This window comes from Pelodiscus sinensis, chromosome 28 (genome assembly GCF_049634645.1).
Source record: "Pelodiscus sinensis isolate JC-2024 chromosome 28, ASM4963464v1, whole genome shotgun sequence".
NCBI lineage: Eukaryota > Metazoa > Chordata > Testudines > Trionychidae > Pelodiscus > Pelodiscus sinensis.
The window spans coordinates 15710729-15779860 of record NC_134738.1 but is presented as its reverse complement, the minus strand read 5'-3'; the positions used below and the strand labels follow the sequence as shown (position 1 = coordinate 15779860).

The 69132-nt window shown below is 60.2% G+C and overlaps 1 protein-coding gene across 6 annotated transcripts; it reads right to left on the bottom strand.

Moving 5' to 3' along the window:
* Positions 1 to 14703: 14703 nt before the first annotated feature.
* Positions 14704 to 66227, bottom strand: TACC1 (transforming acidic coiled-coil containing protein 1). 6 transcript variants are annotated; one of them, XM_075910987.1, is made up of 14 exons: positions 65858 to 66013; positions 49347 to 49462; positions 38871 to 39987; positions 36930 to 36965; positions 32420 to 32480; positions 31429 to 31636; positions 27554 to 27606; positions 25533 to 25661; positions 23729 to 23805; positions 22929 to 22972; positions 21657 to 21817; positions 20457 to 20563; positions 19796 to 19916; positions 14704 to 18978 (listed from the first exon to the last, which is right to left on the bottom strand). In XM_075910987.1, the coding sequence occupies exons 1-14, from the start codon at positions 65935 to 65937 to the stop codon at positions 18910 to 18912; spliced, it is 2379 nt and encodes a 792-aa protein (XP_075767102.1). In that variant the 5' UTR covers positions 65938 to 66013; the 3' UTR covers positions 14704 to 18909. The 6 variants fall into 6 exon arrangements, with proteins under 6 accessions (XP_075767102.1, XP_075767100.1, XP_075767104.1 ...); XM_075910985.1 differs by lacking the exon at positions 65858 to 66013 and adding an exon at positions 50262 to 50888; XM_075910989.1 differs by lacking the exon at positions 49347 to 49462 and having other exon boundaries at positions 65858 to 66227.
* Between the last annotated feature and the right edge of the window lie 2905 nt (positions 66228 to 69132).

Below are 69132 nucleotides of genomic sequence, written 5' to 3'. Positions count from 1 at the left end.
GTCGGGGGGTCCGGGGGATGGGAGGCTGTGGGAGCGGGTTGGGGGTCCGGGGGATGGGAGGCTGCGGGAGTGGGTTGGGGGTCTGGGGCATGGGAGGCTGCGGGAGCAGGTCAGGGGGTCCGGGGGATAGGAGGATGGGAGGGGGCGGGAGTGGGTGGGTGATCTGGAGGATGGGAGGCTGAGGAAGCAGGTTGGGGGGTCCGGGGGATGGGAGGCTGCGGGAGCGGGGTGGGGATCCGGGGGATGGGAGGCTGTGGGAGCGGGTTGGGGGTCCGGGGGATGGGAGGCTGCGGGAGCGGGTCGGGGGGTCCGGGGGATGGGAGGCTGCAGGAGCAAGGCGCTGATCAGTGCTCTCCCAGAGGCAGGTTGTCACTCTGGCCCTGGCTGTCTGTTGGTGGATGGCTATTCTGCCCCAAACTCCATGCCCTGCCTCCTTATCCCTGCCTGCCAGGCTTCCCCTCACCGCGCTAGGCACGGCACAAAAGGAAGAAGACGACAGTGCCTGCCCCAGGGAACTTAAGTCCAAATCTAAGACAAGCCGACAGCTGGATGCAGACACACAGGGGAGCACAGCAGCTGGCGGGTTTTCTCCTTGCTCCTGCTCACTTACCCCTCCATCTTTTCCCAGTCCCATATGAAAACATGTGGCCTTGTCAGTAACGCCAACTCCAAAGTGCTTGGAAATCAGCATCCCCCTTCCCCTTCAGAATTGTGAATCAGCCCCGTCCCCATGAGACTGGCTTAAAGATCGCGAGATTCTAAACCACAATAAATGGGGGGGGGGGGAGCTGTTTGCCTGCTGGTGCTTTTAGGGGTCACGTGTTCGAGCCTTTCCCCCACAATCATGAGGTCTAGAAACATTCCTCTTTTTAACCAGCAGCCGAGATTCTCAAATAACATGATTCCAGGAGCCGGGGGTTTAATACCCACCCAGCCACAAGGGTCTGTCCCAGTCGCCCTGTTTGCACCGTGCGCGGCTGCATTCTGCCATGGGGCAGCTGCTGGGCTCTTTGACTGAAAGTTTTTCAGGGCAGGGCTGCCCCGGCCTATGAGTTTGTGTATTGCCCTGCACAGTGGGGTGGCTGCTCCCACTAGGGCAGTAAGGGCTGCCACAGCGTAGCACATACACTGGCCACGTGCCACACGCAGGACACGCCCTCCACGCCGGGCTCCCAGCGCAGCGGGGCGGGACGAGGAAAGCGAGCGTTCCCCAGCCGGCTGCACCAAGCCGATGGATTAGTCACCGCAGCAGAGTCAGCGCTCCAGTCCCCGCGGCCACAGAACTCCTGTGACCACGGAACATGCGCTCAGAAGTGAGGCTCCTTCGGAAGAAGCGCGTCATCTCCACGGAGCCATCTGGCTGGGGCCGGCGGGGGGCACAGCAGGGACACAGCCTCCCAGGCAGTGTACCCAGAGTTCATGCAGGGCCATGAGTCGCTCAGCCTCAGCAGTGGGGATATTCCTAGTCTGGGCCAGGCCCACATCTATATAGTCAGGGAAAGAGAAACCGCTCCCCCAACCTCTCAGGAGGCCTGACAGCAGGAACATCCAGCCCAGGGCATCACCCCCCAAGTCATGCCCAAGCCCTTTGCTGGGCAAGGCTGATATTTGGCCTTTTTATGGATTCCTTGTAAAGGAAGGGTGACCAGCGCTTAGCCTACGACCATGTCTTCACTAGGGGGAAAACATCGGTGCTGCCACCATCGAGCTTCTGGAGTTTGATGTAGTGGGTCTAGTAAAGACCCACTAAATCGAACTTGGAGGGCGCCTTATGATGAGGGGCTGGAGCACATGACCTACGAGGAGAGGCTGAGGGATTGGGGTTTGTTTAGTCAGCAGAAGAGAAGAGTGAGGGGGGATTTGAGAGCAGCCTGCAACCCCCTGAAGGGAGGTTCCCAGGAGGCTGGAGAGAGGCTGTTCTCAGTGGGGGCAGAATGAGAAGCAACGGTCTCAAGTTGCAGGGGGAGGTCTAAATTGGATATGAGGAAAAACGATTTCCCTAGGCGGGTGGGGAAGTGCTGGGAGGGGTTCCCTAGGGAGGGGGTGGAATCTCCATCCCTAGAGGTTGTTACGTCCCGGCTTGACGCAGCCCTGGCTGGGTTGGTTGAGTTGGGCTGGTCCTGCTTTGGGCAGGGGGCTGGACTCGGTGCCTCCCCAGGTCTCTGCCACCCTGGGACTCTGCGAGTCCTGCTCCTACAAGGAGAGAGAGGCCGGCGTGAGCGTTTGCATGCGTCGGCCTCCCGCCAGGGGGATGGTGGGAACCTCAGATGAAGGCACGTCGACTCCCGCCACGTAATGAAGGTGGCTGGAGTTACGGTTCTTAATTCGACCTTCCCCCACCAGGCAGACCTGGCCTGAGACTTGGGAGACCTGGCCCTGGGTGTCTGCGTCCCCGCAGGAGCGCTGTGCGGCGCGGCGCACCATGCAGCACTCCGACACGCCTGGCCCAGCTGAGAGCCTCATTACTCAGCAGCTCAAGAGCAGGCCCAGGCCCTGGTCTGGGGCTGGCTTCCCACTTCGCTGTGGAAGGGACGGCAGGGTCTGCGAAGGCGCTTTTCCACTGCTGAGTTTATTTGGCGGCTGTCTGGCGATTTAAGCAGAAAACAGAGACCCCCTGGCGCTAGAGCCAGAAGAAATTAGGGCGAACGGGGCTGCTAAAGGGTTTAACACCAGCCAGCACTGCAGCTCGCAGGTACGCGGGTCTGACAGCTCCCCCGGCGTGTCGCATTTCCTTTACTGGTGCAAGAGCCGAGCTTTCGTAACGCCACCGCGTCACAGCGAACTCAGCAGCAGCCTCCCAACCACTGCCACCGGGAGGAAGATGGGATAGTGAAACGGGGTCGCGTCCCCCGTGTTCCGCGTCCCAGCGCTGGTGCTTCGCTGGGGCCCGTTGCAGTCGTCGCTGAAGCAGCATTTCACGGTGGCCCCGCTCGCCCGCCGGGTCCACGCCTGGTCGCAGAAGGACTTGTAGGAGCAAGATTTAATGATGCTCTCTGAAAAGAAACACAGGCGGCGAGGCTGTTACAGACTGGCATGGCAGCTGGTTACGGGACTGGTGGGCGAGCGAGCTCCTTTCTGCTAGAGAACTGGAGTCAAAATATCGTCGCTGCCCCGGACTGATGCTCTGCCAGGAGACAGATACCCGAGACAGCAAGGCAGAGCTGCACCGCTAGCCAGGGGGATAATCCGCCCACTTCCTGAGTTCAAAGTCCTCCCGAAGCAGCTCTCACGGTCCCCTGAGCAGTGGGCGGCTACGTGTGGTTCATGGCCACCTTGCTTGAAAGGCCAAAGCTACCCCGTGAAACAGTGTCAGAGCCCAGGTTAGAATTCCAGCCCGTCTGCCTCCCGACCCGGCTCTCTGCTTCCGATCACACCCCTCTCCTGCTCCCGGGCTGTGGGCAGCTGGGTCTTGCTGCCGTCAGACTTGCCTCTGGAGGACCAACGGCGCACCATGAAGGACTGTCTCTGAGGCCAGACATTCTTGCTGCGTATCCCAGGCCAAGCGGAGAATGCCACCAGGGCCCACAACAGCAGCTGCTTCTTAACCAGAAGCCAGCCTCAGCGCTGCCAACAGCTGTGGGAACTGCTGGGAAGAGGCCCAGTCGCCCAAACAGCAACACGTTTTGGAGTTTTGCCGAGTTCGGTTTCTGCAGCCCGAGAGGCGCACTCCACCCATCTCCGCCTGGGATGCAGTCAGGAAGATGTCGGAGCTCGGGAATTCCTCGGGGAGCCGCGTTCCCCCGGGGCAAATCCAGTAGAAAATGGGGCCATTTTACTTTTCACCAAATTCCCATTACAAAAATCTGAGTCTGTGCAATTCCCGTGGCATTCAGGCTCCCTTCACGCCTGAGGAGTGGCCCCTCCACCAGCTGAATTCGACTGTCCGTGTTGCTGCATACACCAGCCGAAAAGAACGAACAACAAACGCCTTCACGTCTTCTGCTCGGGGCGTGTGGCTCCCACAGCTGGAAAGGAGCCTCAGCTTCACCCCAGCCGGAGCATTCCCTGCCGAACTCTGAGCACCTCAGACACGAGTCTCCATGCTCTCTCGGGACACGCCTCCCCCATTAGTAGCTGGGGGACTGACCCACAGTGAGGACAAGGCACCATCCTCCAGGGGCTTCAATACTGCTGAGTCCCTGGGACAGGGCCTAGGGCCCACGAGACTTTTAGGGGCCCACGAAAATGTTTTAATTTCTTTTAAAATCAGAAGAAAAAAATGAACTTTTAGGGTCAAAGAAAATGTTTTAATTTTTTTCTCGCATCAGAAAAAAATGAAACTTTTAGGGCCCATGAAAATCTATTACATTTTGCCAAAAACAGGAAAAAAATAAAATGTGGAAGTATTTAAAGTAAGATCAAAAATAATTTTTAATTTTTTTTTTTAATGGAGGAAGGGGCCCACGAAGGCAAAAGTGCCTCGGGCCCACGAAAGTCACAATGCGGCCCTGCCTCCGGGCCGTGCCGAGCGTCCAGCCGGGAATCTGGGACAGAGCTTGGAACCATCCCAGCTGACCCGTCTGAGGAGCTCACAGGCTTGCTGGAGCTGAACGGCTCCTCGCCCAGGCCCGTCCCCGGGGATGGAACCCGAGTGACACAAGCCGCCGGGTGTCCTGCCCAGTTCAGTCCCGGGAGGCGCTGTACCCAGCAGGCCCCGTGAACGACCCGCCCAGGGACGTGGTGGGTTGTGTGGGGTGGAGTCTCTAGGTCTGGGGGGGCTCTTCTCTAAAGGAGCAACTCTAGCTCGCCCACAGGCTCCGGCTGGGCGCCGAGTCGCTGGGTAGGAGCGTCTGGCCTGTGCGAGGCAGGAAGTCGGCCAAGTCTGCCCAGAGCCGGTCCCCTCGGGCAGCACAGATCCGAGTCTCCGAGCGCTGTCTCAGCGCAAACAAGCCGGCTGGGCCAGGCCTCATCCTGGGTACAGAGAGTGGTGAACTAACCACCGCACCTACGAGCAGGACCCTGCGCCGCGCAAGGAGCCCCTGCTGAGCACGGCACGTGCCCTGCCCCTGTGAAGCCAGGCCAGCTGCCCGGCAGCCCTGCCATGTAGTGCTTCTCCGGGCAAACAAAAGCCGGCCAGTCCCAGAGCCAAAGCCGGCCAGCCCCAGAGCCAAAGCCGGCCAGTCCCAGAGCCAAAGCCGGCCAGTCCCAGAGCCAAAGCCGGCCAGCCCCAGAGCCAAAGCCGGCCAGCCCTAGAGCCAAAGCCGGCCAGCCCCAGAGCCAAAGCCGGCCAGCCCTAGAGCCAAAGCCGGCCAGTCCCAGAGCCAAAGCCGGCCAGTCCCAGAGCCAAAGCCGGCCAGTCCCAGAGCCAAAGCCGGCCAGTCCCAGAGCCAAAGCCGGCCAGCCCTAGAGCCAAAGCCGGCCAGTCCCAGAGCCAAAGCCGGCCAGTCCCAGAGCCAAAGCCGGCCAGCCCTAGAGCCAAAGCTGGCCAGTCCCAGAGCCAAAGCCGGCCAGTCCCAGAGCCAAAGCCGGCCAGCCCCAGAGCCAAAGCCGGCCAGTCCCAGAGCCAAAGCCGGCCAGTCCCAGAGCCAAAGCCGGCCAGTCCCAGAGCCAAAGCTGGCCAGCCCTAGAGCCAAAGCCGGCCAGTCCCAGAGCCAAAGCTGGCCAGCCCTAGAGCCAAAGCCGGCCAGTCCCAGAGCCAAAGCTGGCCAGCCCTAGAGCCAAAGCCGGCCAGTCCCAGAGCCAAAGCCAGCCAGCCCTAGAGCCAAAACCGGCCAGTCCCAGAGCCAAAGCCAGCCAGCCCTAGAGCCAAAGCCGGCCAGTCCCAGAGCCAAAGCCGGCCAGCCCTAGAGCCAAAGCCGGCCAGCCCTAGATCCAAAGCCAGCCAGTCCCAGAGCCAAAGCCGGCCAGTCCCAGAGCCAAAGCCGGCCAGTCCCAGAGCCAAAGCCGGCCAGTCCCAGAGCCAAAGCCGGCCAGCCCTAGAGCCAAAGCCGGCCAGTCCCAGAGCCAAAGCCGGCCAGCCCTAGAGCCAAAGCCGGCCAGTCCCAGAGCCAAAGCCGGCCAGTCCCAGAGCCAAAGCCGGCCAGCCCTAGAGCCAAAGCTGGCCAGTCCCAGAGCCAAAGCCGGCCAGTCCCAGAGCCAAAGCCGGCCAGCCCCAGAGCCAAAGCCGGCCAGTCCCAGAGCCAAAGCCGGCCAGTCCCAGAGCCAAAGCCGGCCAGCCCTAGAGCCAAAGCTGGCCAGCCCTAGAGCCAAAGCCGGCCAGTCCCAGAGCCAAAGCTGGCCAGCCCTAGAGCCAAAGCCGGCCAGTCCCAGAGCCAAAGCCAGCCAGCCCTAGAGCCAAAACCGGCCAGTCCCAGAGCCAAAGCCAGCCAGCCCTAGAGCCAAAGCCGGCCAGTCCCAGAGCCAAAGCCGGCCAGCCCTAGAGCCAAAGCCGGCCAGCCCTAGATCCAAAGCCAGCCAGTCCCAGAGCCAAAGCCGGCCAGTCCCAGAGCCAAAGCTGGCCAGTCCCAGAGCCAAAGCCGGCCAGCCCTAGAGCCAAAGCTGGCCAGCCCTAGAGCCAAAGCCGGCCAGCCCTAGAGCCAAAGCTGGCCAGTCCCAGAGCCAAAGCCGGCCAGTCCCAGAGCCAAAGCCGGCCAGCCCTAGAGCCAAAGCCGGCCAGTCCCAGAGCCAAAGCCGGCCAGCTCTAGAGCCAAAGCCAGCCAGTCCCAGAGCCAAAGCCGGCCAGTCCCAGAGCCAAAGCCGGCCAGCCCTAGAGCCAAAGCCGGCCAGCCCTAGAGCCAAAGCCGGCCAGTCCCAGAGCCAAAGCCGGCCAGCCCTAGAGCCAAAGCCGGCCAGTCCCAGAGCCAAAGCCGGCCAGTCCCAGAGCCAAAGCCGGCCAGTCCCAGAGCCAAAGCCGGCCAGTCCCAGAGCCAAAGCCGGCCAGCCCTAGAGCCAAAGCTGGCCAGTCCCAGAGCCAAAGCCGGCCAGTCCCAGAGCCAAAGCCGGCCAGCCCTAGAGCCAAAGCCGGCCAGTCCCAGAGCCAAAGCCGGCCAGCCCTAGAGCCAAAGCCGGCCAGTCCCAGAGCCAAAGCCGGCCAGTCCCAGAGCCAAAGCCGGCCAGCCCTAGAGCCAAAGCCGGCCAGTCCCAGAGCCAAAGCTGGCCAGTCCCAGAGCCAAAGCCGGCCAGTCCCAGAGCCAAAGCCGGCCAGTCCCAGAGCCAAAGCCGGCCAGCCCTAGAGCCAAAGCCGGCCAGTCCCAGAGCCAAAGCTAGCCAGTCCCAGAGCCAAAGCCAGCCAGCCCTAGAGCCAAAGCCGGCCAGTCCCAGAGCCAAAGCCGGCCAGCCCTAGAGCCAAAGCCGGCCAGCCCTAGAGCCAAAGCCGGCCAGCCCCAGAGCCAAAGCCGGTCAGTCCCAGAGCCAAAGCCGGCCAGTCCCAGAGCCAAAGCCGGCCAGCCCTAGAGCCAAAGCCGGCCAGCCCTAGAGCCCTTCCCACAGCTCCTCAGCGGCCCCCGTAGCCCGGGCGCCGGCGGTTTGGTTGCGGGAGCCTTTCAGCAGATTGCTCCAGCTTGCCCCTTGACCGCGTGCGAGATTTAGGTCTCAGGCAGGGTTTGTGGACTTTCGGGATGGCCCAAGGCTTCTGTTTGCCATTTGGCCTTCACTGCGACGTGGAAGCCTTTGCCGCGTCCTTCCGGCAGGGCTGCTGCGGGAGCAGGGGGCTGCAGCCCGGCTCTGCCAAGCCTCCGCTCCCGCCCTCCGGCCCAGCCGGCCTCTGAGCAGCCCCCCCCCACCCGCCTGCACAGCTGCAGAGGGTCCCCCTGGGGAACCTGCTGCTCCTTTCCCTGGAACCAATTGAAACCGAAAATGGACATTTTAAAAATAACCCCCCGTCGCCTGTTCCGTCTCTGAGCTTCCCCCTCCCCCCGCCCAGCATGTGCCCACTAGCCGAGCTCCTGCGCCCCGTGGGGGCCTGTCTGTGCCCTTCCCGGAGTCATCCCCGTTCTCGGGCACCTTGGCTCCCCCCCCACCGCCTCCCCCGCAATTCTCTCCTCTCCATCCCCCCCCCCGCTTCTCAGCTGCTTCTCCCCGCCCAGCTGGCTCTGTCTCACTCCACAGCTTTGCCACCCGCTTCTGTCAGCCTGGGCCCCCCACCTGCCTTGCCAGCGCCCCAGCCGGGAGGACTGCCCGGTCCTGAGCGCTCCCTCGGGCCTCCAACACCCCCTCCCTTCCCGTCCCCTTTTCAATCTCTCTTCTCCTTTGCTGGCAGCCGGCTGTTCCCAGGCAGTACCTGGGGGTGCTGGGTTCCTGGCAAACCCGCGCAGGAGCCAGGTGGCCCCTGCCGCTCGTAGCACCCTGAGCCGTGACACACACGAAGCCCCACCCAGAGGGGGGCAGAGCAGGATGCCCTAAAGGAGAGCGGCAGAATTCAGGCCCAGCACACACAGCCCTGCGCCCGCCCACAATGATAATCCCGGGGCGACCTGCCTTGCGCTGGGCCCCTCACCCCCGAGCCAGGGTACCTCTCCGCAGGGACCTACCTGTGGCAGTGATGGTGACGCAGGCCTGGGCGTCCTGTGGGCAGCTTTGGGAGCCTTGCTGGTTGCAGTCGGCCTCGCTCGCGGCGATGCAGCTGTGACACCTGAGCGCTGTCCCTGGGCAAAGCGGGCAGAGTGAGCGAGGCCCGGCCTGCCCTGCGGGGCTTTGCTGGCTAAGCAGCAGGAGTATTGGGAGGTGGCCACACTGTGCTGCGTGTCAGCAAGCAAGCTTGCTTCGGGTGCCTGCCAGGAGCTCCTGTACCGGCTTAGAAGTCCTAGCTCCAGCAAGCCTCATTGCCTGCCTCCACCAATGCCGACTGCACAGTCAACCTGTGGAACTCCTCGCCAGAGGATGTGGTGAACACCAGGACTGTAACTGGGTTCAGAAATGAGCTAGAACACGGTGTCTCTCAACCCGTTTTTATAAAGTACCGCTTTAAAAAATTATAAGTATCCCCAGTACCTACAGTTTTCAGACACACACCAAATTTTTCTACCATTGCAACACATTTCTTTAAACAACTTAATTGTAGCTGGGTGGGCGATGACATTTTTGAGTGTAACAAGTACAAAAATAATCCAGTGCTGTGAAACTGAAAACCAAAATTCAGTTTTCTCCAAATTGCAGTGGTGCAGGCGTCCCCCCAGACTTTTCGAGAAGCCCTGAGGGTACCGTCCCACGGGGAGAGACACTGCCCTGACACGCTGCTGTGAGTGCCTGGGGACCCTTCCCGCCCTTCGCGGTCAGGCTTTGCCGGGGCCGTCCGCAGGGGAAAGCCTTGCGCTAGAGGAGGACGTGCCAAGGGCTGGGGCGCTCTGCTTCGGGGACTAGGAGCAAAGCCCCCCCGGCCTTGCCAGCCGCCAGTGCTGCTCCGGCCTTGCGCCCCGCCGGTGCTGGGAACGCCGCCTCCAGAGCGTTCTCCGCGCCCGCCAGCGGGGCCCCGAGCACCTGGCTTGGCTCTTACGTCCATAACGCCAATGGCGGCCCCGCTTGCACGAGGCCTGCCCTGCGCGTTGACCTATCGCAGCTCTGTCGTGTGCAGCGCCTTGCGCCTGCGCGCTGGGGGATCAGGCAGAGGGTAAAACACCCACCCAAGTGCCTGGGGTGGGCGCGGGGCTCCCGTCATGGGGGCCAGCGATGGCACTCGGCGCTGTTCGGCCCAGGGTGTGACGGGGGAGCATCGCCCCGCCCCGCCGCGGGGACGGCTTTTCTGTCACTTGGGGCCAACCGTGGACTTTAAACAGCACCGCTGGTTCATCACACCCGCCGCCCAGAATCCTCAGCAAACCGGGAGGCTGCCCTTTGCGTCTAGGCCTGGCGTGCACAGGCGTTCGCCAGGTACCCGACCCGGCAGCCAGGCGTGTGCACCACTGCACCCGGCCGGCCCCGCTTGCTCAGCTGAACAGAGCCGTCTAGTGGCCAGAAGCGGAGCTGTGGGGACCACGGGGGGCCGGGGGGGGGGCGGCTGGGTTTGAACAGCCCCTGGCTGCTTGCTTGGGTTTGCTGCTCTGTTCCCGGGGAGCAAAGGGCCAAATTTCCCGGGGGAGCGGGGCTGCCCCGGCCAGAGTCCAGCCAGGACCAGCCCCCCCCGGGAAAGCAGCAGCACGTTCCAGTTAATAAATCCCTGGCTCGTTCGCCGTGGGACAGGGCAGCACAGGCGAGGCCTAGCCCCCGGATACGCGCTGCATCCCCCGCCCCCGCATGCGCCCCCGGCTGCAGAGGCAGGATGCAGGCAGGGAGCAGGGGCGCAGCCTCCCAGACGCCACCCCCCATGCTGGGGCTTTTCTGCCATCCCCTGGGTGCCGGGTCCCAGCTGTTGCCCCAGGTGTCAGCTGCCTGGGCTCTGCACGCCGCGGGGGGCAGTGTCTGCTGGCACCCTCGTCTGCCAGGGTCCCGGCTGCAGGCTGGCCCCACGCACCAGGGGCCTCGGCTGCCAGCCCTGCCCCGGCCTCCCAGCTGCCGGAGCTTTGCTCCCAGCCTCGGGGGGGCGGAGTAATGTGGCTGGATTTCAACACCCCCCCTTTACAATGTCCTCGCGTCACTGGCCAGTTTAGGAGCAGGGGGATCCCGCTCTATGCTGGCCCCACCCACGGCAGAGATCGCGCCCGCCCCTGGCTGGGTGAGAGGAGCCGGCCCTTGTAAATCAGGATATTTCTACCAGTCAATTCCCAGCCGGAGCGACCCTCCGGGCAGGAAGGAGTCTCCAGCGGCGGGTTCTGCCTCCCTTCTGAGCGCTGCCGGGGGGCTGGTGGTGCTCTCAGCCGTTCTGGCCCCATTTGCAGCTGTTCCCTGCCTACAAACCAGCCATCTCTTGGGTTCTGAGCCGTATCCCCCCCGGCGTCACCGCTTCTCTTGGCCCCCCGGGCTGACTGCAGCCCCATCCAGGCAGCCGAAGGAGTGCTCCCCTTCCCCCCGGTCGCTACCCGCATGGGAAAGGAGCAGGCACAAGGAGCTTTCGCCAGCTGGGAGGAGAAACCATCCTTGGAGAAAGTGCAGAACAGCCTCTAGTGAGTGAATAAAAGGGGCCGACGTCAGCTGCTGGGCCCCTCCTTTCCGTCGCCCAGCAGCCAGTCGTCCTGCACCACAGGGGCCCCACGTAACACCCCCCGCATAAGAGCACAGCCCCTGGCGCAGCAAAACCGCTTCTCGGGCTGCCTGCGCACACGCTGCTTTCCAACGGGATGACACCGAAGAGCCAAGTTTGAAACTCGAACCCAGCATCTTGGCAACGAGCACCCCCCCCCCTCAGGGAACAAACCCGCCCCCCAAACACCAGGAACCGGCCACCTCTCTTCAGAGACGCTGGCTCCGGCGTTTCCAGTGGAGTTCACGCCGCCTTCCAACGGTGCCAGAGAAGAAAGCGCGAAGGGCTGTCTCCCCTCCAGCCCGGAAAGAGGACACACTTTAGAACAGAAGAACGGCCGGACTGGGTCAGACCAAAGGTCCATCCAGCCCAGTGTCCTGTCTGCTGACAGTGGCCAGCACCAGGTGCCCCAGAGAGGGTGGACCGAAGACAATGATCAAGCGATTTGTCTCCTGCCATCCCTCTCCAGCCTCTGACAAACAGAGGCCAAGGACACCATTTTATCCCCTGGCTAATAGCCTTTTATGGACCTAACCTCCATGAAATTATCCATCTCTTTAAACTCTATTATAGTCCTAGCCTTCACAGCCTCCTCTGGCAAGGAGTTCCACAGGTTGACTACACGCTGTCTGAAGAAGAACTTTCTTTTATTAGTTTTAAACCTGCTCCCCATTAATTTCATTTGGTGTCCTCTAGTTCTTCTACTTAGGGAACTAATAAATAACTTTTCTTTATCCACCCTCTCCACACCACTCATGATTTTATAGACCTCTATCATATCCCCCCTCAGTCGCCTCTTTTCTAAACTGAAAAGTCCCAGTCGCTTTAACCTCTCCTCACATGGGACCCGTTCCAAACCCCTCATCATTTTAGTTGCCCTACACAAATGGGAATTCTCCGGGCGCGCTGTCCGACAGGCGAGGTGACACGCTACACGGCTACACAGCGGGACACAAGACGGGACTGACACGCCACCTGGCAGCTGACACCCTGCAGTTTGTGCCGAGAGCGGTTACGTCTCCCATACCATTTCAACTTACTTTCTGCCGCCAGGGAGGTGAATATGACCAGGGCCAGGAGCGTCTTCATCGCCGCCATTGCCGGGTCTCTGGACCGTTCAGGACGGTTTCTGGTTTGTATTAAGGTCTTCCAAGTAATCTACCAGCGTGATTGGATCAGCTGTCTGGGGATAACACGCTTAGTGCACAATCGGTGGTTAATACCTTCTGAGCCCTTGGGACAGGCTGCAGAACCCAAGGGCACTGCCAGGCCTACAGCCGGAGCCGGGTGACGGTGGCCGTGCTCCGGGCCTCCCGAGGCAGGACTTGGTTTTCAAGGCTGTTCTTACCCTGCGAATGAGCGAATCAGGAAGGGCCGCTGCTCAGGACGGTCCGACCCAGACACTCGGCTCCGGCTGTGGCAATTACGCGGCGGAGTCGAGGCACCTTCTTTCGAGTTTCCGCGCCGTCTCCACAGCGGGAGGCTGACAGGACAAATGCTAGGCCAGGGCTACTCAGCGCACGGCCCGCGGGGCGGTTTGGGTTCACGCGGGGCTCAACACACGGCCCGTGGGTGGGATCCTTTGAACGTGGCCTCCACTGGGAACGCGCTCCCCAATGGCGAGGCGGTTCCCAGGCGGGGTGAGCACTGAAAGACGCCAGCGGACGGGCCGGCTGGACCAGACAGGTGCAGGGTGTCGGCGTTTCTAGCCCCCAGGGAGGTGCCGGGAGCCCCAGGGCATTGTGGGAAGTGCTTTGTATTCATGCCCGCCAGGGTGAAAGAAGCTATCTGCATATGCATGTGCATATCTATGCAACCACACCTAAGCTGTGGCCCTCGGTGTGTGCTGTGGCCCCCCGGGGCTTCCACGGTTGAGTAGCCCTGTGCTAGACCCACTAAACCGAACTTCAGAAGCTCGATGGCAGCAGTGTCCATCTGCGTACTGAAGACGTGGCCTCCGTGATGTACGTAATGCCCCACGGGTGGCTTTGGAGGGGCCTGGCTGCTAGCAAAGCACCTGACCACACTATCCTGGGGCAGATGCTCTGTCTTCGTGCCTGCCAGTAGAATGTCCCACGCACCGACAGGGGGTGGCTCGCTGGCCCACGCAGTGGCCCTGAGACCACTGACAGAGCGAGAGGCGTCTGCCCTGCAGCCTTAGCAGGGAGCCAGGTGGCTTTGAGCTCCAGCTGCAGAGGCTCACGCCCTGAGTTCCAGGGGCTGCAGGTTTGGTTCTCCCTGGCGGGTGTTACATCGATACAGGCAACGTGATGCCCCCCAATAGTAACGCTGTGCCTGGCTTGAACAAGTCCCGTCCCGTCTGTAGTGAGCGCCGTGCGGATGCTTCTCCTTTGAGCGAGGGAGCAGGAGGTGGGTGAAAACAGGCTCGTTCAGACACACCATGTCCAGCTTATCAAACCACACTCCCCCAGGCGGCGCTGAATGCAAAAGGCTCCCTGCCGGTATCTGCATTGCCCCCGGGCCAAGGTTGCACTGACGTGCTCAGGAGACGCTGGTTCATGCGGGGAATTCGGAGACAGGATACTCAAGCTAACCTGCACCGTGGTGACCTTGGACCGACTCTGCGGCTCAGTTTTCCTACCGGCTCCAGGAGGGGCCAGTCCCCCTGCTCTCCCCTTGCCAAAGCACTCGGAGATCCTCCCACAGGGCTTGGGGGGGGAGTATCCAGGACCATTTATTTACATCCCTTTCACATGCACCTCCCCTTGCTCAGCCTGCACATACTGGATTTCATCCCCTCCTGCTTGTTTCCAGTCTGGGAGGGTGCAGGGATTTCTCAGACGGGAGAGGCAGGGGAATGCAAGGCAAACCAGCAGGGCACTTAGCGGTTCAGCAATTGCCTGCAATTCCCACGTCCTTGCTCTGTCCCAGCAAGGGGAACCGAGCTGCTGAAAACGCAGCGCGGTCAGGCACAGCAGAGTCTCGGTTTTTGTGTATAGAATGCTTCTTAGCTTCTGCAGCGCTGATGTTGCAGGGGGTTTAAAATACCGATAAAGCTGATTGACAGTGCTAAAAAAAGGAACTCGCCTCCTCCCGTTTGATGGAGCTCCGCCTGGATCCAGTTCTCCCGGTCCCAAATCCTCCATCCAAATCTCCCAGCCTGAGGATTAACAGTAATTATTGTTAACACTGGGCATCTACATTGTGTGAGGCTTCCTAGACCCTCACAGGTCAGGCTGGAAAACATCCGCCTTCTTACAGATGGAGAAGCTAAAGAGAAGAGGTTAAGTGATTTACCTGAGGCCATCAAAGGAATCAGTATCAGAGCTGGGGTTAGCACTGAATCCTATCTCCTGATCTGATTACAACCCTCTATCCTCCCTTCTGCAGCCAGCCTGCTCCAAGTGTATGCCACCATGTAAAACCCCAAAATAAGCTGAACTGAGAACATCCCCTTAAACGAGCATGAAACGACAAAGTACATGACCCGAAGGCACTGGATATTAATACCTTTAAAATGAATTTTTGGTGAGTTTTGGTGTCTATAAAAGTCAGCCTCAGGATCTGATTCTGATCACATTTGCACTGGTGAAAATCCGGAGGAACTGCACTGAAATCGAGGGAGTGACCCTTCCCCTGCTATACGTGAGGTTAGACTCGGGCCCTCGCTCCACATACAAGAATCATGATTCTAATACAAGAAAAGCATCAACAATGGTAAATACAGTTTTTATTCAGGCAATGAAACATGGAAAAAATATATTAGTAATCCTTATTATAATCTCCTTTGTGTGAGTAGAACTCTTACAAATATTTACCTGACATATAAAAGGGAAGTTCTCATCCATACAAAATGTATGCAGATGGCAGATACATACACAGTACAAAGCAATCCTGATAGTAGTCAATGCAGAGTTCCTTTTCCTGCCTCGGGGAGGGACGAGGCTGGATGAGGAATGCAGTGGGACCAGATTTGCAGTTGGGATGGTCACTAATTGGCACTTCATTGCAGACAAGGGATCTACTGGCAAATGTACACGTGTAGAAGCAACGTTAATCGTTAATCGTTTGACAGGCAGGCGCCTCTGACAGTTCAAGGGGATGGCGAGGGAAAGAGAGATCATGCTTTGGACTTGGTGCATGGCCATTTGCAAGTGTCCGGGCCTTAGCAAGGCAGCTTGGCTTGCTGATTTGGGAAGGAGCTTTGTGTTCACAAGACGCCTGTCAGAATTACTCAGCAAAGCTCGAGTGTTGCCGTTACCCCCGTACACAATAAAACTCTCACTGATCCTTACATCTTCCATTATATACAACTATAACCATAATACCTATGTGACTCGAACCATATTATAGTTAACAAATCATTCCTTAGGAATCTCGTTTGCCCACAGAGGCCCAGAAACGGAACAACATTCTGAGACAGACCGTGGGTGCACTGACGGGGCCCTGGGGGCCAGGTACAACTGGGAAAACACTCTCCAATCAGATCACTACCCACGGGCTGTCCTGCATTGCAGCTCTCTCACCTTTGCAGGCCGGGGGGGGGGGGGAGGGGCTGTTAAACTTTTATTTTGTAAATGGCAAGTTACAGGCCTGTGCAGATGCTGAGACTCGCGACTATTGTAGGGACCTGTGTTCTCTGGAGTTTATCCAAACCCCTCTGCAAGGTCACCTCATCCAGAGCAACTAGCAAACCCGCACAGAGACAGGTCCCTCCAAGCACGCTAGTGTGCAGGAGGCTGGACGTGAGCCCTCAATAAGCGAACCTTTCCGGCTTTTGTGTCTGTCCCTCCCGGCCCCAGGGAGATGGTGAATGCAGCTGTGTCGTTTCACTTCTCTCAGCACAGACGCAGGGCACAGTGCGGGGCACACACCACATCGAACTACTACTCAGCACAAAGCCTGACCCGGACGTGCAGCATTTACATTGTGCTGGGGACGTTTGCCGTCTCGTGCCTCAAGCATAAAAGGGATTTTTATGAATTATTAAGAACGCTCTTCTCAATTTGGGGCAAACTCTGGTCTGTCCCGGGGGTTCTCTCATCTGGTAGCAGAAACATGTTTTACAAAAGCTCAGAGCGGGTTTTGGAGCTGCATTCAGAGCTAGCTGGGTTACTATCTAATAGGGATGTAAAAACCGGAGGAAATTGTTAACCGGTAAAACTGTATGTTTAACCGGGTAACTGCCTGCCGCGGGGGTGGGAGGGGCTGGTGCAGTCCGCGTAGCAGTGGAGCAACTCCACCCACGGTGCACTGCAGGTGGGGGCTGCTCCGGCCAGGGCCCGATGCACCACAGTGTGGGCAGGGAGCCGCTCTGGCTCGGCTAAGCGCTGGTTAACCGGTTATCCCAGTAACCGTGCCGGTAAGGCAATGCTTGCCAGTTAGCTAGTTAACCCATTACATCCCTATTCTCTAAACTCTGCGACGCTTTGCAGGGAGCAGTTCAGCCCGGGATCCCAGCGGCTCTGTGACAATCTGACCCGCGTTAGCTAGAACAGCATTCTGAGCACATCGGTGAAATCTGCATTGGCCCGAGGTTCCGAGCCACCGTTACCGTTTGGCTAGACCCACTGGGCGCTGCCCGGGACTGGTCTATCTGCCGCTATCCACATCTAGCGCGCCCTGCCCAGGAAGAGTCATTGCTATTCATCCCTGTCCAGGGCCCTACGTGGCGATGAATCAGCTAACGAGAATGGGCCTGCCTCAGTCTGGCCACTCCCGAACCGTGGCACCGCCCAGGGTAATTCATTATGTGAATCAAGGTCCAAAACGGGCTGGTCCAGGAATAGCCAAGGCCCAGATTCCAGAGGAAAGAATTAAAAAATCACCAGCATGAGAGTAAGGAAATGCAAAGACCCCGGGATCTGTGCACAAGCCTCTGGAACTAGCCCCGTGCACAGCGGGCTTAGACCCCCTTTCCAAGGGGCACGCCAATCAGGCCCCATCAGCTACTCGTGCGCGAGGGCCAGGCAGCCACCTTCTTGAGCATGTTAAATGTGCAATAAATTCTCCCTCCACATAAAGAGCGAAGAAAACCCACTGAGCCCCCGGCTCCCATCGAAACAGACGGGTGCTCTGCATGCGCCACGCGAGGAAGCAGAGAACGGAGGAGTTTGGTGGTGTCGTGAATCGGGGCAGCCGAAAGGTTAAGGTTTGCCAGACTTGGACACCTGCCGCTAGCTAGAGCTCAGCTCCAAAGCAGCAAAACCTTCCCTTGGCCGAGACGTCCCCCGGGGCCACGCGGACTGTCCCACAGGAGCGCCGGCACTCCCCGCGCACTGCCCAGGCTGTGGTCTGGAGCAGCGGCTCTTTGGAGGGCAGGCCGGGTTTGCACAAGCCCCCGAGAAACGGTGCGAAAGCCCAATGGCCGGATCCAGAGACATGAGCCCAGACAGAACGGTTCAGCTTGTGGGCCTGGCCGGGGGCGCCGTAGGGCCGGGGCCAGCTGCGGCTCCGTGGGGCGGGAAAGCATCGCCGATGCGCAAACAGGTAAAACTCACTGCTAGCACCGGGCCAGGCGAGCGCCTCCCAACAGGGTGCAAACCCAATCACAGAGCGTTAACTCTCCGTCGCCCGCAGAACCCGGGCTCTCTGCTGCAGGGCGACAGGTGCCTCAGCAAATGCAGCGGACAGCGCCACGGAGCCTTGTGCTTGCCTGGCTGGTGAGACTCCTCTCCTGCCCGTTAGCGTCTGCGAGTTTATTTAACAGCTGACTTGGCCTGTACTAGCTTCTGAGTCGTTGGCGTGGCTGAGAGCAGACACTGCCCAGGGCGTGGGGCGTTACACGTGGCTCTGGGGAGGACTGCGGGGCATTGGCCACGCACATACCTGAGGCCTGACCCTGCCTCCCCAAGGGGCCGGGTCATTTTGCTAATCTCCCAGCAGCACTTTGAACCAACAGCCAAGAGCCACTGAAAACACGGCTCGTCGGTATCAGGAGCTGACGGTGCTGGAGGGCAGCCAGGGCCAGGCCCCAGGGAGACGTGCGAAGCAGCTTCCCGCATCCGCCCGCCCGTCAGCGCAGAGGGACAGACCCTGCGGCACGTGAAGAGGATAACGTGGCCCGGCCAGGGGTAGCCCTGCCCTGCGCGGGGAGGGGGGATTCGCCCGCGCTCACATGGGACTGGACACGCTCCGGGGGACCTGCTGGCCCCACGGCTGCCTCTGCGCTGCTTTTCCCCCGCGCTGGCGCAGGCCCGTCTCCAAGCGGCAGCCACACCCCAGGGTGCAGCCCCGACGCACCCAGAGACACACCCGGGCTCCCCCCTCGCTGCTGGCAGGGCAGGGACCAGCGCTCGCTCTGCCACGCCCCTGCACGAGCAGCACCCGAAATGAATCAAGCCCCCTGGGGGCAAAGCACGAGCCAGGCAATCACACCACAAGCTCTAGAGACCGGGGAGGCTCCATCAAAGGCCCCTGAATTTAACCCCCTCATCTTCCTGTCCCAGACACCCCGCAGAGCCGTCCCCCCGCAGGGCCCAGCGCTCACCGGCCGGTCTCCGTGCCTGCGGGAATCTCCATCGGCTCTAAGAGGAAGGCGCCCGCCAGCTAGATGCCCGATGGACTGACCAATGAAAAAGCCCGGCTCTCAGACAGGCTCAGCTTGCACCAGCTTCCTAGCTGCAAGGACGGGCCCCCAGAAGGAGTCCACGGGCCCCACGGGGGCGCTGTCTGCAGGGCTGGGCGCTGGCCACGCCGAAAGGACTGCACGTCCTGCACGTCCTCCCCCCTAAACCCAGGGGCCGCCGACCTTCGGAAGCGCCGGGACTAGAACGCTTTGAGCCGCCAGCCCGGCCCCGGGGCTGGGGGAGGGGCAGGAAGCTGGCATGTGCTTTTCTGTGCTCGGGGAGAACAAGGCAAGGTGCTTGACGGTACCAAAGCAGCAGGCGAGGGCAGCGTGTGGAGACAGGGCAGCCGGCTCAGTCGGCCTTTCCCATCTTTGCAATCAGCTCGTCGCAGATCTTGGTCAACTCTTCAATTTCTTGGTTCTGAAAGACAAGCGGCCAGAGGGAGATGCGGCGCTGGAGCCCGGGCAGGATCCCCCCAGCGGTGACACACACAAACCAGCATGCGCACAACAGGGACCGTGGGGCCCAGCCAGTCTGCCCCTTTGCCGACGCTCTGCAGGGATCGGGGCCCTCGGGGGCAGCTTGCCAGGGCCAACGCGACTGCTCTGCCGTTGGCACGAGAGTCCAGGGCATCCCCTCCGGCACCACAGGGTCATGGCTACTCATCCCTCTACCGCCAGCCCCTCGAGCAGCCAGGCGCTCCCGCACGCCCCAGAGACACTCCCTAGAGCGATGGTGGAGGTCTGCCCCCCAAAACAGCCCACAGCTTCGCTGAGCCCCTGGGCCAGGCGGGGGAAGGGGTCCTGGCTCGGCGCCGCCGGAGAGGGCGGGGCCTTGGGCAGAAGGGGCGGAGCTTGAGTTCGAATACGCAGGGCTGCCGGGAGCAGCCGCACGGGGCTCTGGCAGCAATTTACAGAGGCTGGTGCCCCAGCCACTGCTGCCACCAAAGCAGCGGAGGCGGCGGCAGTTGGGGACCGTGTGCCCTGGGACAGTTACCCCCTCCCCCCGCTCGACTGCGGGCCTGATCCTGGGGGATCCTAATGGCCAAGCAGAGCTCTCCAGCTCCACAGAACGGCCCATAAGCTCTGGGCCCCCGTGCCTGTCTGGGAGCTTTTCTCTCTCGGCCGCCAGCTGCGGCCGGGGCCGTGCACCCACAAGCGGCAGGAGGCCACCGAGCGCTCTGAACTCAATGGCAAAAGGAACCCCAGTTCGGGGTCCAGGGCCAAAGGGCCGTTACCTTCTGCTGCAGGGCTCTCTCCAGCGACTCCACCCTCATCTGCTCCTTGCGGAGCCCGGCGTGGAGAGCCGCACTCTCGGCATTCGCCTTGGTGCGCACCTGAGCGATCTCTTCATTAGCTCTACGGCGGGGGCGAGAGAGACAGAGGGTTAATCGCATCGGCCGCAGCCCAGCCGAGTAACCCTGCACTGCACCACAGCGGAGTTAGCTAAGCGCCTCCCGGGGCCACGGGAAACCTCACCAAGTCCAGCAGCCAGCGACAGGCCCTCTGCCGGCCCCAGGCGCGACAGATTCTGAGGCCTTGTCCACACGGGAAAGGCCTCGGGGGTTTAACCTACATTGGTTTTTAAAGTGGTTGATTCAAGATGGGGCAAACCGGCTTCAGTTTCGGAGCAGCTTTTCTTAGAGTAGCTGAAGTTGGTTGTTACAGGTTCAAGCTGAACCGCAATACGCCCCTTTCACACCCAAGTCCCACTGCTTCGACTGGGTTAGCGTCAGTTTAAACCCCAAGTCAAACCGGGACCCTGACCCAAATGGGAGACCTGGGTTTTTTACTTAGACACCAGATTGGGGGATTCAAACGAAAGCTCGTTCTGGTTTCTCCCGCAGCTCCGCCCCGAATTGGTCGGCATTCTGCAGCGCCCTCACCCGGGATTCTTACTTGTCTAATTTTTCTTCCGCGTGGATTTTCAGGGCTTGGTATCGCTGCTCTTCCTGTCTGACTCGGGCCAAGTAATCCTGAGCACATTTCTTCAAAGCTTCTTCGTTCTGGACAACGAGAGTGCAAAGTCAGGGGGACGCTCTGGGAATGCAGCGAGCACATCGCTCTGCGCTGATGCGAACTGCAAAACCGCCTCCCAGCTGGAAATCCCAAAGCATTTGTATCCGTTCGGCAGGCTGCTCATTTGTGCTGAGGCCTTTTCCCACCTCTCCGGTAACGCAGGTGGGAGTCAGACCCGCTGTCTGCCTTGGCTCCAGCTTTTTGCATGGGCCGCTCGGCCGCGCTGACGGTTTGCTGCTTCCAGAGGACTGGGAGAACGTGACTGTAAAATCTATCAAGAGGAACCAGCTCTGTGCTGAGAGCAGCCCCGGCAGCGCCCATCACTGAGCTCCTGTGACACTGATCGTCCCCACAGCCAGGTACTCTGCTCACTCATCACAAACCGCAAGCCCAGAAACATCCTTCAGCTAAGGGTAAGGAGCAGAGCCAGCCAATGGTTGGACTGAAACTTGGTTTTGGTGAAAAAAAAAAAAGGAAGATTGGGCGACATTCAACCAATCTGCAAATGTGGGTCCATTTTGCCAGGTTGTTTCAAATGAAAAAAAAATCAAGATAAATAAAACATTTAATTTCAACACTTGCTGAATAAAACAGCCTGATGGGTTTTATTTAGGGTGGCTTTTACCTTAGAAATGTCCTTTAATTTTATTTTTAAAATGCTCCCTATCAAACCGTGGTGTTCAACCTGAAACCATTTTTTTGCGTTCTGATTTGCTGAAAATTTCAAACATTTTCATTTTCAGTCTAAGCTGAAACAATTTCCCCTCTTCTTCCCCTCCCCCCAATATCTTGGACTTGCCAGTGTATTGAGAAATCTGTTATTGGCCCGAATTTGCTGAGGAGCCTGTTTCAAAGGGGCGTCGGAGAGTTCAAGTGATTGGAACAGTATTAGACAAGAAGCAGTGATATTGTGCGTGTAGCTGTAGAGGCCCCTGCGCTAAGGTCCCAGGTTCGAACGCGCCTGCCGGCGGTTACACTTCTATACCCCGTTAACCAGAAAGCACAGGCAGGGCATCAGATAGACAGCACAGCAGACACAACAAGGAAGAGGAAAGCAAGTCTCCTGAGAGAGTAAAGGACCTTCTTGAACCCTTCCAGAACGCCCTTCAGGTTCTCGTATCTCCTAAACAGATCCGACAGGGACCTTTCTACGGAGTTCAGGTCTGCCAGGGCCTGTTCCTTCTCCGCTGTGAGCTGCTGAAGACTCTTCTGGGAGGCCATGCTTGTCCTCTGCTCATCTTCTGTCAAGTAGGAGCAAATTATATTTAGGTCAAACCTCTTCTGCTGAAGTGGGCCACGGACCAGGGGTTGTTGCTGAGGGACGGGCCCGGCTTGGATTGGCCCAGGGGTCACTGCCACAGGACGGGCCCAGCTTGGACTGGCCCACGGGTCACTGCCATGGGACGGGCCCGGCTTGGATTGGCCCAGGGGTCGCTGCCACGGGACGGGCCCGGCTTGGATTGGCCCAGGGGTCACTGCCACAGGACGGGCCCAGCTTGGACTGGCCCAGGGGTCACTGCCACAGGACGGGCCCAGCTTGGACTGGCCCACGGGTCACTGCCATGGGACGGGCCCGGCTTGGATTGGCCCAGGGGTCGCTGCCACGGGACGGGCCCGGCTTGGATTGGCCCAGGGGTCGCTGCCACGGGACGGGCCCGGCTTGGATTGGCCCAGGGGTCGCTGCCATGGGACGGGCCCGGCTTGGATTGGCCCAGGGGTCGCTGCCGTGGGACGGGCCCGGCTTGGATTGGCCCAGGGGTCGCTGCCGTAGGACGGGCCTGGCTTGGATTGGCCCAGGGGTCGCTGCCGTAGGACGGGCCTGGCTTGGATTGGCCCAGGAGTCGCTGCTGTGGGACAGGCCCAGCTTGGATTGGCCATGGGGTCGCTGCTGTGGGACGGGCCCAGCTTGGATTCCAAGCAGGAGGGATTCTCACAGCCGGCGTCACGATGGCAATCCCCACTGGACGAGGACCTTAGAGGCGAGCCTCTGTCAGCCCAGCTCGGCTGGACGATGCATCGTCCCGGTACAAAGCCAGGCTGGGGGTGGGACTTAACGGACAGGAACCTCTGGGCTACAAAAACGCACGGACCCTCCCGCTTAGAAAACCCCACCGCAATTTGTCAGGACAGACAGACGCTAGTCTGGGCAGAGGGTGGCATGGGGCCTCTCCTGCAGGTGCCTTAGAGGGGCCGGTCCTGGTTGTGACAGCAGATGGGCACTGAATTAGGCGAGGCTGATGGAACCGGGTCCGTATTTTGCTGCCCTATTGTTATTGTGATCAGCAACCCACCAGCCCTCCCGAGGCCACCGACTTCCTACCGCTAGTGACGGCTGCTGCCAGGGGCCCTCACCTATCATCTGGGCGATGGTCTTTTCATATTCAGCCACGATCTTCCTGGAAGGAAAGGAGACGGCCATTTACACAGGGCAGGCTTTGGTTTGGATCTGCGTGGTGCTCCGTGGCTGGCCCGTGAGTTGCCAAGCAGGCTTTGTAAAGGCTTGGGAACCGAACTGACACACGTCAGTTCCAGAGGCAGCGCGGATGCAAAACTGGTGCCTTCATCCACATCCGCAAAAAGGAGCCTGGATATTCATGGCCACAGACGCGGATGCCCATGGATAGAAAGCGGATCCCTGCGGATCTGCAGGGCTCTCATAGTCTGAAACTCTATGTACAGAAAAGACATAAAAAACAACCCATAGTCTGGCAGCACCTTAAAGACTAACGACCATGCCAATGGGATCATGAGCTTTCGTGGGCAGCTGCTACCAGACTATGGGTTGTTTTTTACGTTTTTCCTGTTACGGACTAACTCGGCTGCCCCTCTGGATCTCTAGGTACGGCCACTGAAACAGCTTGAGTTCTCTCAATCCCCTCCTCACCTCTCCAGTCACTCCTGCCTTCCTCTCCCGCCTGCCTGGCCTGGCCTGGCCTGGCCTTCCCCGGGGCTCACAGACACGCACAGGGAAGGACAGACAGTTCGGTTCCCACCCTGAGCGTGCCTGTGTGTGTGCGCTCACTGCCACCAGTGCCCAGCAAACCACGTGTGTCACCAGGGGAGAGCGGCACAGACAGCCCCCGGCGGGGAAACGCCAGGGGAGGAAGTGGGGGGTGAACGCCTCGTCGCTCAGAGCTGCTGCAGAGTTTTACCTCATTTCCAAGACTTCTTGTCGGCTCCCTTCATACTTTTTCTTCCATTCGTTGGCTTCGATCTCCTTAGTGATGATCTACAGCGCAGTGGGAACAAACACAACCTCTGACTCCCGCCTCCGGACACACGGACTGGCTCCCGGGATGTGGGGCTAGTCTGAGGCTGAGCGCGTGTTGTGTGAATTGGCTCGGGCCTACAATACAGTCAGAGGCATTCAGTCCAACCACTCCCCATGCAAAACCCTAATGGTCTGATATCTGGGCCAAAAGAAATCTGAGGAGGTTCCACAAGGACAAGTGCAGAGTCCTGCCCTTGGGACGGAAGAATCCCAAGCATTGGTACAGGCTGGGGACCAACCGGCTAAGTAGCAGTTCTGTAGAAAAGGCCCTGGGGGTTACAGTGGATGAGAAGCTGGAGATGAGTCAACAGGGCGCCCTTGTAGCCACGAAGGCTACTGGCATATTGGGGTGCACTAGGAGGAGCATTGCCAGCAGATCCAGAGAAGTGATTACTCCCCTTTATTCGGCTCGGGTGAGACCACATCTGGAGTATTGTGTCCAGTTCTGGCTGCTGCTGCCCACCCCACTACAGAAAGGATGTAGATGCATTGAGACGGCAACCAAAATGATTAAGGGCTGGAGCACATGACCTACGAGGAGAGGCTGAGGGATTTGGGCGTATCTAGTCTGCAGGAGAGAAGAGCGAGGGGGGATTTGAGAGCAGCCTTCAATTCCAAGTTCCAAGAAGGCTGGAGAGAGGCTGTTCTCAGTGGTGGCAGAACGAGGTGCAACGGTCTCAAGTTGCAGTGGGGGGAGCTCTAAATTGGATATTAGGAAAAACTCTTTCCCTAGGAGGGTGGGGAAGCCCTGGGCTGGGTTCCTAGGAGGGGGTGGAATCTCCATCCCTAGAGGTGTTTCAGTCCCAGCTTGACCGAGCCCTGGCCGGGTGATTGAGTCGGGTTGGTCCTGCTTTGGGCAGGGGGCTGGGCTTGATGCCTCCTGAGGTCTCTGCTGCCCTGGGGTTCTAGGATATTAACTGGGGATGGCTCTTTAGGAGATTACCAGCAACCGGCCTAGATTTAATCTGCATCCCAGTGCTGGCTGGACAGGCTCAGCGCCAATTGCAGACGTGCACGAAGCGTTTCCACTGCACACGGGCCTGTCACTGGACGCAGACGCGGCGAGCGGGGCCCTGGCTGCCCCAGAGCCCCTCGCTGCACGACACAGCGGGGGGGGGGGGGTTACAGTAAACGTCTGTGCAGCTCTTAGTTACGCTCCCAGCCAGAAAACTCCCCCGCTCGCTTCTGCCACGAGACGATGGACTTGTGAGCCGGGGGCTCTATCGCCCGGCAGGCACCTTCCGCAGGCCAGGAGAGCGGCTGGGCCGATAGCAGGGGCACCCAAGAGGAACCAAACCACAAGGAATTACAGGCCACGCGCACGTGGTGCTGGATGACACAAAATCCAGCCGGGATGCCTTTCAGGAGGCGCAGAACTCCGGGCCGCATGCAGGGTAAGGGGGTGAAACTGGGACGGCCTGTGCTATGAAGAAGGTCAGACTAGACCCCCCTCCCCTCCTAGCCCTGAACTCTACGACTCGCCCAGCCCCTGCTCCGCCCCTGCCTCTCTGGGAGCCTAGCTCCCACGTCCCGGCTACGCCTGTGACTGCCGGAAGGGAAGCAGGGGTTGTTATTGGGAGGGGGTATCCTGCGGGCCCCGTGGTTCACACACAGGCTGAGCTCAATCTCTGCTCAGCGTGGTCGCGCTTTGCTGCCCAGAGCCGGCGCCCCCGCGCCGCCGTTACCTCTTCTCGGATTAAAGCGAGCACGGCGGCTTTGTCGGATTCGCTCAGGCAGATGCTTTCCAGGGGGCTTTCGCTGCCGCTCCCCCCCGTCACCGCAGCCCCGTCCTTGGCGCCCCATCCAGAATGGCCCTGCAGGGACGAGAATTTCTGCTCAGCCAGATGTTCCACGTCTCCAAATTCATCCTCCGGGCGGGCACCCGCCCTCCTGAACTTGTGCACTGGCGAGTGGGGGAAGGAAACGGGGCAGCGGCTGGCGGGGGTACGGACCTGGTCACTCCTGCCACGCCCAGAATCCGCCAGGCCCCGCTGTCTATGGGGGATCCCCCCTCGGCTGGGCCTGGATGTGGCACTTGCCCCGGTCACTCGAAAGGGCAGCTCGCAGACTTGCACAAGGGCACTCGCTCCCTCCGCACGGGGGGTGTCCTCACCTGGACGCCTGCTCTAAGAGGAGCCGGCTGTGCGCACCGCGACGGGAAAGCAGGCCCCGAGAGCGTCTCCTGCTAACACACACGCCGCGGGAGCCAGCCCCCACAATGCCCCCACGCTCCCCGTGCCGCATGCCCCGGAAACCGCTCCCAGCACCGCGAGCTTTGCCACATGTTGCTAATTGCAGCCGCCTCCGTCTGCTCCCATTCCACGGGGGAGTCGCTACAGCTGGCAGCCGTTGTATCGCTGTTTGCCCAGCCGGGGGCATCCCAGGGGCTCTGGGGTCAGGCGGCCCTAGAGCGCAGAGGGGCACCGACTTCCTGTTTCTGCAGAGCTGGCAACCAGCTGCCCCTCTGCGCAGACAGGCGCCAATCGCTGCCTCCCGGCTTGGGCACAGGTGGCCTCCCCCTTCCCTCTGCATTTGCATGTGCTGCAGCAGCCGGACAATGGGTATTTTATATGCTCCCTCCGAACCGGCGCTCGCTGGGCAGAGCCATTGCCGCCAGCCCCCCTGGAACCGCCCATGACTTGTCTGGCCGAGCTGAGGTCTCAGTACCCAACCCCCCGAGCCCCGCAGGCAAACCGCCCAGAACAGCTAACCGGTTACCCGTCGACTGTCCTGACCCGGCCACGGGGGCTGCTCCAGCAGCTGGGCTGCCGTGGGGCGGGGGGGACGCTCTGGTTAACCAGCTAGCCAGTGAAGTGTATGCTTACCAGTCAGCCGGTTAACCTTTCACACGCCTACCCCGGAACGTGACTGTTACAAGTAAGGCACAGCGCAGAACCGAGCCCCCCCCCCCCCCCGCTAATGCCCTTGGCAGGCTTAAATCCGCCCCAGGGACGCTGAGCTGGCTGCTGGGGTTAATCCCATTGTCATCTGCCAGTCACTTTCCTCTCCTGAGCTGACCTGGCCCCGCACGTCCCCTGGCCCTCGGCTCTGCCGCGGCAGGGAGGGGATTTTATCGACGCCGCTGCTGGGCTCTCAGCAGGGCCTAGAGTTGCCAGATACTTTCACAAAAAATACCAAACCTGGCAGGAAAAAAACCCCCACGAGACCGTTTTGGAGCCAATACCGGACACCTGGCAACCCTCGCAGGGCCAGGGTGCACGAGGCTGCGAGCAGGACGCAGAGCGACTGATGGGAGCGTGGGGAGCTCCCCAGGGTGGCCCCCGTCCCGTCCCGTCCGTCGGGAGGCGGCAATGGAGCTGGCTTCCACGAGCCGAGGCCGGCAGCTTCCCACCAGCCTCTTGGCACAGGACTAAGAGGGGGCCGCACTGCTCGTCAAACCATGCCTGCGATACACAAGGCCACGTGCCACGCCCCCGCGCACGGCAAGGGGAGGGCAGCCGGCCACGTGCATTCGCTCGCAGGCAAATGCAGCTGGTCCATGGATGTCACCGGACCAGAGAGTCCAACTGAGCGAGGTGCACCCTGTACCTCAATCTGCCGGCAGCTCTGCCTCGCCCTGCTCAAGTCAAGGAATGTGAGGAAGGGCTGAAGAATCAGGCCCATAGTGAATCATCGTGTTTCACGGGGAGGTCACCGGCACGGGGGAAGCCCCAGGAGATCACAGGAGAGGTGACGCTGCACTTACCAGGGTGCTGCTGGGCCCGTCCTTCTTCTGCTTGGACGTCTCTTTGTCGAACCCTAAAACAAGGAGCAAGGTGTTACAGCTGCCTGGAAAGCAGGACCAAGACCCAGCTCCCTGCCCACCGCCTCCCAGGCTCTGCGGGGCTCCTGTCCTGACATGGAAGGGCAGTTTAATTCCCTGCAAGCCGTGCCCAGGAGAGAGTCGGACGCTGCCTGGCCGATAGGGCGGCTGTGGGCACTCTGCTTATCGACGGATGGAACAGCTATGCACGGACAACGCGATGAGTCAATTACCCGACACTGAACATCCTTCGTGCCGACTCGTGGGCGAGAGACCCGCTCACGCCCCTCCCTCCCCCCCAAGCCTCTCTCCCTCATTTCAGGCAAACAGCCCCCGAGTGCAGATATCTGTGCTGGGGCGCTGCAGGAGAGCGCTTGGAAAGGCGCTTCCCAGAGTTAGGTCCTGCGGTAACCATGGAGACGACAGGGCCGCAGCCTGTGTGTGCGGGAGAGGACGATGGGGGGTTGTGTGAGAATGCTCGACTGTCGAAAACAGGCGTTTGGCCCAGACAGGAGCAGGGCTCGATGGAACGCGTGTGGGTTTTGCAAAATGCAATTCCAACTCCCCTGGTTTGCCCGGCAGGTCAGACGTCTCCCGTGGCCTCGGCTTCAGGAGGAGCGAGGACAATGACGCGTCGGTTTAAAAACAAACCAAGGGCTGGCTGGGTGAAGGCCCTGCGCTCTTGGTTACCAAGAACCAAAGAGGAGGGTCCCTGCCTAACCCAGCACTTGGCAAGGGTCACGCTGTAAATGGCCCTCTTCCGGCCAGCCCACCCTCGGCATCTCTGTGCAGGGCTCTGCTCTCCGGGGGCGGGTCTTCCTCAGCTTCCGGCTCCCCACAGGGCACCCCAGAGCGAGACGGGCCGCAGAGCGACGGGCTTGCTGATTCAGCGGTACCCACCCTGCAGGGCTGGCCCCCACCCGCCACGGTGACAAGGCATTTTCACGTGCCCCCACCTGCATCGTGCAGCTCGGGAGGGTAGGGAGACCACGGGCCATTCTGCAAAGAAAGGGAGCGGCTGGGAGCCAGGGCCGGCTGTGACCGAATCCTGACTCTGTGCACACTCAGGGGCTCCCTTTGGCTTCCACTGCCCCCACTTGGTCCCTAGACGAGACAGGGAGGTGCCCACCCCGCCTCCACCCCCAGCCGCTCCTCCCCTGAGGCTGCCACGTGGAGGCACCGCCACACACCAAGAGGACAAAGGGCAATTTCAGCCCTCGGAGCAGTTTGGGCCGGAGCCTTTCCAGAACCGTGCATACAGGCCCCCCCCCCCGGCCGGAGTTCCACTAGAACCGTGCCCACGGGACAGCCCTGAATTCATTCCAAACTAGGGCAGATGCTTTGAAAACCCCCCTTCTTGCGTCAGAAGTGCCAGTGACCGAGAAGCCACCGCAACCCGTGGTAAAACGATTCCCTTGGTTTAACTGCTGGCGTTGCGTTCCACCTCAGAGGGGTCTGCATGCCAGGGATGGCTGAAATGACTCGCCCGGAGTCTCTGTGAGGTGGGGTCCTTGACACTGTGGGTGGTGACAAGGAGCAGCTGTTCCCTCCGCTCTGAACCACACAAATATAAAACTCACACCACCCGGGCCTGATGACCTATCAGCAGAATGTCCATGTGCCCCTTTTCAGCCCCACCGGCACCCGGGGAGGGGAGAGAAAAGGCTGTCTCCCCCAGAAACTGACATCTGTGGCGACTCCCCAGCCCTACGCGACGCCAGCATACAACGTATGAACCCGCCGTTCCTGCGCTGCTCCGCGGTGCTTGGGAAAAGCAAAGGTATCGTCCGAATACACTGACGCGGGAAAGCAGGAAGCGAAACGCTTCACTCTCCCCTGCAACAGGGTCCGGCTCAGTTGCTCCGCTTGGTCTGGTTCTGTTTTCTAGGCTTTCAGGAGGCCGGACCCCGCCCTGCGCGGCTCATCTCTTACCTCCGCGGAAAGCGAATGCAGAATGCGGCGAAACCGGAGGGGTGGCACAGGCACAAGCTTAGCCCGGCAGCATGGCTAGCCACGGCGCAGGGGCAGGCAACGTGCTCAGTCAGTCCTTCCAGTTTTTGAAAAATGACCCCGCACCTCAAAATTCTTGCTCCAGACACTTGTGTCCGAGCGCGGGCCCACCGCCAAGCCCTGCCAACGGGGGCCTGGGAGTCTAAACAGTGCTTCTCCAAGAACAAGTGTGTGCAACAGAAGCTTGGCTCCTTTTCTTCCCGGGGATGCCCAGCATCGCATGTCTCGGTTAGCCCTGGACAGCGAGGCCCGGAGTGGAGAGAAGTCAAGTTCTCCCCTCCAGGCCCTCAGAGACTCTGCAGCGATTTTGCACGGCACGGGAGAAAGGGCGACTGTGCACGACACAGAACTGGCCAGGAGGTGGCTGCAGAGGTTGTGTGTGGCAGGCCCGGCCACTCTGCCGTCGATTGAACACCCCCACTGCTGGCTTCTGACGATTTCACAACGGGCTGGCTGGAGCTTCCAGTCCAACAGACGACAAAAGGCGCCGCGGCTGTTTCTACAGAGCTTGCTTAGCAAACCCAAGCGTCCTGCTATGCACGTATCCAGAACAGCCTTCCTTTCGATATACAGAGCGAGGGAACACAATCCCGTAGACAGTCCTGGGACTAGGACTGAGGCCGGGGTGGGCGATAAGACGGCGGCGGTTCACCAGAGTTAGCATGCGGGAGGCCGCCGCTGCGTTATTTTATCTGCGCTGCTGCACGTGCGGGCGACTGCAGGTCCCATTGGCTGTGCATTGTTCCCAGCCAATGGGAGCTGCAGGAAGTGACACGGACCAGGACACCGCTTCCCGCAGCTCCCATTGGCCGGGAACAGCGATCTGTGGCCAACGGGAGCTGCGAGCACATGTAACCGTGGAGACGCAGGTAAATACAGCGGCGGGGCGGCGCACCGGGGCCGAACTGCGTCCAGCCTACAGGTGGGTGACTACGCACTGCTGAGCTAGGCACATCCAAGTTCTAGTCTAACTTGAATTGATGGGTGACCTAGGTCCTTCACCAGGCTATGTCGGTTAGTACCTTAGGGTATGTCTACACTAGTTCGAACGAGGGTGGCAGTGCAGACATACCCATAGGGATTAGCTACCTCACCGGGCCCGGCGAGGACTCGTTAACATTTGAACAGAAGCGTTCTGTGAATTGTTTCACACTTCTAATTACAGTAAGTGCATACCAGTCCCTGTGCCACCAGCCCTCCCCCGCCCCCCACCTTTCACTGGGCAGGCGCCAGAAAGCACCAGAGCCTCCCCACCCCCAGCCTGTGATTTTTGACTCCCGTTTGATCGCTCTGAGGGAGCACACACTGGCTGGCAGCTCGATAAAAGGCGGGTGCCACATCACCTCGCGGGAGTCACGTGACTGACCAGACTCGTGGCTCAGACAGGGAATTTGCAGAAGCAGCACGGCAGGAGGAGAGCCAGCGCGGGGCAGGAGGGGGCCATGTGGGAGCCTGGATTTGCTCTGCACAGTCATTGTCCAAGCCACTGCCAGCCAGTGGCGATGCAGACGGACTTTCTAATGCAACACAGTCAGCGTCTGCGCTGTGCTCAATGAAAACGGGCCTATGGAAAGCCAGCCCACAGTCACTGGCAGACTGCTCGCCATGTAAATAGCACAGAGAGCAGTGCGAGGCTTTAACTAGCATACAATAGCTTCCTGCCCAATTAATGCAAATGAGATGCAGGACGCCTGGCTCCAAAGGCTCTGTGCAGCTAGAGGTGATGTTAGAGGTCACTGGGATTTCTGAGCGCACATGGGGAGAGAGAGGGGGGGAGGGAGGAGGGCGAGAGAGAGATGCTTCCATACCTGCTTCCGTGGATGAAAATGCATGGTTTATGGCAGACACGGGAACACTGCCACATTCAAAGTACTCCAGGTCGTCTTCTGTCTCACCTTTCACCTCTGGCCCGGGGGGTTTCTGACTGGACGACGTAGACGCCAGTTTCTCTTCGTCGGTAGCGTGGCCATCGCAGCTGGCGACGTCTGGGATGTTTGAGATCAATGCTCCTTCGTCCTGTGGGGATCAAGTTAGCGGGTTACCCGGAGCCGAATGGGTAAGCCGCTTCTCTCGGCATCTCATGACGCTTTCGGAAAAGCAAAACCCGGGGCGGAAAAGAATGAGGCAATTTACTTAGTAGACTCAATCCATTCAACGGTGTGATCACAAAACTTGGCCCCTCACCGCCCACGTTCCCTGTAAGCTGGGTGCTTGTGCAGCCACACGGGAGACATTCCAATACTGCCCAGTTGATTAGCAGAGCACCAACAATTATGTTTTCTGTTTCGATTGGTGCACATTCGCACATGCTTTGGTGCACACAATTTTATTCCGCACACCCACGGAAAAGATTAAAGGGAACACTGCTCACCGCTGCCCCAGAAACGGAGAGGGGATACTTTTAAGGCACTGCCCCGGTTCCCTTCCAGGCAGGACAGAGAAAATGTAGAGACCACGGCTTCATTTACTGGCCGAAAAACCTAGCAGGGAAGGATTGCCCGAAGCGACACAGAAAACATCTCCATCGTGGACTCTTGCAGGCCCTCCTCGCGTTGGTCACCCACTGCCAGGGGGATGCTGAGGGGCATTTTGGCAGAGAAGGGGGCTGGAGGGCAAACTGGGGTTTTCAGGGAAGTCTGCCGGCTGGTGCTAGGTTAACATCAGGGTCAAGCTAAAACTCTCCAAGCGCCTCCCCTAACTATGCCCCCTCCCTGCCTCGGGCCACGCTGCAAACCTCCTGCCTCAGCACGCCCCTGTCCCACACACGAGCCGCTGTGGCAGGCCCCAGCTTCCACGTACCTGAGAGCCAGCATCCAGGGCCAGGGCCGTTATCTCATATTTCTTCGCCTTGCAGCCACTCCTGCAACGAGAGAAAGCGATTCAGAGCCAGCGCGGCTGTTCTCACGGCCGGGGGGAGGGAGGGGGGGGACGTGCACGGGGACGGCGGAAGCAAACGGGGGCAGCATTCCACTGTGCTGATGGGACAGGTCCAAGCACTCTACAGCAAAGCAAGCTCTTAAAAAAACAACTGACCCCAAAGCACCAAGCCTTGTTTTCTTCACAACCTTTATTCCTCTGCAAAGGCACCGCCCGGGGGAGGGTCTCCAGGCCGCTCCCACCAGCCGAGGGAGAGAGTTCCAGCCAGCAGGGAGCTCGCCGAGAGAGGTTTCTGTCCCCCATCTCCCAAGCTGCGTCTGGGGACGTTACCCAGGGCTCTCACGGGCCCGGTGGCCTCTCGGCGGGAGCGGTGCCAGCGGAGACCCTCCGTAAGCACAGGGCTGCCCGTCTGCCTTGCGGCTGCGCAGAGCACTCTGCCTCTCCTAGGCACGGCAGACCTGCACAGCCAAGCCCAGGCTTTCTGGGGTCGTCTGCTCCTCTCCCTCCCCGGGGGGTAGGACGCGCCGCTGGGTGTGAGGGGCAGAATCAGTCCTCTGTATCCGAATTATCCACCCAGGGCCGGGGCAAACCGCGTCTCGGAGAGGGAGGAGGCGGGTGAGGAGCGTTTGCAGCCTGCCCTAGAGCAGGCTAAGGCCGGGGTTACGCTGAGCCCTTCTTCCGGCTCGTTCCAGGCCCGGCTTCCCTCGCACGAGGATGCTTCACCGCCTGCTCTCGGGCATCTCCTCTTGGGTCTGCAAGCGGCACTGTCCATGGTTCGCCCTGGAGACGCGGTGACAGGCGTGTCTGGCTCCTAACACGGCCTGGAGTGAATGCTGCAAGTCGACCAGCAGCCGGGAGCGAGATGGTCGCCTGGGGGCACTCGCAGCAGCCAGCCCACGGAGCCGCATGCTGCTTCGTCTGGTCGTAGCCACACTCAGCCACGTGGTGCCGCTTGCTGCAGGCCCTGTGATGAGCTCTGCTCTGTGCTCCCTGGACCCCGTGCAGATTCATCTCGACCCAGGAGTTAAATCTGGCAGACCCCGGCACAGCCCACCAGGGTCAAGCAGCCAGGCCAAGAGGCATCGCCCTCGCTCCGGCATTTGGCAAGACGGACGGGCCGTGTCCATGGATCTGGAGCCTGCACCAACCCCTGCAACAAGGGAAACGAGCAAAACTTCCTCGTAGCACTAGGACACGGACACGTGCACTAGGACACGGACACGTGCACTAGGACACGGACACGGACACGTGCATTCATCTCTCTCGCATAGCACAGGAAGTCACGTTTCAGCGTCCTGGCAGGGAATAAAACGTCCCCATCCCCTCGCGGCCTCAGGAAGCGATCTACTGTTCCAGCCACTGGGTTCTGGTTCCCCAGACGACGCACACTTGCTGAGCCTAGGACAGATCCTGCGAGGGCCCGTTACAAACACGTGGTGGACGGCCCGTTGGTTCCAATAGCGAAGTATGAAAAGATTTGCAGGTGGCCCTAATAATCATCCCAGTCCACTCTCCGATCGCCCTGCTCTTTTTTCAGGCCTCTGCCCATTTTCCATCCTGCGACTCTCCACGTGCAGGGGTCACTAGCACGCCAGTCTATGGTGTGTGCATGAGGGAACCCGGTTTGGAAGCTCATGTTCACCTGTGAGTTTGCCTCAATCCCCGCCCAACTTCGCCTTTCTCCAGGAGGTGCTCACGCAAGCAGCGGACGCTCCGGTCCACAGGAGCAGGGCCCCTCGTGCTTGGGGCAGGGAGGGGCTCTCAGGCCATCTGGCAGCCCTGGCTCACTAGTCACAAGCTGGGAGTTTGTGTCTCTCTGCAAGAAACGCTGGTGCTCATCCAGCATCCCTAGAAAGTGCCCTGTTCCGTGCCCGCCGCGGCTTTCAGTCAGCGAGCCAAACCAGAGAATTCGCCAGCCCAGGAAAGGTCGATATTGTCTAGCTGTGTTACCGGGACACGTTCTGGTAGAGTGTGAACAGGCTGCCTGATGGCCTAATTAACCCTAAGATACCGAGACAGGGCGCCGGCCTGGCAGGCGGGAAACCTCGGCCGTCTCCCACCACCCACCTGCTGCAGGACCTTCAGGGACTCTGTTCTCTGCTTCTCCCCTTACCCTTCATCTGTCCCCCTCCACTGAGCGTCTCTGGCAACCTGCCCGTGCAGCAGACAGCGGAACAGAGCCCTACGCGCCGCGCTGCTGCAGAACAAATCGCTGCCATTCAGCTCTGCCCCCAGCGGGCTGTTAACCCCCCGACTGCCACTCCCTGGGCAGGCATCGCGAGCCAGCAGTGCTGCTAGTGCGTCCGCTGGGCCAGGCGGCTGCTCTTCGCAACAGAAACGCCTTTATTTTATGGGGCGGGTCTGCACGGAACCAGATAAACTGCACCCCCCCGCCCTGCCCCAAGCCCAAAGGCATCACCAGGGAAAGCTCTGGGACAGACAGTTAGATTTTGAGTCCCCGGGCTCGTCGGAAATCATGCTGGGAGCTGCCGGCCCCTGCAGCCGTTCCCAGCTGGCCCCTGAGCCATTCCTAGTCGGACCCTAGAGCCATTCCCAGCCGGCCCCTGAGCCATTCCCAACAGCCCCTGGGGCCATTCCTAGCCGGACCCTAGAGCCATTCCCAGCTGGCCCCTGAGCCATTCCCAGCCGGACCCTAGAGCCATTCCCAGCCGGCCCCTGAGCCATTCCTAGCCGGACCCTATAGCCATTCCTAGCCAGACCCTAGAGCCATTCCTAGCCAGACCCTAGAGCCATTCCCAGCCGGCCCCTGAGCCATTCCTAGCCGGACCCTAGAGCCATTCCTAGCCGGACCCTAGAGCCATTCCCAGCTGTCCCCTGAGCCATTCCCAGCTGGCCCCTGAGCCATTCCTAGCCGGACCCTAGAGCCATTCCCAGCTGGCCCCTGAGCCATTCCCAGCTGGCCCCTGAGCCATTCCTAGCCGGACCCTAGAGCCATTCCCAGCTGGCCCCTGAGCCATTCCCAGCTGGCCCCTGAGCCATTCCCAGCCGGACCCTAGAGCCATTCCTAGCCGGACCCTAGAGCCATTCCTAGCCGGACCCTAGAGCCATTCCCAGCCGGACCCTAGAGCCGTTCCCAGCTGGCCCCTGAGCCGTTCCCAGCTGGCCCCTGAGCCGTTCCCAGCTGGCCCCTAGAGCCATTCCCAGCTGGCCCCTGAGCCATTCCTAGTCGGACCCTAGAGCCGTTCCCAGCTGGCCCCTGAGCCATTCCTAGCCGGACCCTAGAGCCATTCCTAGTCGGACCCTAGAGCCATTCCTAGCCGGACCCTAGAGCCATTCCTAGTCGGACCCTAGAGCCATTCCCAGCCGGACCCTAGAGCCATTCCTAGCCGGACCCTAGAGCCATTCCCAGCTGGCCCCTGAGCCATTCCTAGCCGGACCCTAGAGCCGTTCCCAGCCGGACCCTAGAGCCATTCCTAGCCGGACCCTAGAGCCATTCCCAGCTGGCCCCTGAGCCATTCCTAGCTGGACCCTAGAGCCATTCCCAGCTGGCCCCTGAGCCATTCCTAGTCGGACCCTAGAGCCATTCCCAGCTGGCCCCTGAGCCATTCCTAGCCAGCCCCTGCAGCCGTTCCCAGCTGTCCCCTGAGCCATTCCCAGCTGGCCCCTGAGCCATTCCCAGCTGGCCCCTGAGCCATTCCCACCAGCCCCTGGGGCCATTCCCAGCTGGTCCCTAGATCCATTCCCTGCCTCCCACGCTTGTTGACAAGGGCTAGTTCCATGGGGAGACAACCCCAAGGGGAAAGAGCCACCTGCAGGACAAACAACGACCTTTGCCTCTGCAAAGCAGGCATCCCAGAGATGGCCCCCCACCCTGTGGTTCCCAATCACGGGGTCACATATCCTGGGGAAACAACCACTCGGCTAGTGACGTGCCTCGTTTACAACAGGCTACCCCCAGAGCACTAGCAGAGGCAGCAGAAACTAACATGCCACCCACAGACTCGTCCCTACTGTGCAGATGCTGAGACCCAAGTTCCCGTCGATCTATTTTAGAACCCTGTGGCACAAAACAAGCAGTGATCGTGCGCAGGGACACCTGGGTGCTTTTATGTCCAATTTTGGTTTTAAGTGAGCTGAACCTTGGAGGGACACAAAGCCAGCCTCCCGCAAGGGGGACAGCTATCTGGAGAGGCTGACCGCCACTGGCCTCCCCAACATGCCGATTTCACACACTGTTATGCCATCAAAACGCACACACTTTGGGAGCAAGCACAGACACAGACCTATCGTAAGCTGCCAGCTCCCTCCCTCGGGCCTTTGCAAGGCTAAGCTGTCTATGGCATAAGGCCTGAGAGAGGTGGAGAAGACAAGTCAGGCAGCAGAACTCAAGAGGAAGGAAGGAGCCCGCATGCCATGAGAGGGGGGTGGCGAATGCTCAAACACTGGAAATAAAACAGAAGCGAGTACTTACAACAGAAAACAGAGAAATGTCACTTGTTCAGTAGTCCTGATGCATCAAATAATAGACAGGAAAGAGAGACAGACAGATGGGAAGAAAAAAAAGCGCGTGAAAAGACTTGGATATTATCTCTCATTTGAATAAATGTAACGAGCTGCACAGTTCTCGTTCTTGGGGCAGACATGCAGAGAGGAGACAGAAAAAATTCAGTGTTGATTAGTATTGGGGAAGAAGTGAACGTTCAGGCAAAAATCCAAACCCCAGGGACCCAGGCACCCGGCTAGTCTGCTCCTAAAGAAAGAAGAGATGGAACCAGGAACTTTAAGTGCTATTCCACCGCCTGCTAACCCTTCGCCACTGCAGAATCAAACCTTGAGGAGCTCTGGGATTTAACTGATTCCCTGCAAGATATTTCTGAAAGATGTGCTGCGTTTTTTCCATGATCTCACAGTTAAAACCTATTCTCCAGGATTTCCCCCTAATTAAATTTCACCTGGACAATCTGTCAGTGGGACAGAAGCATGTTTCACTTTTAGTGTCAATTTCAAGCACAAACAGCAGCTTCCCAAACTTCCCCACTTAACTTATTTCCTGCTTCTCCTTTTGCTGCTGATTGTGCCTGCCCCTGTGGCCATGTGACCGACCGTTAATAATGACAAGAGAAAGGCCCCAGTGTTCAGTGGGAAATGACTCTCTTGTACAGTAATGCTTTCTGCCTTCCTGCCGGTTCACAAACCACATCCTGGTTTGATTCAACCCTATTTGGAATTTGTATCTTGCAGCTTCAAACTGTGAGACTCAAGTCACCTGGAGACATGAAGAAGGCTCACACCTGCTTGGAGGAAACCTGAGCTACAACGGGTGGCAGGGTTCGAGTGACGTGCACTCCCCGAGAGCGGATACAATTCAGCCTGCATTCCCAGTTGGCGCTGTGAAATCTCAGTAGTCCCGTGACCACAGCCTGCTGGCAGAACTCAATCTGGATACAGAGACGCCCACCCGCACGTGTACCGAAATAGCTCTGCGCGGGCTCCAGACAGAACAACAGACAGAACAGGTGGCCTGACTGTTTAACCCACTTCTCTTCTCTAGCTAGGAAAGAGGCCGTTCCGAGACGACCTGCAAAACGTGTCAGCCCCACGAGGAGACAGGCATCCATCCGTATAACCGGAAGAGCCGCAGCGATGGCCAGAAAGCCCCCTTCTGCCCAGCTCGCATGTTCACGATTTGTTTGGAATCAACCCTTCAATGGTAGGGGATTTAAAACTTCAGCCACTGCTCTCTCTCACCTACTGTGCTTCCAACCAGGTCGCGCTAAGGCCCTGTCCTCACTTACCCCAAGATCGATGTTCTAGAGATCGATCTTCCGAGGTTTGATTTAGCAGGTCTACTAAAGACCCGCTAAATTGATCACAGATGGCGCCCCTGTCAACTCAGGTACTCCACAAGGCTGCAGGGAGAAAGGGACATCGACGGGAGAATTTCTCCCATCAGCACCCCGCGATGGCTATTGTCATAGCTGGAATTGCATCTCTTAGGTTGACTTTCTCCCCCAGCACAGACCTGGCCTCAGAGTTGTTACTCGCTCATCTCAGAGACACTAGGCTACTTGGCCCTTGCGACTAACACACGCGTGGCTGAGTGCACTTGGCTCTCTCTTCCCACGGGTTCATGAAGAACCGCTGGAGGAGGGGAAAAGACACCGACACCACAAGCACCATGTGCCAAGGCAACCGGCAGGAACCAAATGCAGCGGCGCTGCAGAATCTGGCTGCCTGCCTCGGCTGTCGGTCGTTCGGCTCGTTCTGCCGCTTGGAGGAGAGCGACGGGGCAGGAGGACGCCAAGGCACGTGGGAAACGAAGACGCGGTGCTGCCACCCCGCAAAGCAGCCCTCTGGCCGCCGGAGCCCACGATAGCACAAAGCAGCAAACGCTGCAGGCGGCAGCACTCACGTTATCAAGCGCGACTTGGCCTTCTTCGGAGAGGCTTTGCCTGTCGCCAGCTCCGCGCCCTGCACCTCCACAGTCTGGGGCTCCAGGATTTCATTGAGACAGCTGCCCACCGCGGGACAGGAGTCAGCGGCCACGCCGGCTAAGCTCCTGCTGGGTGTAAAAGGATCCACTGAGTCAAAGTCGTTGGGGTCAAAACGATAGGAAGCCTTTGGGAGGGGCGGGGAGTTCCGCAGGCTGCCGCCAAAAGGGTTGAAGTTGGGATCGTCCCACTGGCTGGGGTCCGCCGTGTACGAGGCTTTGGGGAGAGGCGCCTCCCCTGGAGCCTTTTCCAGACCTTCAGCACTCGCGGGCTTCTTGGCTGCGTCTCTTTGTCGTTTGGGAGTCAGTTTGCTGGCAGGCTTCCTGCCGCTTTTCTTTGGCAGGGCTTTCCTGACCTCTCCGCCCTCCGCCCCGTCTGTGAAATCAAACTCCAGCTGCAGAGCCTGGCCCCTGGACTCCTCGGCCAGCTCCACCCCGGAGTCGCTGGCATTGCAGTTGGAAGCCATGAAGCTCTGCTGAGCGGCAGGGGGGGAGTTGGGTATTTGGGAGCCTCCCATCACAAAGGGGTTTATCTCCTCATCATACTCAGCTGGACTGAAGTGGTGAGATGCTTTGGGGGCAGGGCTGCCCTCTGCCGCTGCTTCCGTTTCTCCCGTCTCCCCAGCCGCTTTCTTCCGGAGGGAAGATGGTTTCACTTTCTGGAGCTTGCTCTTGCTCGGCACTGACTCCAGGGCAAGAGTTTCAGCCAACCCTTCGGGCATGACAACCACGCCTTCTCCAGACATCCCCCTCTCCTGGGGAGCTACGGGTCCATCGGGAGGCAGCGTCTGCTCCGGAGCCAACTCTACCGATGACAAAAGACGGGTCTCTGCAGGGAGTGCTGAAGAGCCGTCCAAAAGCGCCTCGGTTTCTGGTGCAAAGCGTGTCACTCTGTCGAGTCTGTGATCCGTTTCTGCTTTCGAATTTGTATCAGGCTGGAGGACGGTGAGCGGTGTTTGCACCTCATCCTCCGAGTGTTTCTGGCGCGCGTACGTCTCTGACACTTCAGCTACCAGCCGCTCCTCATCTTCGCAGAACTCTAAAACAGAGAAAAGTAGCCATTAAAACCCCTGCCTATTTGCACCTAGACATCAGCTGCACGGGTCATGGATCGGCTTCCCTATCCTCTTCCTCTTCTCAAAGGGAACATCTAGACTATAGGCATTTGTCGACAGATACTGTCGGTCAACAAAGAGCGTCTAGACGACATCCAGTTCTGTCGACAAAGCAAGCCGCTTTGTCAACATGAGAGTGTAGACACAAAACTCTGTTGACAAAAGGCGTTATTCCTCATAGAATGAGGTTTACTGCCATCGACAAAACTGCTGAGTTCTGTTGACGTTATGTTTTGTCGACAAAAGGCCACTTTTGTATAGTTTTGTCGACAAAAGGCCACTTTTGTCGACAAAACCTATAGTCTAGACACACCCTGGGTCTGTGAAGGGTGGAGCAGCTTTGAGTGTGTCTAGACTACAGGGTTTTGTCAACAAAACTATACCTGTGTCTACACTACCGCCAAGTTCTGTCGACATAATGTCAACAGAACGCGTCAGTTTTGTTGATGGCGGTAAACCTCATTCTATGAGGAATAATGCCTTTTGTCTACAGAGTTCTGTCGACAGAAGGTGTTATTGCATCTACACTGTCCTTTGCGACAACACTGTCATGTCGACAAAGTGGCTTGCTTTGTCGACAGAACTGGATGTAGTCTAGAGGCTCTTTGTCGACAGAAGCTGTGTCGACAGTATCTGTCGACAGAGCCTCTGTCGACAAAAGCCTGTAGTCTAGACATACCCACAGAGATCTATCTGTTTGTTTAGATGTATCATTTCTCTCCAGCTGCAGATACATGCTGCAGAATTTAACGTGCACGGTACCAAAGCTGACGGTCACCATATTGCCCACACACAGATCACAGTTACTCATTTACCAACAACCTAGAATGAGCTCCACTTTCAACCGTCCTCTCTCTGCGATCTACTACCGTACCACCCTAGAGCCCAAGAAGAAAGATGGGAATTGCAATTTGATTGGAAAGATAACAAATCCAGATTGCAGAGAACACAATCCCTAACTAAGACGGATCAGACAGTGTTTACTGAGACTCCCAAATATAAATCTAGGTTGCACATGTGGAATAAAAACAACAGGACACTGCCCACTGAGATGGGAAATAAAAAAGCCAAATGCATCTAACACAACCACAACTTGAGGAAACCTCCTAGAAGGTCTTTCGAAATAACTAGGGCTGCCGAAGTAAAACCATTGACACAGCCTGGGCTCATCGGTTAACGTGCACAGCTACACGCAGCCCCCCCGCGCTGCTCTCTCTGTATCAGAGGCAGCAGTGGGAGGCAGCAGGTGGGAGCCGCCTCCTCCCCGCACCGAGCTGCTGACATTTTCAGTGGTTAGGCAATTACATAATTAAACCATTTTAGCATCCCTAGAAATAACGGCAGCTCCTCGCTGGCGGAACGGTGCAGGCAACTCCCCTGCCCACTCTAGCACAAGTGCAAGGGGTTGAATCAGTCACCATCACTCCCAGGGACACCCGCACGGGGCCCACCTGTTCGAATAAGGCAGCAGGGGCCTCACTGAAACAGGGCTGGAGCGGGTGCACCGCTGGCCTCTAAAGGTTTCTTAAGGACTCGCGGGCGGCTCTGGCAATGGCTGCTGACACGCCAGCGTTTGCTCTCCCGAAACAGGCTGATTCATCCTGACAAGCACAGCGAGCGCTTGGGGGCTCGTGGGCCGCTCCAGAGCACAACGCGCCTTGCAGCAGGGCCGGGACTCGGTGCCCCTTGCACAGGCGGATCCAAACCAGGAACCAAGCGGAACCGCCTCCCCCGTCCACACGCCAGCTTTTATGTGTGCCCACTGCCCGCTGAGCGATTCTCTTCGCCACCTTCATGGGAGGAGACCCCGCAAGTCAGGGGTTCTCTGGAGACAGCGTTTGCAAAACGAAACCAGCGGGTGCCTGAATCAGCGAAGGAGCCCTGTGACCAGGCAGTAGGTCTCCACGTTAGTGTTTTCAGTGTCTGCTCTATAACAGCCATGCCCCCGGGCCACTGGTTGTCTGTCTCCTACACAAAACGCCTGGCTCCTGCCATGGGATGTAGCGATGCGAGCCGCCACGGTGCAGCGAAAGCAGGCGCACACGTATGCTTGCAAGGGAAAAATACAGAGAGCAGGGTCTGTTGGGAGAACCGAGGGCGTATTCCAGAGCGACTGAATTAGCTCACAAACAACCCAGGGATATCGCTGAGTTTTTCTGGAGGACTCTCTCCCGGTCCCTGGAACGCTGCGTGACCGTCTCGTGGCAGCTAGACCCTGGTGCAGGAATCCCGCCTGCGTCTTCACATCGCGCTCAACGCTGCCACCCGAGAGCCCCAATCACAGACCCTGGCCCACGGCTTAATCGCTGCCGGCCACGGCGAACGCGGCTCCCGCCTCCGCTCCTCTTCCCAAACCTCCACTTTCCTCCCGAGGAACCTCATCTGCTCGGACCTCTTGCAACCAGCTCTCAAGCGTCTGGGCCCCACGTGGCCCGGGAGACCTTTTGTAACCGCTGCCCACGCGCAGGGCTGCCAGATTCTGCTGGTTTCCGTTGCCATCGGTTTTCCCTACCAGTGTTACTAGAGCGACACGCACGCGAGGCCACGGCCCGTGAAGGGGGCAGCGCGCTGATCTCTCCCAACACGCCCTGGGGGAGCCGGGCGCTCCCCCTGCACTAAGGATGTAAAATGCCGTGAATTGCCCAACCGTTCCACATCATTTCACTGATTAAAAGGGGACAAGCAGGGGTCCAGATCCGTCGCAAAGAGGTGCTGGGCTGGAGCAGCCCCTGTCCACAGCAGGCCCCGCCTGGGCCCACAGCTGGCAGCTGCTCCAGCCCCACCAGTTAACTGTAACCGGTAGGAGTGGGGCTTCCAGTTACCTGGTTAAACTTTCCCATCTCTACTCTGCGGCCAGTCCCGGTGCTGCCACGGCTCAGTCGGCAGCCCCTGCACGTTCCAGGGACGCCAGCGCTGGGAGCGACCCTGCCCTGGCCCGAGAGACCCGCGTGGGCACAACAATCTTGCGGCCCCCTGTGATGAACAGGGCCAGTCACGCGGCCTCTCACTAGCCTGGGTGCCCTCCGGTCTCGGTGCAGAAGGGACGGCGCAGGAGAGTGCGGGGAGGGGACGTGCCTGCCGCAGCGGACGCCCATCCTCAGCTCTTCTGCGGGCCTCTGGCATTTTGGCGAGGGGCATCCAGCCAGGTGTCCCAGGACTCACCAGCACCGTGACTGGGGCCAGCGCGTTCAGGGCTCATCTCCTACTGGACCCCATGGGCCCGCGTGCCATGGAGAAATCTGCCCGTGGCTGCGTGTGCAGAGCTCGTCTGAACAGCTGGCCGCTGGGAAGTGGCCCAGGAGACTTCCCGGCGCCGCGCTCGTCCCACGGAGCCCTTTTCTACTCCTGGGATTCTCCGTGAGCGACACGGTCCCACGTCGGAGCTGGCACAAATGCTCCCCCGCCGTCCCTGAGCAGCCCTGACGCAGCGGGTGGCTTCTGAATTGCACAATGGACCCTGCACAGGCGAAAAGCCAAGGAAACGGGGCCTGACAGGCGGCCTGCACCCCCGGCTGTGGAGCAACTGCCTTCCTGGCCTTGCAACACGTCTTGCCCAACGCAGCCGCCCCGGCACGGCTCTTGGGACTGCGGCTCTCCCAGCCCGCCCTGGGGAGGCCTCCCTCCGAGAGCCCCGGGGAGCAAACCCCCGCCTGGGGGCTGCCTGCTGCAGGAGGCCACGTTTCAGACGACAGCGCTAGGGCCAGTGCCCGAGGGAAGAGCTGCCCCGGCCATTAAAGAGCCACCTTCTCTCTGCGCCAGGCACCACCTTGGCACTCCCGGAACGCGCAGGCCGCCCCCTCAGAGCTCGCCCCGACCCCGACGCCGCTACTGACCCTGCAGGGCCCACGGGGGCGGGGGGCGGACGGGCCAGCTCTGCAGGGCCTGGGCTCCCGGAGCCGGCTCCTGCCCTTCGGCACTCGCCCGCTCTCACAGCAGCTCTGACTCTCCCGCCACACTTGCACCTGCACCGTCGCTTCATTGCCCTGCCACCGTCCGGCTCGGGTGGGAAAACACACAGACAGACACAGACACCACTGACACACTGACACACACCACACGCAGACACTGACACACAGACACCGACACATACCAACACACAGACACACAAACAGACACACAGACACCCAGACACTGACACCGACACACTGACACACACCACACACAGATACCGACACACACCAACACACAGACACACACCACACACAGACACTGACACACAGACACACAAACAGACACACACACCGACACGACACACAGACACACACACCGACACACAGACACAGACACACAGACACACCGACACACTCCGACACACACCGACACAGACACACTGACACACACCAACACACAGACACTGACACACAGACACACACCACACACAGACACAGACACACAGACACAGACACACCGACACACAAACAGACACACACCGACACACAGACACTGACACACAGACAGACACAGACACACTGACACACACCGACACACAGACACACAGACACTGACACACAAACAGACACAGACACACTGACACACACCGACACACAAACAGACACCAACATACACCAACACACAGACACACACTGACACACACACACACCGACACACACACACCGACACACAGACACCGACACACAGACAGACACAGACACACTGACACACACCGACACACAAACAAACACACACCGACAGAGACACAGAGCAAGTTCCAGGGCTGCAAAGCCCCCGGGAGAGCCAGGCTCCAGCGCTGGGCGGTGCCAGACGGTTCCACAGAGCGCCGGAGCCGCACTAGCACTTCCAAGCGCTGCTCTTCCAACTTTTAAGCGTAGTCAAGGCCTCGGTCCGCTCCTGCCCGGGCTGCGCCTGAGGGGCGCGAGGCTCGGGGCCCATTATGGGAGAGGATTAGCTTTCGCCCGGCCAGCTTTCCCCTGTGGTCACAAGGCTGTGCACCCTCGGGGTGCTAGGCCCCCCACACCGCCCCGGGGTGCACTGGCTCCCCCAAAGCTCTGCCGCTGGAGGAGGCGGGGGTGGGCAACACTGCCCGCCCGCCCAGCGCTGCGTAAGGGGGGTGCCAAGGCCCTTTCGGGCAGGCCTGTCTCCGCCGTGTTCCTCTGCACAGCAGGCGCTCCGCCGGGCTCAGCCGCAGAGTTCGAATTCCCCCGTGGCGCCTCCCAAGGGCTCCCCCCAGGCCAGGGGAGGCTACAGAGTTTTGAAATTCGGAAACGTTCCCACCACCGCGAACCCCACAGGCCGGGGCCAGGCGGCGCCCGGCAGCCCCTCTCCGCTCCGCTCCCACGGACTTAACCGGGAGAGACCCCAGATCCCCAGCCCGCCACCCCTGGCTCTGCAAACCGGGCCACACTCGCCCTGGGACCTAACCAGCCACCGTGCAAACGGACAGCCCAGCCAGAGCCCCCAGCCCGGCAGCTGCTGCCCCTCCCTGCACGGGCTGGGCCAAGTGCTCTCCCAGCAGCGACCCAAGGGAGGGCCTGGAGCAATCCCCAGGGTGCCCAATGCAGGGAGTCACTGAAGCGGCAGCCCCACGCGGCCGGCAGCCCCTCCCCCACCGTGGGCACTGGCGTGGAACGGCCCCCCTGTCCCCTCGGGGATGCTCCCCAGCTCCCCCACGGGGCAGGCTGCTCTGCGGTGCCAGGGAGCAGAGGCCCGAGTGTGCGTTTACATTCCAGAGTCCCTCCGGCCGCGGCTGCGTGAGTCCTGGGTGGGAGACCTGCGTGTGGGCCGTGCAAAGACCGCCAGGCTCCCTGGTGCTCGTGAGTGCTTGTGAGCAGAGCCCTCGTGCGGCACGCTCGGCCGATGCTCTGCCACGCCCGGCAGCTTGCCAGCCGGCCCGCACGGAAACTCGACCCAAAGCTCCAGAGCGACTCCCCGGGCAGCCACGCACTGAGCCCCCGAATGCGGCCAGGCCCAACGCCTCTGGCAGCTCCCCTGCCCTGGCCCCCTCTCTCCTCCACCCGGCTCGCCAGCGACACGCCCTGCAGCCCCAGGGGAAACGGATCCTCCCTGGCCAAGGATCCGCCCCACGCCTGGTCCCTGTCGCACGGCCAGGCAGGAGGAATCTTGTTCGGGCTTTTCCCCGCTGCAGACAGCAGAGACGCCTGTGGCCAGCAGACCCTGCCAAGGGAGAAGAGCTGGGCTGGAGGTGGGGGCTGGGCCCCCGCAGCCCTGCCCCTTCCCATTCAGAGCGGAGCACTTTCCAGGCCGTGGCTGCACGGGTGCAAATGGCTGCTCCAGGGCCTGCGGAGTGGAGAGCCGGGCTCCCGGGGCTCCCCTCCAGCTCCGCCACTGACGTCCTCCGAGACCTCTGGCAACTCACTTCCACTCTCGGAGCCGCAGCATCACCATCTGCCAACCACGGACCCTCACGCGCCCTTGCTGATGGGGGCGGGAGGGTTCCTGCGCTGGGGGTGGGCAAAGCTCTACGAGGCCACAGTCCTGCCAGGCCGGCTGGTTTGCTTGTGGCCAGAGGGAGCCGGCGAACGTGCTCCCGGTTTACGCTCCCTGGAGCAGAGCGTCTGGAGAGGACCCCGCAGCGATGAACAGAGGAACAACCAAGGGTCCATCCGGCCCCGTGTCCTGGCTGCCCACAGCGGCCAGTGCCAGGTGGCCCGGAGGGAGTGGACAGAGCAGGGATTCACCTCCCGTCACCGGCAAACAGGCCAGGCACTAACAGCAGCAGCCCTTGCTAGTCTGCTCCTTAGCCCATGCAGAGCCCACGCGCACGAGTCAGGAAAATCCGGCAGCTGCAACAGGCTGCAAAGACCTGGAGACACATTCCAGGCTAATGAGCCAACACCGAGTCCCCTGCCTGCACGTCACGGGCCTGGAACAGCCCTTTACTATCTATGGCCTTTCCACCCGACTCCGTGTGCGCGCCGTGTGGCACCGACGCCTCTCCTCTTCCGCGGGGCTCGGGCACTCAGCACGCCCGGGCGGCTGGCTGGCACACAGCTCGCGCGCTGAACGCCGGACTCCCCGGGGCTGGATTTCACTGCTGTTTCACCGACAGACGGGGGTCTGGGTTAAGTCTGCTGCTCGTAAGCGCCCGGCGGCGGCGAATGGCGCTTTACACACCAGGCTGTGATCATGCTGTTACCACGCCGTGAACAAGAGGTCGGATCCCCGAGCACAGACACAGACCTGCCCTGGTCCCGGGTCAGTGTGCGCAGGAGAGGAGGCGGCCGTGCCTGCAGGGAGGGCAGGGCGGCAAAATGGGATCTGGCAGGCGGGCCCCTAAGGAGCAGCGTTCGGAAGAAGGGAGAGAGGGTGCACAGGGGCCCGGCCTGTCTTTCCGCCTCTGGCGACGCAGGGTGGTACCGGCCCTGTGCTCGCCTGTCGTACAACCGGCCGGCCCTGCCTGGCAGTTTTATCCTGACAGGTTCCGCAACCTACGTGCGTTTCACACCGAGATCACAACTCTCCGCCGATCTACGCGCTTCTCTTCCCGCCAGCCCATCTGAGCATGGGGCCAGGCTGTGCCCATCTGCGCGCCCCGTAGCCATTTCCCCACCTCGCTGGCCCCAATGCCTGTTACATGGGCCGAGGCAGGTGATCGTTAAACTGGACTGACTTCATGGGAGGTGGGTAAAGGGAGGGCTCCCCCAGCCCCGCCCCTTCTACCCAGGCCCCGCCCCTTCTACCCAGGCCCCGCCCTATGAGAGCCAAGTCCCCCTTACCCCCGCCCAGCACACGGCCCCAGCCTCCCTGCCCTGGAGCATGGTACTTTCTGGGGGCGTAGCCAGTCTGGCGGTTTGGGAAGGCAAAGCCTCCCCGCGCCTACCGTACCCGCCACCCCACTGACTCCTGATTACTCCATGGAGCGCCGGGCAGCTCCTGGGCGTCTGTCCCATGCCCCCTGCTCCCAGCCTCCCGGGGACCCGAGACACGTTGTTCTGAGGCGGGTTTAATGGACGCATTAAACGGTCCAGTAGCCGTGTGAGCACAGCACTCACAGCCATCGTTTCGGGGACAGGGCGATGGATAGAGCCTCCTAACACAGATTGCTTCGCCCCTACAATATTCCACGAGGAGTAACGGTAGTTCGGATAGGAAGCCTAGTCCGAACTACCTAGTTCGTGCCGCGTGTAGCCGCGCTGCACGGGGTTCGAACGAGCAGGGATTTAAAAATGGCGGCTCCCCGCTTATGCAAATGAAGCCCGGGAAATTCAAATCCCGGGCTTCCTTTGCAAGTGCGGTATGCCTACATTACCCTCCTAGTTCCAACTAACTCTGTAGTGTCGACACACCCTCAGAGAGCTGGGGCATGACCACGGCAGGGCAAGCGGTTAGCTTCCCAGATTTGCAGCCCCAGCGGCAAGTCCCGCAGTGCAGCCCGGGAACACGGCACCCACCCTCGGGCCGCGACACCACCAGGAGACAGCTCGCTCGGGCGCGGACCTCCGGCTCAGGCGGCAGTTTTTAGCAGCAGGCACCCGATCTTCCTGGGAAGAATTCTTCCTCCATCTGCACCTGGCAGCCTGGAGCCGGGCTCAGCGTGCCCAGACGGTCAGGCTGCCCAGCTGTGGTTCTGTTCTCTGGCCAAACGCCCATGAGGCACTCCAATCCCTTCACCCATGACTCAGTCTCTCCCAAATGTCCAAACAGCACCCCTGTCATCTCTGCACCGTGCCACCGCAAGTGCCAACCTCCCCTTGGCCGGGCAACAGCTCAGCTGCAGCCGGCAGCGAGAGGGGCCGCGGGACGAAGCGGCCTGTGAGCCCTACAGCACCCGCCAATCAGCCGCCAGAGCAGTGACCCCGGGAGCCAGGCAGACACGTCAGTGCCTAGCCCAGGCAGGTTTTCAGGAAGACGTTAGGGAGGGCACCTGGAAAATGCAAAAAATCTGAAACTCTCCTTTGCTCCTTTCCATCAGGCCGAGCCGCCTCTGGCTGCAGGCTCTGCCCTCCGCTGGCCTGAGCCAAACACCAGATCTCCAGACATCTCGGCAGCGCTGTCACATTCCTGCCTGCTCGCTATCTCTGCCCTGCGGCTAGTGGGGGGGACCAACTATTGCACAACAGCTGGGGCGGGAGCCGGGGAATCGAGCCGACTCCGTCACATGTCAGGGCCCCTGAAAGCTCTTCAATAAATCAACCCTGCACGAAGCTGAAAATGGCCCCTGGCAGCAGGTGCATAACCCGGAGCATCTGCATTTAAACCATGCAGGCCAGGCACTGCCCAAGCAAACAGCCTCCCTTCCCCGGCCCACCCCATTTCCAGCATCCGGAGCCGAGTATGAGACCAGACACGCGGGGCCTCTCTTTACCTTGGATCCCGGCCTCGGCCGCGTCCCGTCCCAGCGCGGGGTCGCAAGGCTCCTTGACAGGTGACCGGAGGGGCGTGTCGGCTTCAGGGGTCTCAAAATTGCCTTCCGAATCCGAGCTGCCAACGAGGGAAAGAATGAAGAATTACCACTCTCCAGGCAAGCTCAGCGGCGTGCCCCAAACTGCCACCAGCCTGGGCCCCGGCTCCCAGGCCGACCCGCAAATCAACCCAGCTGGCAGCCACGGCCGAGTCCTTCCTGACACGGCAAACGTGAAACCAGGCCACAGTGAATTCTCCTGGAAACTTCCCTGGAGCCCCTCCCCGCCCCGGGTGCCCATCCGGCAGAGATCAGTCACCCAGCACCTTGATCCTTGGGTACCTGTCGCGCCGGCCCTCAGCAGGGGTCACTGACCCAGGGGACGTGGCAGCCCTGGGCAGCTCCTTCCTCTGCTGCGGCACCTGCCCTGGGTGCTGGGAAGTTCAGCAAACAAGGCTTGACCTGCGCGTTCTCCCCAGTGCGAGACCAGAGAGCACCGTGCCCCGGAGCCTGCCCCAAAGCCCGGGCACAGCTTCCTGGCTGCCCAGGTGCCTTGGAATCCACACAGCTGAGCATTCTCGAGAAGGGGCGCCGGCCCCGGGGGTTCACCTGGCGAACGCCCCCCACGGGGCGCGGGGAGCCGGAGGGCAGGGCAGAGCTGGCCGAGGCGGATGCAAATGCTGGGGATTCCACGCACAGAACAGTCAGCGCGCGCTGGAGGGGGAGGCTGGCAAGCAACACAAATGCGGAGCCGGCGGGGGGTTGTGCCCCGGGAGGCTGCGCCGTGCGAGGAGGGCCGTTCCACGTGCAAACCCGCCAGGCCCGGAGAGGCCCATGCAAACGCCAGGTCCCTGCAGAGCAGGGATGCCGAGTACTTGCCTGAAACTCAGGGATTTGGTCTCTGCCTGTGAGTCATCCTCCTCCATCTCTCGCTCGTCCTCACCGCCATCAGCTGCCCCTCCCCGCACCGCGGACCATGTCCACCGGGCCCACTGGACCGGGGAGAGGATCTGCCAGGGGCTGAACGCCATGAGGGCAGCTTCCCCGGCTCCGGCGGCCCGGGGAGGCTTTTCAAAATGGAGGGGAGCGGTGACCGACGCCTGGGACTATTTCGAGCCCAGGCACGGATGTGGTTAAGTGCGAAGCATCGGCTCCTCGCCCTCGGCAGCTTCCTCCGGGGCAGGCTGCCTGCCGGGCTGCGGCGACTCCCCCAGCTGCTGCCCGCCCTGTCGCCGAGACAGGAAAAGCAGCAATGCGTCCCAGATGGCCCCGGCGCGGCACAGCCCTCAGCAGCCCCGGCTCCGCCACCTCGCCCCTCGCCGCTGCATGCCAGCCCCGGACTCCCCGCATCAGCTGGCTGCCAGAAACATACTGTACATTCCCCCGCAGCCTCCCCCTCGGACTGTACTACTCTCGCCGGCGGGGAGGGCGCCCGTCTCCGCGCCTCCAGCCTCGGCACGCCGGCAGCGCTTCCCCTGCGGCAGGGGGGCTGGCCGGGACCGACGTGCGGGGGGGCGGGCAGGCGGCGGGGGGGCGAAGTTACCAAGCCCGGGCGGAGAGAAGGGGAGAGGAGCATTCAAAGGAACTCCCCCCCCAGCCGCCTTAGCAACAGTCTCGGCTCTGGGAGTGAGTAATCACTGGCTTTCTCCAGCCCTCCGGCCGGCTCCCTGTTTATCTCTGTGCGGGGGGGGGGGGGGGGGGGCTGCACCCCGTGGAGATGCCCTTGGGTTTTTTCAGGCTGCAGTTGGGCTGGACTTTCCCACCGGCTTCCCTTAGGCATCAGATCCTCGGCCTCTCTGCCCCGTGTGCTGCTGGAGCCGTTCCCGGGGCGCTGCCCGCTGGGGGCCACTGCAGCCCTGCAGAGCAGGGTCCTGCCGCCCACAAGCGGGGGCTGCCTCCGAACACCTCCCAGGTGCGCGCAGGGGCCCGGTCCCCCTGGCCTGGCACGGGGGGGAGACATGCCCGGTCCGGCCGGGGAGCAGCGCGCCCACGCGGCAATGGGCACAAGGCAGAGGGGTGGCCTCCCGGGTGGGGGTTCAACTCTCGCCCGCTGCAGCCTAACTCGACGGAAACGCACCGGGCAGCTCGGCCGGGACTCAGGCAGCGCCTGGACTAGGGCTGCAACTGCAACCGTCTCAATGCATCAGTTACCCGCTGGCTCCCGGGGAGCTGGCTGCCACCCCGCGCTGCAGGCTCCCTGAGGGCAGAGCTGAGAGCCAGAAGTGGGGCCAGGAGACAGCTCCTGGGGCACATCAGCTCCCAAGGAGCCAGCTGCTGCCTCACGCCTGGGGGCTCTGCAGTACCAAGCTTGTGCAGCAGGGCAGTCGGCTCCCTGGGGGCGGGGCTGGCAGCGGGAGCCGGCTCCCAGTGCGCGCTGGCTGCCGGCCCTGCTCCCGGGGAGCCGGCTGTGCCGCGGGCTCTGAGGTACAAGCTTGGTACCGCAGAACCCCCAGCCTGTAACCGCTACGATTTTTACCAGCTACAGTTACCTAACCAGCTGCTTTCCGACATCCCATAGAAAGACCCTCCGTGATACAGCGGGGGCCACGCAAAGAGCTGGACAAACAGGACAAACAGCCCCCTGGCTTTCAGGAGGCCACTGTCCCAGCCACGAGCCCCACGCCCCTTCTGCAGGACACAAGGTTTCCCACCCCTCTGGGCCTGGCTCAGCTGCCGAGTCTGCATGTCCTGCTCCAGCACTTTTTCGGAGACCTGGGGGGCACCCAGGGACAGACAGGACCCCCTCGACTGACGGGCAGGCTCCGTGGCATGGTGCTCTCTGGGTGCCTTGGAATCCACGCAGCTGAGCATTCTCGAGAAGGGGCATTTTAACCACCCCAGGGCAGCACGGCCCCTGCAGCTCCCCGCCATGCCAAAGAGAAGGGGGTGCTGCAGCCCACGCGTGCCAGGGACGCCCCCTTACAGGGGTGTCAAGGGGCCTTTGCAGTGTGGGCCACTGGCTGTTTCTGGGGCTGAGCCGCGCCCAGGGGAAGAACAGCCCGAGGGTCTGACAGCCATGCCACAAGCATGCACGGGGCCACCTCCCCCCCACCCCCCGCTGCACCCCACAGCACCCAGTCAGCAACTGGCCCAACCCCCTGCCTCCGACACTTCCCTGGGAGCCCGGCTCCATTCACTGGGGACCAGAGGGAAGCTCGTTGAAGTCACGCAGAGCCAGAACCAGAACCAGGTCTCCTGGCTCCCAGCCTCGTGCCCTGCCCGCAGGGCCACACTGCCTCTGGCGGGAGCGCCCGCGATGCAGGACACACTGCCTCTGGCGGGAGCGCCCGCGATGCAGGACAGTGGAACTAGCTGCTATTCAGGGGTGAGGAAACGGAAGCGACGTCTGCGCGGGGTACGGGCACCCCCGAGCAGCTACGAGCTGCAGCGAAAGCCGAGGGAGCAAGACACGCAGTGCTAAAAACTGCTGGGTAGATGCAGGCGGCCTGGCCTAGGCGGTGTCTTGCCATCCACACCACTATTTACACTCGCACTAGCCACACGTGGTCTGCACACCACCGTGAATGCAGCCACCCCACGAGGCACCGAGGTGTTAAGTGACTCGTCCAAGGTCACACAGGAAATCGGTGGCAGAGTCAAAGAGCACACCCAAGCACCCTGACTCCCAGCAGTTGCTTTAATAACCAAGCCCTCCTCCCTGCTGGAGGGCTGGAGAGGGACTAGGAGCCCACGCTTTTCCCCTGCAGCGTATGGGCTGCAGAGCACAACCTGATTTGGGGGAAGATCTTTACAGAAGCAGATCTGGAGAGCTGTGACATGGCATTAAGGGCCCTCTTGTGCCGCAGGCTAGAAGCTGAACACTCCCCCTCTCCCCTCCCCATCCAAGGCTTCCCCAGTCACTGTCTGTGCAGGGGCCTCGCTCGTGCGATCGCAGGGCTGCATTAAAACCAGCACACGGCAACCTGGCTTTTCGGCCAGTGGCTCTGCGGAAAGACGCCGCCGCGAACGCTGAACAGTGCAAGATGGCCGGGCGGTCGGCAGGAGGAACCCAAGTCCGCCGCAAAGGGGAAGTATCTGGCTCAGCACGTTTGTATAACCCTCCACTTGTTGGACGGGGATCAGAGACACGTGAGCCAATCGGAGGAGGAAATGAACAGCATCCTTCTATTGTGAGGGCGGCACAGTCAGTGCTGCCAAGAAAGGAGCCTCCCGTCAGCCACAGGAGAGGAAGGAGCAGGCAGCGGCGGGGGCGGTGAAATCAAACTGGAACGCGCCTGAGACCGGCGGGGGAGCTGTGGACACCCAGCGCCCCAGGCGGCGCAGACGCACGTTTATCCGGTTAAGTAATTACACGGGATTTAACATCCCGGGTTTCGCAGCATCTGTACAGACCGTCCGGTCCAGCTGCTTTCGGGGAGGAAGCCGGCAGCGCACGAGCCTCACATGCACCGAAAGGCTCGGCAACCATCCCTCATTTGTACCTTGCTCAGGCTTTTCTAACAGGAAAAGTTTCTTCATTTTCATCGACTCACAGGGCTGGTAGGCATCTCCATCGGCCGGCGCTGAGCTAGGACCGAGTGAGCCCAGACCATCCCTCACAAGCGTCTGTCCAACCGTTTCTTAAAACCTTCCTCGGAGCGGGATTCCCCAACCTCCCTCGGCCCCGTCAACGATTGTCCTGAGATCCAGCCAATTACCTCTTGTCCTGCCCTCCGTGGCCGTGGCCGGCAACCGGCCGCTATCCCCGTGGTAATTTGCTCACATATTTGAAGCCTTTCACCCCCTCCCCCCGGGGTTCTCCTTTCTACACCAAACACGCTCGGCTCTCTCAGCCCTTCGGCCTGGCTCCTGGCTTCTAGACCTTGCACTTCTGTGGCTGGCCTCTGGACCCGCTCCGATGCGCCCAGCTCTTCCCTCTGACCCGGGAGTGAGCTGGAACAAGGCGCCGCGCAGGCAGCACCGCCTGGTGGCAGAACCGTGAGATGCAGCCCAACGTTTCCCTGCACAAGAGAAGCCCTGGGAACGAGGTCGCATCTCTCCCGCGGCTGCTCAAAAACTCAGACTGGAAGGTCAGAAGGGACCATTTGGGATCATCCAGCCTGACCTCGCACGTTGCAGGCCACAGAACCCCCCTATACACACACACTCTCTCCCCGCCCCGTGACAGGCCCTGAACCTCTGGCTGAGTCACTGAAACCCTCAAAGCTGTATTTAAAGACGCGGGTGACAGAGAATCCGCCTGTTTCACAGGCTTGAACAGCAAGTGCCTCGTGCTCCATGTTGCAGCGGAAGGTGAAACTCACCCAGGTCTCTGCCAATCTGATTCCTTCCCGATCCTGGCCATGACCATCAGCTGTAGGCTGGGCTGTGGGCTAAGCTCCGGGCAAGGCTCCCGGGCTGCTGGAAGAGCAAATCCAGCGCTGAATGTTGCAAACGCAAAATCAAGCCTGCTCCCACCGGGAGGCCAGAGCAGCCCTGGTCCACAGCTTCAGCCCCCGTTGGTTAACTGGAACCAGAATGCCTCACCCATTAAGGGTAAGGCTTACCCGTAAACTGATTAACCATGCACATCCCTAGCACGGGTACAAAATCTGCATCCACATCTGCCACCACAAAAATGATCCGTGGGTATCTGCACCCATGGGGAGCTGCAAATTTGCAGGGTTCTAGCTAAAAAAATTGTATCCGCATCCACAAAAATGAGTCGTGAATATCTGCATTCACACCTGCCAATGCGGATACCATGTAGATTAAGTAGATATCTGCAGATCTGCAGGGCTCTACAGAACTGGGTATTTTACACATCAGTCAAGGGGCACAATTCATTCAGGACGTTGCGTTTAAAAAGACGTGTGATGGTGTTTTTACTCTCCAGGGTGCTAGTGATTTCACAGAACAAACAGGCCGGATTTTGTGCCATGCTGCTGTATTTACACCAGAGCTCTGTTGCGTTTTAAAATGGGTGCCTTTGTCATAGGAAGATTGCTTATTAAAAGCATGCAAGTAAGCACAGTCTTTATCACTCCCTTGCAAAACGCTGATAGAAATGTAGCTGTGTTAGTCTGGTGTAGCTGAAACAAAAAACAGGACTGTGCAGCACTTTAAAGACTAACAAGATGGTTTATTAGGTGATGAGCTTTCGTGGGCCAGACCCACTTCCTCAGATCAAATAGTGGAAGAAAATTGTCACAATTTTTTTAATTGTATCCAATTATAATTGGATACAATTAAAAAATGCTGGAATTCTTCACAGGAGGCAAAAGCTGTGCCAGTGAGAGGCACTCTGCAAAGCACCTGATAAGACAGATAAATAGAAGGTTTCATCACAAAATTTCTTCATCTGTTGCGACACCGAAGAGGAATGTTGGATAACGCCCAGGTGCCGCTTGCCGGCAGATGGCAGAGAGAAAATGTAAGCGAAAGCTTTATCTAGTTCTTTTGCTGACACTCTGCCTAGTCTAGAGAAGTAGCTCGGACCTAGGAACGAGGGAACGATGGCAATAGTAAAGAAGGCTACTAGGAAACAGGAATAAAAATGGGGGGGGCAGAAATGTATCTTGTGGAAAACATTCTGCAAGCAAGAAAAAGAAAAGGCGTGAGATGCCGTATCCGGGTGAGGCCTAATCAGTGCACAGCAGAGCAGAATTCCTTCTCCACCGGGCTTACCGTGTGTGACGTAGTGGGGGGTAACCTGCTAACTCTCTGGCTGTCTGTAGCACCACCGAGCAGACAAGCGATGAGTCACTATGCAAAGAGGGTATCCCAACTGGTTTGGCCAGCTGACCCCCATGGAGAGGAACAAAGGAAGGTGGATGCTGCCCTGGCTGGGGGGCAGGGCTGGAGGGGAGTGCGTGAGTTCCTGGCTGGAAAGCAGGGGAGAAGGAACTGGGGAGGGGGCTGGGATTCCCCCATCTCAAGGGGGGCACTGAGGCCTCTTAGCCCCCAGTTCCTGTAACCAGATTACATCTGTGCTATGCTGTATCCTGGAGGAGCAGTAAACAACCTCCATTCTACTGGCTGGTGGAGTCTGTTTGTGCCATCTCGGTGTGCAGGAGGCGGGGGAACCCCAACGTCACACCAGGTGTTTGCTTCTTTGCAACTGTGTTACATTGCTGACTCGTGTTTACTTGGTGCTCCACATTGGTGAGACCCCATCCTTTCCTGCACTGCTCCTTCCTAGTGATCCCCTCTGCCCCCCGATCCTTTCCTGCACTGCTCCTTCCTAGTGATCCCCTCTGCCCCGATCCTTTCATGCACTGCTCCTTCCTAGTGATCCCCTCTGCCCCCCATCCTTTCCTGCACTGCTCCTTCCTAGTGATCCCCTCTGCCCCCCGATCCTTTCCTGCACTGCTCCTTCCTAGTGATCCCCTCTGCCCCCCATCCTTTCCTGCACTGCTCCTTCCTAGTGATCCCCTCTGCCCCCCATCCTTTCCTGCACTGCTCCTTCCTAGTGATCCCCTCTGCCCCGATCCTTTCATGCACTGCTCCTTCCTAGTGATCCCCTCTGCCCCGATCCTTTCCTGCACTGCTCCTTCCTAGTGATCCCCTCTGCCCCCCGATCCTTTCCTGCAATGCTCCTTCCTAGTGATCCCCTCTGCCCCCCATCCTTTCCTGCACTGCTCCTTCCTAGTGATCCCCTCTGCCCCCCATCCTTTCCTGCACTGCTCCTTCCTAGTGATCCCCTCTGCCCCCCGGTCCTTTCCTGCACTGCTCCTTCCTAGTGACCCCTCTGCCCCCCGATCCTTTCCTGCACTGCTCCTTCCTAGTGATCCCCTCTGCCCCCCGATCCTTTCCTGCACTGCACCTTCCTAGTGATCCCCTCTGCCCCCCATCCTTTCCTGCACTGCTCCTTCCTAGTGATCCCCTCTGCCCCCCCGATCCTTTCCTGCACTGCTCCTTCCTAGTGATCCCCTCTGCCCCCGATCCTTTCCTGCACTGCACCTTCCTAGTGATCCCCTCTGCCCCCCCGATCCTTTCCTGCACTGCTCCTTCCTAGTGATCCCCTCTGCCCCCCGATCCTTTCCTGCACTGCTTCTTCCTAGTGATCCCCTCTGCCCCCCCGATCCTTTCCTGCACTGCACCTTCCTAGTGATCCCCTCTGCCCCCCGATCCTTTCCTGCACTGCACCTTCCTAGTGATCCCCTCTGCCCCCCGATCCTTTCCTGCACTGCTTCTTCCTAGTGATCCCCTCTGCCCCCCGATCCTTTCCTGCACTGCTTCTTCCTAGTGATCCCCTCTGCCCCCCGATCCTTTCCTGCACTGCTTCTTCCTAGTGATCCCCTCTGCCCCCCGATCCTTTCCTGCACTGCACCTTCCTAGTGATCCCCTCTGCCCCCCATCCTTTCCTGCACTGCACCTTCCTAGTGATCCCCTCTGCCCCCGATCCTTTCCTGCACTGCTCCTTCCTAGTGATCCCCTCTGCCCCCCGATCCTTTCCTGCACTGCACCTTCCTAGTGATCCCCTCTGCCCCCCATCCTTTCCTGCACTGCTCCTTCCTAGTGATCCCCTCTGCCCCCCGATCCTTTCCTGCACTGCACCTTCCTAGTGATCCCCTCTGCCCCCCATCCTTTCCTGCACTGCACCTTCCTAGTGATCCCCTCTGCCCCCCGATCCTTTCCTGCACTGCACCTTCCTAGTGATCCCCTCTGCCCCCCGATCCTTTCCTGCACTGCACCTTCCTAGTGATCCCCTCTGCCCCCCATCCTTTCCTGCACTGCTCCTTCCTAGTGATCCCCTCTGCCCCCCGATCCTTTCCTGCACTGCACCTTCCTAGTGATCCCCTCTGCCCCCCGATCCTTTCCTGCACTGCACCTTCCTAGTGATCCCCTCTGCCCCCCATCCTTTCCTGCACTGCACCTTCCTAGTGATCCCCTCTGCCCGGATTCTTTCGTGCACTGCTCCTTTTGCAGCCTGGTTCTGTGCAACTGCCTGGCCCTTCCTAAGTGGAGCACTTTGCATTTGTCCTTTATTGAATTTCATCCTATTCACTTCAGACCACTGCTCCAGCTCCAGTTCATTGTGAATCCTCGCCCTGTCCTACAAAGTGTTTGCAGCCCTCCCCAGCCTGGGACCAGGCACAGACCTGACGGGCGCATCTCTGCTAGACAAGGCAGCAACTCCTCCTGCTTCCCTGCCTGCCCTTCCCGAACAAGCTGCCTCCTCCCATCCCAGGCATATGAATTCTCCCCCCAAGTTTCTGGGATGCCAATTATGCCAAAATAGTGATTATCCCCTCGTCTTTCTAGATCCTCTGTCTGGTTTGTTCCCTACGCAGGTTGAACTAGGGGCGATAAATATCAGTTAATTGAATAGTCGAGTAATCTCAAGACTTTATCGGTTAGTTGATTATTCCATGTGTGACGTAGTGCGGGTACCTTGCTGGTTGCTAGGCTTGGGCTGTGGGTGACCCCCACTGGCTGCTGCCTGTACCACGGCCCAGCCGAGTAGCTGACGGGACAGGGAGGTGACCTGTTCTACCAGCTACCCCCCAGGAGAGGAACAAAGGAAGGTGGAATGCTGCCCCTGGCTGGGGGCAGGGCTGGAAGGGACGGTCTTTAGTTTCGGGTCTGGGAAGCAGGGGAGAAGGAGCTAGGGAGGGGGCTGGGATTGTAGGGCCCAGCCACCCCCCATCTCAAGAGGGGACACTGAGGCCTCCTAGCCCCAGTTCCTGTAACCAGATGACATCTGTGCTGTATCCCGGAGAGGCAAGAAACTCCCTCTGTTCTACTGGCTGGTGGAGTCTGTCCGTGCCATTCCGGGGGTGCAGGTGGCGGGGGACCCACACACATCGCCACACCATAGTCCTTGGGGGCGGGGCCGGCAGCCAATGCGGGCAAGCCCCACTCCTGAAGAGCCCCCTGCTACTCCACACTGCAGGGTGCCAGCTGGGAGCTGGTCCACAAGGGGAGCCCGTTTAAAAAGCAGCTCCCCTGGCAGACTGCTGTTGCCCTGTGCTGCTACCTCTAATAAAGCAGCAGCACGGGGTGGCAGCAGCCCCTGTCGGGGGGGCAGGTCTGAGCTCCTGCACCTAAGGCAGGCTGCCTGCCCGCCCAGCTCCTAATACACTTCAAATGCAGGGGTAGGTCCCAGACCCATTTCAAGCCAGGACTGAGCCGGGCGGCTGGCCATGTTGACTGGCAAATGGGGGAGAGGGGAAGGCGTGTCGTCTACAGCATTAACCTAGGAGCTTTTGCTTATCGGTTAATCGACTCCACTATCACATCCCTAGGCCGAACCTCTCTAGTCCGGCACCCTCGGTATCAAACCAGGGAATTTGCCGAACCACAGGAGGTCGATATTGTCTAACAGCATCACTGACATGGCCCCTGCTTGCTGGGCTCTGAGACAGGCTCAAGCAGAGCTAAATACCAGCCACGAGCACTGAGAGCCAGGACCGGGGACTATAAACAAACTTTAAGAGACCACAGAAAACTTGGCCGCACCCCTGCTAAGCGGACGCCCAGCTCACTACAATCACGCTGCACCAGGGAGGTTGCTGGGCCAGAGAGTGCCGGTCTAGAGAGGTTCCACCTCTTGAAAAATACTGAGGAGTCCCGTGGCACCTTCCAGACTGTGTGTGTGAGAAAGTGCCACAGGCCCACTCGTCGTTTCTAAAGTTAACGTGGCGCCCCCTCCGAGATGAATTTCTTGAGCTGCTTTTCAGTTTCTTGATTGGGCCGGTTGGAGGCAATAGCCACTAGAGGGCACGCGAGGGCGGCTTCTTCACAGGAAGACGAGGAGTTAAACATTACAAGCCTCCCTTCCCGCCACTCGCTGAACTATCTCGATAGGCGTGTCTGGGATGCAGAGCCCAGAGGAACAAGTTGTTCCCAGAGCAGAGCCAAGTAACACTTGCCAGTGGGTTTGAGGGGAAAGGCTTCCACCCTCGAACGATTTCCTGCTGTGACCACGTTTACGTCTGCCGGAACTGGACCGCGTTCCCCAGTCAGAAAGTTCAAAGTAGCTGCAGAATTAGCCCCCTCCGGCTCTCCCCACCAGCGCTCACAAGCCTGTGGACTTGCTGGGCTGGACCGTGCCCCGGGGCAGCTCGTTTTCCAAGTTACAGACCGACACGGCTGCCCGCTGAGACGCCTCCGAGTGCGGTTAATTGAGTGTGGAAAGGGCTGGCTTGGCACCGCCAGAGAGCGAACACGGCCAGCGTCTCCACCTGGTGCCTCAGCCTGGCCTTGCCAGATGCCATGCGTGGGCAGCGGGTATCGGGGGAGGCCAGGCCTTCCCAAACTGCCTGGCTGGCCTGCCCACACTAACCCGTGGCTCCCCCAGGGTCCCGGACTGAGGCTGGGGGGTGTCCACCCTCCCTGTGCTCGGTGTGTGTGCGAAGGGTGGGGTGGCCAGCCCTGCAGTGGTGGAGGCGTGGCTCCCATGGGGCTCCTGAATGGAAGGGCGGGGCCTCAGTCTGATGGGGCGGGGCTAGGGGCTTGACTCCCCCAGCCACAGGTTCACCCACCACCCAGGCACACGGGATGGGGGCGTCTGGCTGTGGACACCTGCCCCAAATGTCTAAGAGCAGCGAGGAGCCACGGCTCCATCCGTCGCTCCCCCCGCGCCAGACCACGCCCGTCCCCAACGCTCAGCCCGCCGGGGTCCTGGGCACAGCCGCCCTCCGCTGCCCTTCAAAACCGCCCCACCCTTGTCCTGCCAGCCTCTCGTCAGGCCTCTTCCCGCGCCCGCCCCCGAGCCACGTCGGCCGTCGCCATAGCGGCATAACATTTTGCGGTTGCTAGAAGACGCGCCGGGCCAGCCGCTCTGAGGACGCCGGGAGGAATCCTGCGGGGGCGCCGGGGGGCCTGCTCATTCAGCTGCATTGGGGTGCTCACCCCGACTCCTCCCGCCCCAAGGGGGTGTCCATGCACCTGGGCCGTGGCCAGCCGTGGCCTCTCGCAGGGAAGGAGCCTCCCACGCTGCCCTCTGCGGGCCTGGCTGCAGGGAAGCTGTTTGAGGCATTTTTCCGAGCCCCTCCCTCCCCGGAAGCGGTCTTTCCGCCCAGCTCCCAACTAACCACCTCAGGGAGGGAATGTCCCCAAGGGGCAGTGGTGATTCTCCAGGGACGCCGCCGCCCTGGAGACGAGCCGGAGACATCAGCTGATCCAGGCACACGAACGCAGGTACAAGATTCTGTCTCCCGCCCTTAGCCCCGTTCACCACCTGCCACCCGGACCCTACGCGCTCAGTGGCTGCTGGATGCGGACACGGCCCCCGGCACGGCCAGGGCAGCATCTGGCCGCAAAGCACGTTCCAAGTCTGGAAAGCGCTGGCGGACTGCGACAGGCTCCGCACGAGAGACGCTCCCCTGCCAGCATCGGCGTGCCCCAGCCCGCACCCGGGTTAAGTTACCCACGCTCAGGGCAGTCACTTGGCAGGGAACCGAGCGGCCGCTTATCAGTTACACTGGGCCGGGCACGCACTGAACTACAAATCCACCACTGGCTGGTGAGACAATGAGCTGAAAATATCAAGAGCAGAGAGAAGTTTGGAGAAGCAGCCACGTCTTGGCTGGAGGCCACGTTCCCCCTGATCCAGAGGTGGGGAACCCTTTTCTCTGTGCTACTGACCCACAGAAAAATCCGTCAGGGGGGCTGCACAAAAGAGAGAAGCAAAACCACCCAGACATTCCCCTCGCACACCAGAGCTTGGGGGCCCCCTAGGCTCTGGGGTAGGGCCAAAAATGCAGGGTTCAATGTGTGGGAGGGGGCTTGGGGCTGGGTGGAGTGGGGGTGCAGGATCTGGGTGAGAAAAGGCAGCAGGGCTAGAGCGCTAGGTCCCCTATGCTGGAAGGGGTGCCCCATGTCTCGGGGGCCAGATCCAGCCTCCAGGCCGTAGGTTCCTCACCCCGGCTCTGACTGTTTCCATCCACATGTGGATTTTTAACAACCACGTGCAGAATAAATGTTGTGATGTGCACTGAGGCACGTGTGGATGTGCACCACCAGGAGAAACACAAGCCTCGCGGTGGGCGCTCTGCGTATCAGCCAGACAGCATTGGACTCTCTCCCGAGAGCTGCCCAAACGCCCGGCTTACAGGGAACGCTGGCGGAGGTTTTGAGAGGCACAGCGGAGGTTTCAGACACAGTGAAATCTGCCGTCCTGTAGGGCTCCCTGCCACGGAAGTGAAGCAGCAGAAACGCCACACAGGGACTGGGGCTAACGTTAGGACCAGTAACAACCTGCGTCATTTTAATGGCTAAGAGAAGGGTCATCGGATCCCGTGCACCGGGGAAGCTGCCAGACGGCAGGGAGGAGCCCGGCTCTCGACAGACGGCATTGCCCCATTGCTCCAGTGTATTATGGCAGTTTGCCACTTTCCGCTGAGCTGCCAAGGTTAGGCCATGGCCAGGGAGGACGGAGAACCTGACGGACAGGTCTGCTGTGCTCTGAGAAAGCATGCGCCGCCGCAAGGCATGGGAAAGGCCCATCTGACGCCAAGAAGCCTACGGAGGAAGGCCCAGCTCTGGGGGAGGCAGCACGCAACTCCCTCCCGTCCAAACACAACGGCCCCCTGTCTAGCCACCAGGAGAGCAGGAATCCGGGGTGCTCCAGGGAGCCCCAGAAGGAAATGCACCGGGGCCTTCGAGGCGGTTCCAATGGAACGCTTCAGCCCGTTGATACCACGCTGCGCTCAGAGGTGACATCTGCCATGGTTAAAGGCTGGAGCAGCCTGCATCCGCAACGGGCCCCCGTCTGCAACAAGCTCCCCTCCTCCCAAGACAGGCAGGGAGCTGCTCCAGCCCCACGGGTTCATCTTAACTGGCAAGCCTCATCCGTTACGGGTGAGGTTAACCGGGAAACCCTTCACATCCCTAATACGATCTGTATACTGGCCTCACGCTGTTGGCTGACCTTATCCTACCCCCAAGGGGAACAGAGTCAATCTAAAGCCAGGCTCCGCTGGGAATCACCCATTCACAAATGGACAAGGGACGACAAACAGCAGCACAGTGACGGGGAACCCGGCTACAACCATCAGGCGACGTGGAAATGTACAGGCGGTTTCCCTAAGGTGACAGTGTGTCTCCTGGACACCAGAGGTGCCGACTGGTCTCCATCACGGGGTCCCTCCTCTCTGCCCGCCCACCCTGGGCTTGTTCTCGTATGAGGGTGGGCACCTGCCCCCACGTCGGTTTTGTCAGCCGGGCTCCGTTTCCAGGATGACAAAGAGCTCGGGGCCGGGCCCCTTTAGAAAGCAACACACCGAGTTCAGGTGCGCCAGGCATCGTGGTTAACAACACAGACTGGCAAGGAAGCGCATCTTGCCAAGACGGGGAAGACCCAGCACACAGTGCGCAGAGAAGAGCCTCCGGCTGCCTAGAGATAGTCGGGTTACACCAGGTAAAACCTGCTGGGGCTCTTGTACATTTCACAGGCAGAACGCGGAAGGGCTTATCAACGGGTTGAGTAGTCGGTGGAAATTCCATCGACTAGTAAATGAATCACTAGTTAACATCCTTATGCACCTGCCCGTAATGGCCTGCACCTCCCCCTGCCTGCTCCGGCCAAACCAGGTCTTCTCCTGTAACAGCCCCATGAATTTCATCTCATGCCAGACCCTTGTTATTTTTTTCTCCTGGTTGCAGCCTCTGCCTCCCATCCCCCAGACCTTCTGCCTTGGACACTGGCTGTTGTACTAATTGATTTGTTTTTAGAATGAACGGTGGAGTCAGGCTTTACCCGGCTTGGCTGGCTTTTGTCACACCCGGGGCTGTTTCTTACACGCCTTTTGCACGTACGTAAGGGCTGCAAAGCAAGCAGCTGCTTTCCCATGCCTGTGGCATGTGCTCCCCTCTCAGGATTTTCTCACCCATCGCGCTGGCTGATTTGCTTCCGAGCGCTGGCTGTCGCATTTAGCGGCCAATCCAGGGCGGGCTCTTCTGCACGGGAACAATTCACGTGCAAGACAGCACAGCTGGGAAACACAGCAAAGACTTGGAAAGCGAGGATTCCGCAGGTCCAGAGCCAGTGTTTGCAATGGCCTGTTAAATATTTACAGCAGGGGAACACTGGCTTTGGGCGTCCCCTCCTTCTCCAAGACATTAGCACACGTCAGTGCACATACTGCATGAAACGGGCACTGGCTATCTCAGGGCATAACCAAAGCCGCAACTTAATGCCACGTACGTCCCACGTGCCTCATGACTTAGCCTGTGGGTATATTTCTTTTTAAATCTGACTATTAAGAGTAGCCGCATACTTCCTAACATGCAGCTATTCCGGGAATGGGGAACGCGGCAGACAACTGGCTTTTTCTTTTCAAGTTCATCCGAAAGTTGGATTTTATCACTGGCAGGGCCCTTTCTTTCTTCTGGCGAATCACTTCATCATGTGGTTTTGCTTCTATTTACAGATTTCAAACTCTGCTGGCTGCAAAGAGCGTTTTCTGGAAACGCTGCTTTCTGGTCTTACCACGCACATAACCACGTCTTAGTCCAAGTTCTCTGCTACCTTTTCTACCCACTGCTGACAGGCAGCAGTGCTCTCCGGCAGGGGCCTCAGGCTTCTCACTGTATGTTAGGCCTGGGATATCTCTGCGGGGTTGCGATCGGATCTAGCTGAAAACATTCAGGGTTATACCGACAGGTGCTGAGTTTGCCAGGTTTCCGTTCCCATCTGAGAAACAAAGTCCCAGCAAGCCAGAGCGGACTGATGGGCCAACTCGGATTATTCCTCAAGGGCAAAGGCATTTTGAGGATGCACGTTTCAAAAACGGACCAGACTTCTTACCCCCCTTGAGAGAAACCTTACGACCCTCTCCCTCTCTTTCCTAACTGTTCCGAGCCCGCTGTGGTCTCGCCAGTTAGAGCAGTAACAAGGGCCACTCCTTATACCCTGCCGGGTAGCTACGAGGTCTCTCCATACCATTTATCGCTCGTGATAAAGCTTCCCTCCTGGAAGTTCCCATTGAGGCTGGGAAACGTAAACAAAACGGCAACTACTGGTTTCGACTTGAACCGCCAGCTAGGAGACCCCCCAGAACACCGACGGGCCCAGGGGCTGCAGTTTCAGCAGTAGTGGTATGAAACAAACATCTCACAGCGCTGGGCCTGGAAAGAGGCCTCTGTCTAATACCCCCTCCAAGCCCCTCTCCTCTCTAGCTCGTACACACGCTGGCAAACCCGGCCCCCTGCATAAAACAGCTCCCATTAGCAGCCGGCCAGTTCTCTCCGCAGCACAAGGAGCGGCCCATAACTGGTGCTTCTGGGGTCATGCTCCATAGCCCTGAAACACCAGAAACCTTCCCAGGCCCAAGGGGAGGCGCAGGGGCAGCTAGCACAGACTGGGGGCCGCTTGCTTTGCTCTGGGCCGCCCTGGCACGTCTGGGAATCCAGCCCCCCGCAGCTGGGGGGCTGCCAGGCAGGCCTGGGGACACGGATGGGGGGGAGTAACGCGAGGGCCAAGCCCCCTCTGCCAGGCCGGCCGGGGCCAGGAGCGCACAGCTGGGCTCCTAGGGCCCCGCACCCCGCAGGGTGCCCCGAGCGCTGCACCTCCCGCCCCCGCTCACCTGGTCTCCTCGCGCCCGGGGGGGGCCTGCCCCTGCCCTGCAGCCGCCCCGCTCTGCCTCTGGCTCTGCGCCCCGCCCATGCTGCCCGGCCCGGCCCGGCCCGGCCCGGGGGCTGCTGGCTGCGGGACCGGGGCTGCGCTCGCTGCGCTGCGCTCGGCTGGCTGGGGCGCCCGGGCGGCCTCGGCCCGACCCCTCTGCGTCCGTGCAGGGCGCGGCTCCCCTGGGAGCGCTCGGGCTCCTCCCCGCGCCGGCCGCCCGGGCCAGCAGCTGCTGCAGCAGGGGGCAGGGAGTGTGGGGGCCCTACAGTAGAGGCGGAGTGGGGGCAGGGAATGTGGGGGTCCCTGCAGTGGGGGGGCGGGGGGCCAGGGAATGTGGGGGACCCTGCAGTGGGGGGTCGGGGGCCAAGGAATGTGGGGGACCCTGCAGTGGGGGGTCAGGGGGCCGGGCAGCAGGGGACCCTGCAGTGGGGGGGCGGGAGGCCGGGCAGCAGGGGACAGGGAGTATGGGGGCAGGGAATGTGGGGGGCCCTGCAGTGGAGGGTCGGGGGGCCGGGCAGCAGGGGACAGGGAGTATGGGGGCAGGGAATGTGGGGGGCCCTGCATTGGGAGGTCAGGGGGCCGGGCAGCAGGGGACAGGGAGTATTGGGGCAGGGAATGTGGGGGGCCCTGCAGTGGAGGGTCGGGGGGCCGGGCAGCAGGGGACCCTGCAGTGGGGGTGGGGGGGCCGGGCAGCAGGGGACAGGGAGTATGGGGGACCCTGCAGGAGATGGGGGGTGCCCTGCAATGGGGGTCAGGGAATGTGGGGGGATGGCCCTGCAGAAGGGGGGAGCAGGGAGTCGGGGGAGGTAACCCTTCTGTCGTACTCTGCCCTTGGGGGGCCGTGGGTGGGATGCTGGCCCCGGGCTGGGCACGGTGCCTGAGGACAGATGTGAATAAAGTGGAGAGAGTCCAGAGGAGAGAACAAAAATGAAAACCCGGCCTATGAGGAAAGGCTAAAAACCGGGGCCCTTTTAGCCGTGAGAAAAACCTGAGAGGGGGAGGGGCCCGGAGGGCTGGTGGGCAGACACGGGTGAGGAGCTGTTCTCCGGGGCGGGAAAGGACACGCAGCCACGGGCTGGATCTGCAACAAGGAGACGGGGCTCAGCCAGTAGGAAAAACTCTCTCACGCCGAGGGGGGCTGAGCCATAGAACGGGCTCCCGCGGGAGGTTGTGGAATCGCTCTCCTCGGGAAGGGGGGACAGCCCTGGACAAGCGTCTGCGGGAGATGGTCCACGCTAGGTTTGCTTGGGTCTGCCTTCACACAGGGGCCTGGTCTCCATGGCCTCGCCAGGGCCCCCCAGTCCTACACTTCCACAATATGGCACACCGTATGCTGATTTGCAACACAACATCCCTGGCTGAAGATTTTTTATTTGAATGTTCCTCTCCTTTTTTGACACAAAGTAGCTTTTTGGACTTCAGGAAAACTTCTGTGGGCAATTCTGGGCATTTTTGTAAATACAAAAAACTCAGAACCTGAAAACTTTTCAGTTGGGGAGGGTCTTTTTTTGTTTGAGAAAAACCCAAACATGTTCCAAGACAAATGCCAACAGAAAAGGAAACTCTCTTCTGTTCGCTTTTATATTTTTTTTGCAAGAACAAAAAATCATTTCCCAGCTGCTCTGTCGCCAGGGTATTTCCCTGAGGCGCTGGGCTGACAAGGTAAAATGCTCACTACTCGTCTGCAGGCACACCCGAGTTGTAGACACCCGTGACAATGAAAGACACCAGCTGTTGGCCACGTAAATAAGGATCCAGAATTCCTCCTCGCTGTACACAAAGGAAGGACAGACGGTGGCATCTAGGAGGGCTCTAGTCACAGGTGCATTAAAACCAACCCAGATTCCCGGAGCCTGAAGAAAGCACTTTAGACCAGATGAAAGAGGGGAAATTACCTTCTGTGATTCAGTTTTCCCGTGGAAAGGTCGGCTGGTCGGCAGGCTCCCGCCGCCCTGCCTCTCAGCGTCAGCCGGAAGAAAGCCAAGTCAGGTGAAAGTCATGCGGGCGCTGCAGTAGGTCTCCTACCCCAATGCACGCACTCTGTGAATAATCCCTCGGATGTGGCTAAGGCCAGCTGACTTGGACAATGTCTCGTGGCCAAGGGGTTCCCGAGGCAGGGGCATGCTCTGGGTTATGGCTCAGTGATAACTCCAGCCACCCAAGGGGCCTAGTCCCCTCACCCGTGGACTGGGGGGTGGGTTGCGGGGGTCCTGTAATGGATTTGCCATGGCTGCTGGAGGGCCATTACGGGACGGTGTTTGAGGCCTAATGGCCCCCCTTGCTGTCCGCACTGAGCCGCATGGCGCAGGCCAGTTGCTGGCGTGAACGCCAGGGGCTGCTGGAGGGAGCCGGGCGCGGGGGATGGCCGGGGTGCTTTGCGGGCAGGCTCACACTTGGGCTGTTCTGATGCAGGCCAGGCTGATGGGCTCTTTCTTGGCTAGACCTGCCTCCTAGTCGCCAGCACGCCTGGCCGCAGGGCAGGAGCGTGGAGAGCCGCGCCCCTCCAGGAGTCCCTGGTCTTCCCGGTGCTTGGGGCTTGGCAGCTCGGCGCGGAGGAAATGATTCCGAAGGCCCTTGTGTTTTAGCGGCCTGCACCTGCGGCACATTCTGCTGCTGGCCCGGCTCTTCAAGGGCCGCTCTGTACAGCCAGGGGCCCGTGGTGCGGGGGACAGGCGGAAGCACTTTGCTAGGCTGTAGGCCCTCTGGTGGTGGGAGCTGGTTTGTGTGTGCGAGAAGCCGCCTGTAGGTTTGTAAAGTTCCAGACTCCCAGGGCTGCCCCATGAAGACTAAACCCACCAGCTGCCCAGGCCCCGGCAGTGGCCCCGCGGCTCCTGCACACACGGGCTGCTGTGTCTGGAGGAGAAGATCGGACCGAGCCCCTGTGGAGCTCAGGGAAGATGCTGTGGGGCTGTCTGCTCTGTACCCGGGGTCCCCTGCGCTGGGAGGGGAGATTCTCACTGACTCTCCCAAATGTGGATTAACCCAGACACCCAGGCTCAGCCGCCCAGGGAGAGACAAAGGGGGGGCGGAGACCAGCACCTGGCTGGGGGCAGGGCTGGGAGAGAGTTTGAGTTTCTGGCTGGGATCATGGAGGAAGCAGCCTAAGCAACAGGCTGGGATTAGGGGCCCAGGCTCCCCCATCTCAAGGGGGCTGAGGCATCCTAGGCCTGCCCTGGAACCAGATTCCATCTGTGCTCTGCTGTACCCTGGAGAAGCAATAAACTCCCTCTTTTCTAT

Bases quoted from the DNA above. Each gene is read 5' to 3' on its own strand.
- TACC1 (XM_075910985.1), bottom strand. From the start codon at position 50,413: ATGGCGTTCAGCCCCTGGCAGATCCTCTCCCCGGTCCAGTGGGCCCGG. The intron at 31,637-32,419 runs GTACGTGGAAGC...TGATCCCCACAG, and splicing joins CCCTGGATGCTGGCTCTCAG to GACGAAGGAGCATTGATCTC. The intron at 27,607-31,428 runs GTATGGAAGCAT...TCCTTGTTTTAG, and splicing joins ATTTTCATCCACGGAAGCAG to GGTTCGACAAAGAGACGTCC.